The sequence below is a fragment of the Chenopodium quinoa genome, unplaced genomic scaffold, assembly GCF_001683475.1.
Source record: "Chenopodium quinoa cultivar QQ74 unplaced genomic scaffold, ASM168347v1, whole genome shotgun sequence".
Classification (NCBI taxonomy): domain Eukaryota; kingdom Viridiplantae; phylum Streptophyta; class Magnoliopsida; order Caryophyllales; family Amaranthaceae; genus Chenopodium; species Chenopodium quinoa.
The window spans coordinates 1,733,055-1,794,435 of NW_018742684.1; the positions used below are offsets into that span (position 1 = coordinate 1,733,055).

The 61,381-nt window shown below is 34.1% G+C and overlaps 7 protein-coding genes and 1 long non-coding RNA gene across 8 annotated transcripts; 6 read left to right on the forward strand and 2 right to left on the reverse strand.

The window, feature by feature from the left end:
• Positions 1-5,367: 5,367 nt before the first annotated feature.
• On the forward strand, positions 5,368-8,690 carry LOC110722707. Its single transcript, XM_021901997.1, has 2 exons — positions 5,368-6,044; positions 6,603-8,690. The coding sequence occupies exon 2, from the start codon at positions 6,611-6,613 to the stop codon at positions 7,745-7,747; it is 1,137 nt and encodes a 378-aa protein (XP_021757689.1). The 5' UTR covers positions 5,368-6,044; positions 6,603-6,610; the 3' UTR covers positions 7,748-8,690.
• An 848-nt stretch (positions 8,691-9,538) lies between these two features.
• Positions 9,539-10,270, reverse strand: LOC110722709. Its single transcript, XR_002511628.1, has 2 exons — positions 10,133-10,270; positions 9,539-9,779 (listed from the first exon to the last, which is right to left on the reverse strand). It is a non-coding gene; the product is annotated as an uncharacterized LOC110722709 (long non-coding RNA).
• A 5,121-nt stretch (positions 10,271-15,391) lies between these two features.
• LOC110722710 (probable inactive ATP-dependent zinc metalloprotease FTSHI 1, chloroplastic) lies at positions 15,392-23,530 on the forward strand. The gene is made up of 15 exons (XM_021901998.1): positions 15,392-16,400; positions 16,476-16,560; positions 17,508-17,942; positions 18,057-18,110; positions 18,200-18,265; positions 19,072-19,167; positions 19,241-19,369; positions 19,997-20,049; positions 20,145-20,340; positions 20,553-20,667; positions 21,064-21,338; positions 21,743-21,826; positions 21,913-22,025; positions 22,110-22,359; positions 22,920-23,530. The coding sequence occupies exons 1-15, from the start codon at positions 15,664-15,666 to the stop codon at positions 23,106-23,108; spliced, it is 2,877 nt and encodes a 958-aa protein (XP_021757690.1). The 5' UTR covers positions 15,392-15,663; the 3' UTR covers positions 23,109-23,530.
• A 447-nt stretch (positions 23,531-23,977) lies between these two features.
• Positions 23,978-27,776, forward strand: LOC110722711 (SUN domain-containing protein 2-like). Its single transcript, XM_021901999.1, has 4 exons — positions 23,978-24,535; positions 25,379-26,721; positions 26,816-26,901; positions 27,201-27,776. The coding sequence occupies exons 1-4, from the start codon at positions 24,316-24,318 to the stop codon at positions 27,427-27,429; spliced, it is 1,878 nt and encodes a 625-aa protein (XP_021757691.1). The 5' UTR covers positions 23,978-24,315; the 3' UTR covers positions 27,430-27,776.
• Positions 27,777-29,071: 1,295 nt separating this feature from the next.
• Positions 29,072-33,824, forward strand: LOC110722712 (F-box protein SKIP8-like). Its single transcript, XM_021902000.1, has 3 exons — positions 29,072-29,887; positions 31,878-32,074; positions 33,211-33,824. Exons 1-3 carry the CDS (start codon positions 29,411-29,413, stop codon positions 33,470-33,472), a joined length of 936 nt encoding a protein of 311 aa, XP_021757692.1. The 5' UTR covers positions 29,072-29,410; the 3' UTR covers positions 33,473-33,824.
• A 737-nt stretch (positions 33,825-34,561) lies between these two features.
• LOC110722714 lies at positions 34,562-36,282 on the forward strand. Its single transcript, XM_021902002.1, has 3 exons — positions 34,562-34,931; positions 35,537-35,779; positions 35,862-36,282. The coding sequence occupies exons 1-3, from the start codon at positions 34,705-34,707 to the stop codon at positions 35,896-35,898; spliced, it is 507 nt and encodes a 168-aa protein (XP_021757694.1). The 5' UTR covers positions 34,562-34,704; the 3' UTR covers positions 35,899-36,282.
• A 152-nt stretch (positions 36,283-36,434) lies between these two features.
• On the reverse strand, positions 36,435-39,189 carry LOC110722713 (ycf20-like protein). The gene is made up of 3 exons (XM_021902001.1): positions 38,964-39,189; positions 38,319-38,461; positions 36,435-36,970 (listed from the first exon to the last, which is right to left on the reverse strand). Exons 1-3 carry the CDS (start codon positions 38,991-38,993, stop codon positions 36,526-36,528), a joined length of 618 nt encoding a protein of 205 aa, XP_021757693.1. The 5' UTR covers positions 38,994-39,189; the 3' UTR covers positions 36,435-36,525.
• A 905-nt stretch (positions 39,190-40,094) lies between these two features.
• Positions 40,095-43,632, forward strand: LOC110722715 (RNA polymerase II transcriptional coactivator KELP-like). Its single transcript, XM_021902003.1, has 3 exons — positions 40,095-40,586; positions 40,813-40,918; positions 43,278-43,632. Exons 1-3 carry the CDS (start codon positions 40,266-40,268, stop codon positions 43,370-43,372), a joined length of 522 nt encoding a protein of 173 aa, XP_021757695.1. The 5' UTR covers positions 40,095-40,265; the 3' UTR covers positions 43,373-43,632.
• Positions 43,633-61,381: the final 17,749 nt, after the last annotated feature.

The following is a 61,381-nucleotide window of genomic DNA, read 5'->3' on the forward strand; positions in this document are numbered from 1 at the left end:
TCGCATTCACGCTGGTTGGCTCTAGCAAATAATAAACTATCATCGGCAAACAAAAGATGAGAGATAACAAGATCACTCCTACTTGCTTTAGCTCCATGTATCTCCTTACTGTGAATTTTATTATTCAACATATGAGAGCAAACGCCAGCCACCAAAATAAACAAGTAGGGAGATAGAGGATCACCTCGCCGGAGGGCCCGAGAAGGTTTCACCTCACCACATACCTCTCCATTCACAATGAAAGAGTATGAAACAAACATAACACAATTCAAAGCCCATCTACCATCAAAGCCCATCATAAGCAACAATTTTTTCAAGAAAGTCCATTCCACTCTGTCATGTGCTTTACTTTATGAAGCATAGGAATCGTAGCAGACGTGGTATTATGGATCCTAAAAATATTTAAAGTTACTTTTTTATACTACAAATGTTCTTATTTTTATAACATATAATATATATATATATATATTATTGTATGACATATTATTGTATGAGAATATATATAAGATATGGTTTTGTCAAATCGCTCGCAAAGAAATGTAATTGACATGCATGAAGCAAATATCACAAGAGGATTTTATCCATTTGAATTATTAAAGTCCCTTAGGATAAGGCATGCTGATTTTGGGTCGTCTCTGTCATTTCAACAACATTCATAGACTTTTAATTATATGTTAGAAAAGACCTTGCACAACACAAAACGGCGATTAGCCGCAGCAAAGGAAGAGAGGCTTCATCACCAACTTCCCTTGTTCTATCAATAGTCTCATTGTATGTTTAAATGTATGTAGGTATGCTTGTGTTGTCTTCACTCGTTGTAATAGTTTAAAGGTAATTGTTGTTAATGACCTTAGTTGGAATTGTGTAAGAGCTTCTTATGCCTATAGTAACTTATGTTACTTTCCTTTTATTTGTTGTAAACTTAGTTTAATTTATGTAATTTCAACTGTTTTCAAAAATTAAAAAATAAAAAATTGAAAAAACTTACAGAGAATCGATACAAACTTTGGTGTGTGAAAATCATATTTGAGAAATGGAAGAATCAAGGAAAACTAGTACGAGTACTTTTAAAACAGCTTTACTTAAAACCCTATAGCCCACCCAACCCCATAATTCAAGTTTATATGATTAATAGTTTAATACGAAATATATTTTACTCTCTATGTTTTATATTGTTCTTTGTACTTCTTTTTTTTTGTGAGATAAAATTAGTTTAAAATAGGAAGTTTAATGTAACAAAGGGTACGGTATAAAATATAGTATGGATAGTTGCTTACTATACTTTTTATACAGTAATTAAAATTAGATTCTAAATTAATTAAAATGTGAACTCTGACAAATAAATAAGAAAGTGAAAAAAAATGTGATACTACTAGATGTACAAAGTACTCTGTATATGAGATTGTGGGTCATGTGGAGCCGTGGAGGCAACTTTTTTTTTTTTTGTTTGAATGTGAGGTTAGTTAGCACTAAACAGTTAGCAATACTCTTGACAACTGTGCAGATACAACAGCTTTATGTTTACATGCAATGCGTGTGCAATAATAAGAAAAGATTATGTTTGATTAATAATAATCTATATATTACTATACTAAAAGAGAACGGATCAATGTGAAGCTGCCAAATGTCTGTCTCTGATTCGCTTCTCTTAATATAATAAAACAATATATATATATATGAAGCACAAAAGATCGAGATAAAGTAAATAACTTCAATTATGGTAAATAATTGAAAATAAAAATATTACTCTATTTATATCTGTATTTTGTATATGACTTAATGCATATCATCTATTCATGTTTCAAAGTATTATTAATGTATGATATTCTTCTTAATTCTTTACTAAGTAGTTGCGTTAAACGACTGTTTAAGGAATCGAGCTGAGTATTTCTTTTTTTTTTCCCTCCAAACATTATGAGATAAATAATGATCGATTAAATATATGACTTTGGATATTTTGAGATTATATGATAAATAAATGCTAATTACTTATTAATCATTTTGCAAAGAAGATGAGTTAATTGTTAGCAAAAATTGTGCCAAAAAATTATGACAAGCGAATCAATGTGGATCTTAGAGGTGTCAATTTTGAGTGTTTGAGTCGGGTAATTTTGAGTGTTCGATTTATATCTTATATTTGTAGTACTATATACGAAGTATTAAATAAGAAAAATTTATGCCAAAATTTATGACAAGTGGATCAATGAGAGCTAACAAGTGTCATTTTATGACTCGCTTATCTTATATCTGTAATATGATATGTAAAATTTTCATAATATATTACATAATATTTTTAGTTAGTTTTTAATATATAAATTTGATAGATTTAAAAATAAATTTGATTGATTCTAAATATTGAAAATGAATTCCAAATATTTATGCATACATGATAACTATTAAATATTCCATACAATTCTATAATTAATAATTAAATATTACTCTGTATCTAATATATGAAGATTATTCTCATTTTTATAATCATTGAATTTTCATCATATTTTAATTTTATATAATTTATTCATACCTATATGCTATAATTTTTATTCATTCATATTTATAAGAATTCAGGTCATAAAAAAATACATTACCAACATGATTGATTAGTTGATGATGAATTATGTCTTTCATTCATATAAATCTTACAAGTAATAAATACTCCGTATCTTTTATTCAAATGTTAGTTTTTAATATTGATCTACATCTATATATTTATGTTATATATTCAATCAATTGGTTATCGTATGACTACTATGTAAATGTTTTTGGCACAATGCTTAGGAAAGTATATATGTAGGTAAGATATAAGGTTCTTATTGTGTCAATAAAGATTTAGTATTCTTCAAAAAAAAACAAAAAAGATTTAGTAAATATGACGGGTAAAATAGATATTAGGTTGTACAACTACCAGGGTCTGTTTTGTTCATTTTATTTTCACTTATTTCAAGCGTAATAAATTCAATTAAGTTCATATATATTCAATTTAGTTTTAATAAGTTTTAATAAAGGTTACCCAAGTACAAATTACAACTAGAATAAGTTTTAATAAGATGTTAAGGTCTAATAATTAAAAGAGAAAAGTTCAAATTTGGTGAATAAAACACACCCTAAACCGGTTAATATGACAAGAACATTTTAGTTTTAATTCCCTCCATAGGAGATAGAAAATAACTTTTCTTTAATAGAACATAATAATTTATTCGTTTTTTTTTCACAAGTTATTCGTTTTTCAATTAATTAAATAACAATATAAAAAATAAAAAGAAGTAAAATATAAGAAATACAATTGACAAAGTACTATTCATATCACATTCCTTAATATTTGTATTAGCCATTATTGTTAGTGAATACTTTAATAATTAATTTGTTAATGTAAATAAGTCCATTATTACTATAGCAATTTTTGGTGCAACAAGCCACACCATGTGGTAGGAGTTTCTCGATTTTTTTTTTAGGGGTTACTTAAGTTTTTCAGTCAGGGTTACTCGATCAGGGGTTACTTGAGTTTTTAAGTCAAGGGTTACTTGAGTTACTCAGTCAGGACTTACTTGAATTTTTCAGTCAGGAGTACTTGAGTTACTTGGTCAGAGGTTACTTGAGTTACTCGATTAGGGGTTACTTGAGGGGTTCGGAAATAGGGTTACTCGAGGGGTTTTCTCAGTTAAAGGTTACACAGTCAGAGGTTACACAAGTTTCTCAATCAGGGCTTACTCGAGTTTCTCGGTCAGGCCGCATTCAAAAAATTGTGACTCGAGTAACCCCTGACCGAGAAACTCGAGTAACCCCTGGCCAAGAAACTCAAGTAACCCCTGACCGAGAAACTCAAGTAACCCCTGCCGCATGGTACTACAGGCCGCATATAAATTTTTTTGTTATTACTAGCTAATTCATATATTATTTATCAATATCGATCTATACATACATATTTGTGTTGTATATTCACTCAGTTTTAGGTTGTGCGACTGTTATGTATTTTTTTAGCACAATGCTTAGACAAAATATGTATAGGTAGATAAGATGTAAGGGTACTTAGCTTGTATACTGCATAATGATAAAATTATGTCTATAGATTTGGTGATTATAATGGGTAAATAGATATTATATCGCATAACTATTGAACCGATTAATATGACGATAAAATTTTAGTTTTGAATCCCTCTATAGACTACGGGTAACAGGAAACGACTTTCCTTAGCTTGTGTAGTGTATATTTTATTCATTTTTAATCAATAAAATAACAATATAAAAAATAAAAAGGAATAAAATAACAGCAATAAAATAATTTTCATATCACATAACGTAAAAAATATATTGACCATTATTGTGGTGATTGGTGAATAGAATTTTAATAATTAATTTATTAATGTAAATATGTCGATTTTTACTAATTGAATTATTTTTGTTTCGGTTTTATGAAATTAAAATTTTGATTTTTAAAACGTGCATCGCACGGGAACTATACTAATTTTAACTATTTTTATAGAAGAAATGGATTGCGTATTCTTTTTATCAACAATTAAAAAAAAAATTACATGATTTAGATTTTAACTACTTACACATTTTTTTTTGAATAGCAAAAGTATTTTATTAATTAAAAGTCATACGACATCTACAATAGAAATTCGACGTCAACAAATACATAAGATATTGAATCAAATTGAATTTTCCTTCACAAAAACTACGATTGTCAAGTAGATCTTGTACCGCGGAGCATCTCCCGCTTATATCACTGAAAATTACAGCTTTGTTGGAGAGACAATCTAACGATCCCTTTGTAGTCGTGAGGATGTTTTCCTTCTGATTCATCTATCCGTATTCGAAAACTTGATAACTTTTTCACCAACGAAATAATTCCACGACAATCCATTGGATCTGCTACCATGGATTTAAAACTAAGAAATTTCCACCTCGAAAAGAGGAGATAAACCTTGTCTTTCGAAGGAGGTCAAAAGACAAGACCCTTGTCTTTCGAAGGAGATCGGAAACCCTTTCTTTCGAGGGAGAAAAGATCCTCCCAAAAGGAGGAAGCATTATTATAAACCTAAAAAACAATAATAATAAAAAAAAAAAAAAAAAAACAAGGATTGGGGCTTTCCATCGACTAAAATCGATAAAAGCCCCTTCAAAAATCAACAATGGAGGCCCCGTTCTTTAGAGCTGCTTTACTCTGCTGAAATCTGCTCTGCTCTGCTTCAATCTGCTCTGCTCTACTTAAAAATAGTACTTAAAAATAGCTGCTTCAATCTGCTCTGCCCTGCTCTGCTTTGCTCTGCCCTGCTCTGCTTCAATCTGCTCTGCTGAAATCTGTTTCGCTCTGCCCAAAAGCTCAAAAGAACATGGCCGGAGGCTAGGGTTTTGGAGAGAGAAAGGAGGAGAAAGTGAAAATTCCCCTATAACTTAAATCTAGATAGCTACTTACACATTTAAGTTGTGCTACAATTACTTCTTCTTTTAAAATTTGAAAACTTCATTAATCTTTGGAAATTGATGGATAATGATACAAATACTATTGGAAAAAAAAAGGCAAGTTATATATTGCTAATACTTCGTAACTAATAAGTCAAATATTAAGAATTCCACTCCAATATTCCATGCTCTCGTATTATATCTAAATAATGTACTCCGTAATTTTTACAAAATAGAAGGATATTTTAGGAAAGAAACCTTTTTCGACAAAAAAGTCATTTCCCTCTATATAGTACTATAGATTTTTGAGTTGGGCTTTATTAATTTGTTTGGACTTTTTATGTTAGGATGTACCAGGGTCCAGGCCCATAGGCCCCTACTGAAAGTCCGCCATTGCCTATTAAGCGCAGTTAAGGACTTAAGGTTTTTTTTTTTTTTTTTTTGGTTTTGTTTTTTTAGTTTTTTTTAAAGTCTTTTATATACTCCGCATAAGACTTTACTTTAAGTAGTTCGTACTTCGTACTTCGTTGCTCTTAGTTCGTAGTTTCGTACGGAGGTTGGTTGGAAACTTTTTTCTTTTACGCTTGTGCCTTGAAGCGGCGTTTTCCGAGTTTCTCTTCTCCATTGACGCTGGTTTTGAGGTGAGTTTTTTTTTTTTTTTTTTTTTTTTTTTCCTTTGATCCTTTGTCAATCACCAAGGGTTTGATTTTACAATATCGTTGAATTAATTTATTAGTATATTTAGTTTTTATTTATTTATTTATTTCTTAGGAGGAATAATAAAATTAGTTTTGGGTTCAATTATTGAAGTATCCATTATAATTATTGAAAAATTATAACTATTGTTGATTGAATCTTAGCATATAATATATGAGTTTGATGTTCTGTGATAAGAATTCAAATTTGATAATTTTTGGATGATTTATTATTTTAAAATTATTATTTCTGTTATGATATTGTTAATTTTATGATAATTGCTGGTGATGATAGTTCTGTATTGAATTTGATTTTTTTATGATATTGTTCATGTTTTGATAATGTTGACTGAGATCTATGTCTTTTGTTGTTGTTACTGATTTAGATTTGTGAAATTTCAAATTGGCTATGAATTTGTTATTATTTTTCCGACGCTATTCTATTTCTGGTATTAATTACTCTGCATTATGCTGACTGTCTTTACCTTTCCTTGTCTAATGCAGTCACTAGCATGGCACGACCGATGGTTGATGTTTTCTCAGTCACCGTCTACCCCAATTCCTGGCCATGTGAAGTTTATGGTGATGTTTTCGTTTTTGAGAACAATGATCCAAATACAACCCACCAGCTTTATAAACGGAGTCTAGAGCATGCTGAGGTTATTTATGAAGCCGGACAAGGCTTGTTGCTCACAGGTCTTGACATTGTGCTGTCAATTCGAAAACCCGTAATATCTATACTTCTTAAGGATAGGGCTCATGATAATGATGTGGTTGCCAAGGGCAATGTTCTTCTGGACAGTACAACAGACAATGACTATGAACAAGGCAAGTGTTCTGTAGTTGAGGGAGATTGTGGGCATGTCAGGGTGAACTATATTGCACTAGCATGTGCACTTGTGGCTGAAGTACATGTTGGATTATGGGACTTTCCAAAACAAACTGCAACCCAAGAAGATTCCAAGAATAGCATTTTGGCTTCTGGAACTATTGTTGCTCATCATGCCAAAACTTATGCACGCACAACTTGGGATACTTGGAGTACGCTCTTGAAGGTACCATCAAATCAGTCTATACCGGTTGTTTTTGATGCAAATGATGAACCAATTATAAATCTTACTAGAAAATTATTGGCTGTGCCTGCATATGCATCATTGATAATTGAAGCAAATACAATCGAGGAAGTTACAAATAAGCAATTTTTTGTTGGCACCGCTGAATTTAGGGCTGCACAGGGTAGAACTCATTCAAGTGCCTATTATAATTGTGATGAACTTCAACTACGCTTTATTTCTTATGAAAATGTCTTTTTGAGTGTTAGATGGCGTGAACCATTTGATTTGCAATACCAATACTCTCCTAAAGAATACTTGACACCTCAGCCGTGTTTTCTGTCACAAGTTTGTGAGCCGGGAGACTGTTTGTTGGAAGTGTTTTCTGTTTTTCTTGGTCGGAAAAATGATGAAGATCTGAGTATCTCTGGCACAATAACAGTTTCTTATGGCACTAGAAGTCTTACTATTTTTGAGAGAGATGACAATAATCCTGATAGATTGGTGAATGGTAGTAAACTGTTATCTATTAGTAGTCCTGGGTTTGTGGACTCCCATGCAGATTTTGAGATAAGAGTGAACCTTAAGGTCTCTTAATTAAGAACGGAAGTACAACGTTTATCAAATATTCTTATGCAGATAGTGAGCAAGCTGATCGTGAATATGATAGGCTCATGGGTGCTGTAATTCTAGGTGAGCGACATCTTGGCTATTGTGTGGTGCATTATGCAAACTTTGATCGGTCAGTAAGGATGGAAGTGAAGTGTATTTTGCTGTGCAAAGGTATAGGTGTTGGTTTTGCTAATTATTATGGAAGAATTGTTGCTTGGTCTGGTATGTTTGACTATACGAGCGACTATGACAAAAAGTACTTTAGAAAAGTTCTTTTTGACAAGCCTGAAGACAATATAGATTTTATTCGTAGAGTAGCTTCCAAGAAGACAGAAGGGAGCTTCCCAGTTGAACATACACGGAAAGAAGTAGAGCTTTCTAGGTCTTATGTTGTCATGCCAATCTGTTACCCCTTCTTTATTGATGTGGACTTATATGTAAGCTCACATTTTGGCAAAGGTCCTGTTGAACACTTGCAGAATACTTTACAATTTCAGCTTTATGATAAATCTCCCATGAAGATTCAAACAGAAGATTTTGACATCATAATTCACATGGAATCCAAAGATGAGAGTGATGACGATTTGCCGCTTGGTGGACCTGACGAAATGAGTGAGTGATGCATAAATGGATCAAGGGGAGCGTTAATTTATTATAAGGCTATTTGACGTTTGTGAAATTGAATAATTCCTACTTGGTTAAAGATCACAACACACTGACTGAGATTTATTTAGCAAGATTGGGGGAGCGCATTAGTATGTTCAAAAGATGAAAATAAAAGACAACTAGTGTGTGGCTCGGACGATGTCTTGAGTTGTTAGTTTGTAATTAACGCTTGATTGTTTTTGCTTAATGTATTGATAATTATCTTCAAAATGTAATATTTTGAATAAAAATTTGTATTAGGAGAACCAATATTTGTAACAAATTTAATATAAGTTGTTAAATTATCCTATGATATGTAACAAATAGTACAATTAAGGACTAATCTCTTATCCAAGTTAACTATAATTTTGATGGATAAATTACACAATATATGGTTAACTAAGGTGGTAAGACTTGTATCGTAGTACGGAGTACTTATTGGTCTCAAGTACAAGTCATGATGTAAGCATTTTTTAAATGTATATCATAAAAGGGTGACACGTGACACATATTCTGTTTTAGGTTTAGAAACGCTTTTTAATATATAAGTATACATATAGATATAGATTACTAGCCCAAAATGTAATTGTTTTTGTGCAATTATCGCATCATTGAAGGCAACACAACGTATATTGAGAGTACAGAATAATACCAACAATTAAAACTAGTTCTTTTCAAAAATATATCAAGATATATTGAAGGCAACACAACGTATATTGGGAGTACAGAATAATACCAACAATTAAAACTAGTTCTTTCCAAAAATATATCAAGATATATGACACTCAGACCTACTTCTTCTGTGCCTAATATTTTTTATTTGGCTGACTTTTTAAGGTCTTTAAGACAGAAACCTAAAACATATATTAGTATATCTTTATTTTTATACTCGTATATATCGAGTTAAGGTCAAATACATTTCCTAAAGTAACGTATTTGTAGCATTTTAGTCCCTCAACTATTGAGTGTGGCAAACCAAGGAGTAATATTTCCGGCCAAATAGTTTAGGGACCCTGCTTAGTCATCAATAATTTAGGGACTTGAGATGTATACTTGGCAATAGTTTAGGGAATTCGCCTACTTAGTCATCAATAGTTTAAGGACTTCCCTAAAAAATGCTTATAATTACATGAAAAATGCCGAAAAACTAAATCAGTTAATAGTTTGAGATTTTGCATTTAATGTATCTACATATTTGTATAAAAAAAATATGCGAAAATTCATTCTATGAAAATTTATAAGAAATAAAAATAGCAATTATAAATAAAAAATCTGTTATGGGTATGTTCTTCATATTGTTGTTGATCATCCAAAAAGTTCATATGCTCAAAATATTTGTCACGGGTACGTTAAGAACCCAAATACCAATTACCTACACATATAATTATATCAATTAGGAACCGTAATATGAATAACATGAATTTTTTGAATTTATTCGTCTTTCAATTATTATTTGTCGTGTCAAGAACATCATAAATAAGCATAATTTAAATCAATCAACTATATAAAAAAAAATGGCCTCAAACTCTGTAAAATTCAAACTATACCTCACAAAATTTTACACGATTGTTAAGAACATCATATATAAGTATAATTTAAGTAAATTAACAGCAAAAAATTCAACATCAAAACTATAAAAAAATAAATCCTAACTCAATTTACGTAAATTCAAGGGGGCATAAATTGAAAATTAATTAAAATAGGATGAATTGAGGATAAAATTACCTTCACCTGATGTTAGCTTTGCCGATTTTCCTCTCCTTTGATAAGATGTTAATCTAAATCCAACCCAAACTTAACAATGGAGATCGTTGTTTTTTTATTTTTTTTTTTATTTTTTTGAGAGTGCAAGGTCACTTTCAAAGTTCAATAGTCCCAAATTTTAATTAAATACTCCCCCGTTATTAAACTAGTATAATAAAATAATAATTAAATCTTGCCACTTTGTAAAAAAAAAAAAAAGTAAAATAATTTTGCCATATAGTTTGAAACTAGGTTAAATCCCGTGCCATGCACGAACATAATTAAACTTTACAACAAAATTTGAGTTAAGCACAAAATCAGGTACTCAATTCTTCCTTTTTTCACCGTTTAGGTACTCAATTATTTTTACTTTACTTTTGGGTACTGAATTAAGAATTCCGGCCAAAAAAATATAAATCAGCCAAAGAATTCAGTACCTTGGGTTAAAGAATTTAGTACCTTTGGTTAAGAGTATGTGGGCCCCACCCGATTAAAAATTCGCGTGTCAACCCATTTTTTTCCCTTTCTTTTTCTTTATTCCCCTTTTTTGCTCCTTTATTCTTTCCCATTTTTGGAAACATTGCTGCGTCACTTTCGAATAACAACGAGCAATCTTGGGCTCGATTCTGGGGAAAACGACACCAAAAGCCGCCATTTTTTTGAGGTAAGCTCAATTTCTCATCGTTTTTGTTGTTAATTTGATATAAATTTTGGATTTTTTGCCCATGTGTTGATGTTTGTTGCGACCTAGGGTTTTCAATATTTTGGGTTTTTTTTTTGAACAAATTGATGATGTCGATTGGTTGTATTTTTTTTGTGTTAAATTTGTTGCTTTGTTGTTGGATTAAGGTAGTGTTGTTGTTAAATGTTGATTTCATGTTGTTTACAATGCGCAAGGGTTGGATTAGTTTATATGTTTTTCGCACTAAAACAGGGGAGGTTTTGGTGAAATTGTGTATATATGCTGAATTTGTGTCCTCACGGAATATTCAAAGTTATCCTTCTATGAGGCTGAATTTCCAGAACTAGGTTCATACAAATTACATACAATTAGGGGGTATGAATTTTGAACCGTTAAACTAAGAATTTTGGGCCTGAAGTGGTAATGATATGAACTTGTTGTAAGTTGTTCCTAATTATTTAGTCTTTATAAGTTTTGGTTGATCATTTGACTTAGTGGCCCATGTCATAGTTTGGAAGTTCCATTGTAGCAGAATGTTGATTTCATGTTGTTTACAATGTGCAAGGGTTGGATTTGAATCAGGGACAAATGGTTTTGGATGAATTTTGTTAAGCAACAATGGCTGATTTTGTGGCTGGACAAAAGAGGCAGCAGCAGGGGCAGACTTGAAGTACCAGCAGCAGGGGAAGCAACTTCTGTTTCTGTGTTTTTTTTTTTATTTTTTTTTTCTACAAAATCTGGGAAAACCTTGAAGAATTTCTGCCTAAATAAACATGGTCAATGAATCTTTTTTGATGAATTTTGTTGCTGGTTAAACTGCTACAGATTCTGTCTTGCTGGTTTTGTTTTTTTTTTTTATTGAAATTGAACCAGGGACAAATGGTTTTGGATGAATTTTGTTAAGCAACAATGGTGATTCTGCCAGGTTCATGCCCCTTTAAATAGAGAAACTAACGGCTAGTTTCTTAGTCAAATTTAATACATTTATTTATTTTTTATTTTTAAAAATATTAATTTTTTAATTAGGTATGGGGCCCACATACTCTTAACCAAAGGTAATAAATTCTTTAACCCAAGGTACTGAATTCTTTGGCTGATTTATTTTTTTTGGCCGGAATTCTTAACTCAGTACTCAAAAGCAAAGTAAAAAAAATTCAGTACCTAAAAGGTGAAATTTTTAAGAATTGAGTACCTAATTGTACTCTTAACTCACAAATTTTATAAAGAATGGTGTAAATTCAACAAATTTATCAAAAAAAAAATAAAATTGTAACAAAATATTAGTCTCTAATCAAAGATATTGATGGTCAAAGTTGTGTCTCAACAAATGTGCAAATCCAACCATAACTTATAAAAAAACGGAGGAGTATAATATAATAAAATGATTTTGTTAAGTTGTTCTTATAGACGTTATGTATATTTGTAAGATTTATACAAATTATCCTACCAAAATTATTATTCCTATTTTTAATTAAAATTAATTTTAAGTTGGAGGAAAAAAATTATAATAATATTATGATAATCTTGGATGATGATATATGTCAATACTTTAATTTTAAACTATGTTAGTATATTTGTAATTAAAGAATTTATAGTATATAAAATATATGTTGAAAAATAATAATAAAAAATAAATAATTGAGTATGATTGGATAAAATGTGTTGTCAAAATGGAAATAAGTATTATGGTGGGTTATAAAATGGAAGTTATTAAAATTTGGCAAAAAAAAAAAAAAAAAAAAAGAAAAAAAGGCGGGAAATTTTTTTTATAACATCGTGACAAGTGTCACTTTACATTCGCTTTTAGTATAGGTTAATTGATTTTTAATTAAAATAAATTTTAAGTTGGAAGAAAAAAATTATAATAATATTGTGATAATCTTAGATGATGATATATGTCAATACCTTAATTTTAAACTATGTTAGTATATTTGTAACCAAAAGATTTATAGTACAGTACATAAAATATATGTTGAAAAATAATAATAAAAAAATAATTGAGTATGATTGGATAAAATGTGTTGTCAAAATGGAAATAAGTATTATGGTAGGTTATAAAATGGAAGTTATTAAAATTTGGTAAAAAAAAAAAAAAAAAAGGCGGGAAATTTTTTTATAACATCGTGACAAGTGTCACTTTAGATTCTCTTTTAGTATAGGTTAATTGATTGATTGATAATCCATAAACTATTAATGATTAGGCAAGGTTTCTAAACTATTTGGACTGAAATAATACTCCTTGATTGTTGAGTGACTAAATTATTTCACTCAATAGTTAAGGGACTAAAACGCTACAAATTAAGGACCGTATTCGATAATTAGGGATAATAGAGGGAGTACTAGCTGGAAAATTAAACTTAAAAAAAAAAAAAGTACGGTGATGATGTAAAGTACAATTTCTACCCTACTCCTGGAGTATCGTGAGCATGATACTCCAGGGTCAAACGACGTCGTTCTGTTATCCCTTCCATCTTCTCTGTTTTCCCCTTTTTCTTCCGCTATACTTTGTTTCCTGTATTTTCTTTCAATTTCTGTGAATTTCTTCTCCCTTGTTTTCCTCTTTTTCTTCATGCTATTCTTTTTTTCCTCTATTTTCTTTTAATTTTTGTGAACCCAATCAATTTTTTTATTCCAATTGTAATTTCTGAAAATTAAAAACGGCACTAATTTAAAATATAATAACAGAAGATACGATTTATTTGAATATCAAATGTTTAAAACAAAATAACAATAGACTTTAAATAGAATAACATCAATTTGTGTATGAAGTAACTCAAAGTTCGACCTAAAATAACACATAACTTGATAACTGAATAACTTAAACTTCTATTGAAAATAACATAAGATATTAAAAAAAATAACAACTTAACTCAAAGGTTAAGTAGAATAATAAAGGATACATTAAAATAACAAAACAACACAAAGTTAGGATTTCGTTAAAATAACACATGATAAAAATAAAATAACATTACGCTTAAAACAAAATATATCATTTAAATTATGAAACAAATTAAAAAATTATGTTTTAGAAGAGCGTTAAATAATTCCGTCAAAACAAATCTACTTTCAAAGACTAAAACAACACATGATGATAAACCCAAAATGACATTAGATTTCAAGTAGAATAACATTATATATTGAGCAAAATATAATCATTTTAAAGAATGACAGTAACAAATTAAAACACATTTTAGAAATACAGATCTGACTTCACAATCAAAATAACATAATATGCAATGCTGAATAACATAAGCCTAGAAACAAAATTGATCAAAATAACAAGAACTTATCTATAATTTTTGTTTTTAAATATACTTTCATCTAGTTTTTCATTATCATTTAATTGGTTTGCCATACTTGCTTGTCTTAATTGCAAATTTCATGTTATAATTGTACAATTGCAAAATACTTTTTAAATAATTAAACAAATACTTACTTCCCTTGATATGCATTTCGATAATTTATTTTGATTTTGGACATGATCTTGAAGTTGAATATGACCTTTAGTGGACAAAAAATTTGCAGGACTAGTTCAAATGGAGAGAGAAAGTGAAGATAGTGGAGATAAAATGAAATGATTTGATATTTTTTCATCCACCTTTACAAGTATATGGAGTTAGTTTCAGGTTATTTGCTTTTCCTAAGTTGTTATTTTGTCAAATTTAGCCTTATATGCTTTAATTTCGTTAACTGGGTTTTTATCCCATTTATTAGATTGGGCTGGGCCCTAGAGTACAATACTAGGTACTCCAGGAGTACCTAATACTAATTGCTAAAACGACGTACTTGTTTGTTTATTCACGCATTCAGTTTCCTCTATTTTTTTTTTGAAATAGTATGTGTTTTACCTACGCTTTTACCCCTGGGAATTTACACTTTATCAACCCAAAACGCTCTTAGCAATACGAGTTCATCTAAGGACATGTTCTTCAGCCTAATTTTAGTTCAGTACCTAATTTCCTTCTCTATTGTAGATGTCGTATGACTTTTAATTAATGAAATATTTTTGCTATTAAAAAAAAAAGTTTATTTTAGTTCAATTATTTTTTTTGACGAGAAGAAAAAGGATTTCATTAATGAAAGATAGCCAAACGACACTTACAAATAATTCCTAGGAAATCTAAAATTTTAACACTAGTACAAATCACCTTAGAACTAGTAACATCGTTGATTCGATCAATCACCTTAATAAAAAAACTTCATCTGAAGCAATACAATCTGCGAGTTAGCACTAATTCAGTTTGAGACCCACGAATGAGTAGTTATTTGGGCGAAAAAACTCGTATGACCTTCTAGATACTTTCAGAGACGTTAAAACCCCTAAATCTTCAATCTTTAGCACACGAACAAGCAAAGAAAATAAACCCCTAAATCTTCAATGTTTAGCACACGAACAAGCAAAGAAAATAAACCTAATTGATTAAACACCATCATAAAGATGAGATCCATTTATTAAAAGCAATTAAAAAGTTTTTTAAGGCTTATCACCGGTAAAAATTTACAGTTGACATCTGAAGAAAGAGAATGAAAGAAAAGGAGAAGAGTGAAGGAAAAACTTTTAAAAAATAGTATTTGAATTCAATTCTTTTTTTTTTTTTTTTTTTTTTTTCTGATCCTATTTGAATTCAATTCTTAATAAAGTGTAATTGGTACATTTGTTAATTGTGTTATCTATAAACTCCATAAAACACTACTTATAAAATGTCTTAGCCAACAGTTAGCTTCTAGTTGTCTTCTTCCCCAGCTGCTTACATGGTGTCCACTGTGGTTGCAGAAATACCCCGATAAGGAAGTCCGATTTCTTTCACATAAACCCTAATTTGATGAACTTATGCCCCAATTCAACCCCCAAACTATGTGCACACGAGAATGTCTTTTGCCTACTAGGGTTTATCAACCATATCCAATCAAAATTCTAAGCTGCTCAAGCATTGCTTCAATTCGAATTCGGAAACATTCTCAGCAATTCAATGCTACTAAATTTTCTAGGGTTCAAGTTCAATTCACTCGTCCGCGACCCATTTTAGCCTGTAAATCATCGACTGAGGATACGACGAATTTGAATAATGAGGATTTTGTGACTAGGGTTTTGAAGGAAAACCCTAGCCAAGTAGAACCCAGGTTTCGAATTGGAGATGAAGTGCTTACTTCGACTGAAATAGAGAATTTAAAGAACAAAAGATATCGTTTTGGAGCTTTTGAGGTGTTGAAGAAGCTGATTTCGAAGGATAAGGGGAGGGAAAATGAGGTTGTTGAGGAAAATGGGGGTGAAAAATTGGAGGGTGATGTGTATTTGAAGGATATATTGAGGGAATTTAGAGGGAAGCTCTATGTTCCAGAGCAATTGTTTGGGGTGAATTTGTCTGAAGAAGAGGAATTTGATCGGAGTTTTGAGGCGTTGCCGAAAATGAGCTATGAGGAGTTTGTGAAGTTTATGAGGAAGGATAAGGTTAAGTTGTTGACTCTCAAGGAGGAGCAGAGTGGAATGGTTACTGGGGATGAGGTTAGAGATTATATTGTGGAGCTGAAAGAAACTCCTGGAGAGAAGAGCTTGCATCGAACTCGATGGTGAGATACTGATTGCTTTAATGTTTTGACTGGTTTTGAATGATTTTGATGATAATGTTATGCAGTTTTTGGCAGGGCAATGCAGTTGGATGCTAATCAAGCACAGCTGATCTTGACAGAGTATACTGGTCCTCAGTATGAAATAGAGACACGAGCTACGGTAATTTCACTCAAAACACGGGAGTTATTAATCCATTATAGCTAGACTAGTAATTGGAAGATCGTAAACTCGTAATTGCAATATTATTTTTGTGTTCCATAATTACCATTGATAGTACTTAATGGTTTTAAGTAAGGTTGTAAGCTATAGTATTGTGATAATGTGTTCAACGAGCTTTTGTTTTGCTTACGGTTGTTTTTCAAATTTTTGTGTTTTATCAAGTTCTTAATCCTTGCCTGTTGAGGGGTATGATGGTATTGTATTTGTATCATGTTGCTGTCTACTTTTGGTAGATATTAATTGCAATATGCAAAATCTGTTTACACCTTGTATGGAAAGTCTGTTTTTGCATTTCTTTCTTGTCCCAATGCATTTTGACCATTATGAAATGCATCTATAATACATTGCCTCCTTGTTGAAGATTCATTCTATGGACATTTTCATGAGCAGAAAATGAAGAGAATGGCGGATATAAACCTCTTTATATCTGTAATATACTACAAGTATCATTTAACAACTAAGTTCAATTTTCTTCCTCCTCTCCTTATTCTTCAAATTTCAAAGTCAAGAAAGACTCTGTACTTTGTTTATCAATTTTGCTAAATACTGCATCATGCCCTAGATCATTTCCTTTCCATCATGAATATCGATTACTCGTTACAAAAATTTCTGATCTCTTGAAGATGTCTCAACTTTCAAATAGTACATAACATGATTTTTTTTGTTTGCAACGAACATTTTCAACCAGCCCCCTTGTTTGCAATGAGCGCTTTCAACCAGCCCCCCCCCCCCCCCCCCCCCCCCCCCCCCCCTCCCCTTTTCCCTGAAAAGAGAAGATTGGTTGCACCGGTGGTGGTGTGCAGAATCAAAATATATTTTTTGCCTTTTTGGCGTAAACTTTTGCCAGTTAGTCAACAGTTTGTATTTATTCCATGTCTTTTATACAGGCATCAATTGTGAAATTGCCGGAGTATCCTAATCCTATTGCATCCTCCATATCAAGCAGAATTATGGTGGAATTTGGAATGGTTACTGTTGTCTTGGCAGCTGCTGCAGTTGTTGTTGGAAGCTTTCTTGCTTCAGCTGTTTTTGCTGCCACCAGCTTTGTTTTTGTTGCTACTGTGTACATTGCCTGGCCTATTGTTAAGCCTTTTCTCAAACTCTTCCTCGGAATCATTTTTGGTATTGCGGAGAGAGTTTGGGATAATCTTACTGACATGTTTAGCGATGGAGGATTAATTTCCAAGATATCTGAATTTTATACTTTTGGTGGTTTATCTGCTAGTCTTGAGATACTTAAACCAATCTCATTGGTTCTTTTAACTATGGTTCTCCTTGTACGTTTTACTCTTTCAAGAAGACCAAAGAATTTCAAGAAGTGGGTATGTCACCACCTTTCTTTCTTATATACAAGGAGCATTGTGTAATTTTTTTTGTCTTTTTTAATGTGGCTGGTATCTGTACATGCTAATTCTTGTGATGTGTTTAATGTGTAGGATATTTGGCAAGGTATTGATTTTTCACAATCCAAGCCTCAGGCTCGAGTTGATGTAAATACCTTGGAAAATTCTGTCTATTTTATGTTCTTTTTCTGTAATTGATAATTAATCATATGATACTCACTAAATATAGTTTGTAGGGTTCAACTGGGGTCACTTTTGCTGATGTAGCTGGCATTGAAGAAGCAGTTGAAGAGCTTCAAGAGGTAAATATATACACTTTGATCAATGATCATCATGCTTATTAATAGAAATTCTACTTGCATAACTATATTACATTGGGAAGATTAATTATACCATGTATTGGTTGCTTTTACTGCCTAAACTTCTTGTCTCTGTTAAAGGGCATTGTTTATGACTGAGAAAGTATGTGTTTGGTGAATATAAAAGAACACTAGGGATCACCATTTGACTTTATTATGTTATTCTACTACTCTTTCTTAGTTTCTTCTGTTCTGGGCCTTATGGTCACTGGCTGAAAGTTACTTGTTGGCGCTTAAAGTGATAAGGAGCAATAATTACCGCTGCATCATGAGTACTTAAGAATAAGTGATTAGCCTCATATGACTGGTCTCCGTGGTTTATGTCCATCCAGGTCTTTATACTTGTCCTTTTCCTTTGCGAGATACTGGTAAAAAGATTATTGATGCTGTCTTTGCTATAAACTGGCCTTTTTGAACTGCTTGATGGCTCATGAGTTTTTGAATCAATATGTCTTGTTTTCATGCAGCAAATTATGCATGGCCTCTGTCATTGTCTATATTTCTTTTATAGCTCATAGTTTCTGAATAAATTGATTAAAATTTTCTACTCCGTATTTCTTCTTAGTTTAAGTCCTGTTTGAAAAACTAAGGTTTCCGCATAGACAGCTTGTCTTGAAAGGTTTTAGTCTATGAGCAAGCTGATATCCAGCCCTGAGTGATTTCCCCTCTCAATAATTTTTTGCCAATATTTTGATACTGTCTTCTGAATTGTAACTGAATTTGTTGCTTTTGTTGTGTGCTTTCTGTAGTTGGTGAATTACTTGAAGAATCCAGATCTTTTTGATAAACTGGGAATTAAACCTCCTCATGGAGTCCTTCTGGAAGGGCCACCTGGTTGTGGAAAGGTAATATATAGATGGTGTTTATGGTGTTTTGTTGGTACATGCAATGTTAAAATATTTATCCCTTGTCTGGCAGACTTTAGTTGCAAAAGCGATAGCTGGTGAAGCTGGTGTTCCATTTTACCAAATGGCTGGGTCAGAGTTTGTTGAAGTTCTTGTCGGTGTTGGTTCTGCACGTATCAGGGATTTATTCAAGAGAGCCAAGGTAAAGTGACATACTTGCTTCCTGTCATCACATATCAGTGTGTAGAAGTCAACATGCCAGCATCGCGCTTCATGGATGCTACTGAGTACTGACTTTGTATGACCCATGTTTTACAATTTTATATCCCTTTCTGCGCAATGTTTCCTGAGAAGTCAGAGTCCTCACATTCTGTGTATTAGTAGTTAATTTGAGAAATTACTCTGCAACTGTTGGATTAGTGATCACCAAAACCTTATTTAGGCTGGAGTCTTAATTGCATCGTGTAGTACTGAGGGCAATGATTGTAGTGAATAGTCCAACTTGGAAGGAGGAAGTGTATATGCCGGGTATTATTGAATTTGAGTATTTCATTTAGTTCTTTTTGTGTTAATCAAGCCTCTTGTAAGCTTGAATAAGTAAAATAACCCTTTAATTTTCTGTAATTTTTCATATCATCATTTTCTTCTTCCCTTAATTTTCTGCCCAAAATTCCAGTTCATTACAGAGTCTCATCTGCTTGATGGTGTGATGTTGTCTTTGTGGCAACTTTGGTGTATGCTTCTTAAGAGCTGATTAACATGTAAAACTGTTACACAAACTGCTCTGCACCATTTTCATTTACTGATTAATAAACATTACATTTTGCAGGTAAATAAGCCATCTGTCATATTCATTGATGAAATTGATGCATTAGCTACACGGTGCATATCTTATTGTCAAATCAATTTTTGGAAGATTATTAGCCATATGTTTACTGGATATTTTGATTTAATTTTCCTGGGTTTTGTAAATTCAGGCGGCAAGGAATATTCAGTGATTCAAGTGATAATCTGTATAATGCAGCCACTCAAGAGAGAGAAACTACTTTGAATCAGCTCTTAATTGAACTTGATGGTTTTGATACTGGCAAAGGTGTCATCTTTCTAGGTGCTACCAACAGAATGGATTTGTTGGACCCTGCACTTCTTCGACCAGGTCGTTTTGATAGAAAGGTTTGTAAACTCTGTATTTTCTTCCCATTTTTAATAAGTGCGGTGTATCATGATATCTTACAGCCTTGGCTATACATACTTCTTATAAGATGACAATCTAAGAACTATTGCTTCCTACTTAATTTGAAAGTGCTGATTATTTAGCTTATCTTCATTAATACTTTTATATGGTAAAAAAATTTGTTAATCGGACCTTTTTCCTTCTTGTATAGATAAGAGTTCAACCTCCCAATGCTAAAGGAAGATTGGAAGTCTTGAAAGTTCATGCCCGCAAAGTGAAATTGTCTCCTTCTGTTGATTTGTCCAGTTATGCCAATGACTTACCTGGTATGGCAATATGATATATGACCTTATATGGCATATTACATGTTGACAATTGACATGCTTGAATTGTGAATGAGACCTGTTTTGATGTATGAGATTACAACCTCCGTTGTTTTTAGCTGCATCACTTTGCAAATCGTGGACTCCTAGGCAATTGTTGGAGATGAGAGAGATAGAGGGAATAGAAAAAAAAGAAAAAAAAAAAGAAAAAGGACCCATGTGATAGGAGAGAGATAGAGTTTATTAACTAAAAGGGAAAGTGATGCAACTAATTTGAAACTTCCGTTTCAAGAACACGATGCAACTAAAAAGAAATGGAGGAAGTATTAGTTCTTACAGGATATATTGACCTCTCTATAGATGTGCTTGTATGACGATATGATATTCATGCATGTTCAGGATGGACTGGTGCGAAGTTGGCTCAGCTGTTGCAAGAAGCTGCTTTAGTTGCTGCTAGGAAAGGGCATGAAGAGGTTGACCAGTCTGATCTTGATGATGCAGTGGATCGACTAACAATTGGGCCTAAACGTGTCGGCATAGAGTTGGGGCACCAAGGACAATGTCGCAGGGCCACAGCTGAAGTGGGAACTGCTATAACATCTCATTTGCTTAGAAGGCTTGAGAATGCAAAAGTTGAACGTTGTGATCGTGTGTCTATCAACCCACGTGGCCAGGTTACCTTGTTTCCTTATGACTCTTTCTTGAAACTCGTTTCTTGTCATTTGTACCTACCCTGTCACTTGTCAGCCTTCATTAAGTATTCTCTATGTCGTGAGCATGGCTAATGGCTTATATGAAACTTTTATGAACAACAAGTGCTTTTGTTATGCTGCTTAAAAGCAGTAAAATTCTTTGATTGGGTATTGAAATGTCAACTAGTTCCATAAAATTAAAGTATATATTTGTATAATGCTCATGTGCTTTCCCCAATATACCTTATGGCAAGGCTGGAAAAAATGTAGGTCTATAAAATAACTTTTTCTAGGATGGTTGGTTTAATTTTCTTATATCCGTGAAGCAGGTACTGATGATTTGATTAGTGTTACTTAGCCTAACATGTATTGGGTTATTTTTGCAGACACTATCACAAGTCGTATTTCATCGTCTTGATGATGAGTTATACATGTTTGAGAGGCGGCCACAGTTGCTACATCGTTTACAGGTTCAAACATTAAGATTTCTTAGTCTTTTTATCCATTTGTTATGGTGTAAAGATCATTTTTTGTTGACCTGAATTTACATGGAAAGGTATTTCTTGGTGGGAGAGCTGCTGAGGACGTTATATATGGACGTGATACATCAAGGGCATCAGTTAACTATCTTGCTGATGCAACCTGGCTTGCCCGAAAAATTATAACCATGTAAGTTTATTTCTCAGCTTCTCTTTACCTTACTATGTTTTCCTTTTTTTTTTTAATAGATCAATGTTTCCATTTTTCTATCAGATGGAATCTGGAGAACCCTATGGTCATACATGGGGAACCACCTCCTTGGAGGAAGACGGCTAAATTTGTGGGACCCAGGCTGGACTTTGAGGGTTCCTTGTATGATGACTATGATCTTACAGAACCCCCACTTAATTTCAATTTGGACGATGAAATTGCCAAGCGAACTGAAGAATTGTTGCGGGAGATGTATAAGAAGACTGTTTTGCTGCTTAGACAGCATCATGCCGCTTTGCTCAAAACTGTAAAGGTATATGACTGTTTGCTGGATCTAATGCCCTTTTCATCAAATTGATTTGGTTCTTGGGCTTTCTAAAATAGAAATATTTGTATAGCACAAGTGCACAACCCCCCTCTTAAATGCCTCAAGGCTGCTCTACCAATTCATTTCTGGTACCTGCCAAGGGTAATTCCACCCCCACCCCCCACCCCAAATGGCATGTACATTTATTGTTGAAAAAGCGTCAGTTTTTTATGAGTGTTGTATTTAAGCAAAGGTGGTTTCTTGTTGCTTGCTGCAACTATATTGTCAATTTGTTTTTTAGATTCATAAATTTGAGAAGTTCCTGTTAGTTATTATTCTCATTCATGTCATCATGTGCTCTTGATTTGGGTAATTGTTGATTGAATTACTCCTTTGAACACACATCCACATGAAAGGGGAGATAGTGAAGGTACTGATGCATGGTTGCTCACCAAGTCACCTGAAATGGTTGAGAAAAACCGTAACTTTCTGGACACAAATGTGATGTGAGACTGTGTGGAACTCTTGCCATGTAGTATTTGATCTTTGTTGTGTTCCATTTTCAGGTTCTATTAAACCAAAAGGAGATCAGCGGAGCAGAAATTGATTTTATCATTGACAAATACCCTGCAGAAACATCAGTGAGCCTTCTGTTGGAGGAGGAACATCCTGGTAGCCTTCCGTTCTTTAGTGAGGACCAAGGCTATGAGCTAGAGCATGCATTGGCAACTTCATCAAGTGGTGAATTGGTGTAACATTTCCATGCCATTGATAGACCAGGACAACAACGGAATCAGTGTGTTGCATAGAAGTCGATTTCCTTGATATGTGAGCCATAGCGTCTATAATCTAATCCATTGTACTGACATACTGGAGACATGCCCCAAGCAGGCTGAGAGGAAGAACGCGGGTTAAGCTATTAGTTGTAAGCTCTCACATATTAAGGAAATTTGAAGTTTTGAAATGAGTCTGTAAGCTGTTTTTGTAGTTTTGTCACTTGTTGACGTTTAATGTACAGAGATTCTTGGCCCAATATTTTGCCTAGCTCCATGTTGAGGGAGCAATAGTGAAATTGTATTTTACCTAAGCTAAATACTTCGTAGTATAAGTACTACAATTGTTTAGGCGGAGAGAGGTTGAATTTGACGGACAATATAAGAAGGAATATCATTCAACATGCGTTGTTCTATTAAACTTCTAAGGTTGAAGGATGACACGAGCCTTAATATAAGCTACCTTATTCTCAACTCTTTGAAATCAACCAAGATCTAATATATCATGTATATAAATATATAATCAAATATAAACCACTTGCTCCCTTGGCTTTCTCATGAATAAGATGCTTAATCAACACGCATAAGTAATTATTCTGAGATAATTAGTTGCTTGAAAAATGTGGCGCACCTTTCATGTTTTATAGAGTGAATAACTCAATTAAATCTGACCTCGAACCAATCTTACCATACTTGACCACTTGAGAGTCGGGGAGAGGACATTTCCAAGTACCTAAAGGCCGTAATGAAGTGATACTTCGTATCACGATCAGTCTTTTCGGATACCAAAATCTCATTAAACATCCGCTATCTTAAAAACGTCAAATTTTTAATAGTGTAATTATGTCCGGAATAATATTGTACGGAGTATCAATGTATGAATTATGTTGTGCTCCGTAACTATTATTTTATGACAGTAGGCCATTTAATTCCAAGTACCTCGGCTCAAAAGCAAACCAGACCATGAATTCCCCGACGAAATTGGAGATTAAGTCATTACAAAAAACTAACTCCAAAACTAAACTAATCAAACCCAGAAATTCCTCTTCTTTTTCAACTTCAATTCTTCCTTCAACTCTCATCCTCTCTATCTCCAACAAACTAACTGCTAATCAAAATAGCAACACCAATTTTTATTACTCGTATATAATTTGCACATAAACTTTCCCTTTTATTGTACGGATGAGAAATGAAGAAAGCTCAAAACTTTGGGTTAAATGTCAAAAAATGTAGCATTCATAATAATTATAAGAAAACCCAAGATTTTGAAGGTATTAAGAAGACCAACAATGGCGATATTAGCAGAACCAACAACAATAATAATAGCTTCTATGAACTCTGCGTTTCCTTGATTTGGTGCTTCGTTTTTTTGTTTTACTGTGAAGTTTGTCTTAGCGATGGTCATGCAGGTATTTTTTTCATCCAATTAACTAATTAGTTAATTAATTAATTTTCTGGGTTTTTAATTATTTATTTATTTTGATTGATTTCTCACATGTTTTGATTTGGAGTTTTCTGCAACAATGTGGGACCTTTGTTTATATGTGGTTCATTTTAGGTTTTGCTTGATTACTTCTTAATTATGGTTGGTTTATATGGTAATATGAGCTTTTACTGATTGCTCTGTATTTACATGGGTCAATAATGATAGCTTTTCCTTTTTGATCTGTATGTTTTGATCATTTAATAGCATGTGATTGAAATGAAACTGCTTGTGCGTTTGGATTATACGATACTCCGTATGATAATATAAAGCTTTGTTGTAGTTTCTATTCTGATTTACTTTGTGAGCTTGCTATAAGCGTGATCACGTATTCACGTGTGATCTTGTTAGATTTGTTTCGATGTGTGTTTTCAAGATGTTAACGTGTTATGGTTAAAGATGTTTCTTGGAGACTGAGGGAGTGATTTATTTGTGACAACTCATTACTCATTAGCAACGCTATTATAAATGTTATGTTAGGCACTGAGACTAGTTAAGCTCTGGCAATCCATAATTACATTTGTATTGAGGCAACAACTAATCAAACTATAGTTGCTAGTACAATATATTAAGGCAGCCAATATTTCCAGATCTTAGAGATGCATTTTGGTTATCTTTTTTGGCATTGTGTCATTACCTGTTCTGTTTCGTTGTTGTTTGATCATTTAGCTTAAATGTGGGGTGTACACAAGTTTCAAGTTAGTACTCAATTTGCTGCCTGTTTTGTCCCAATTGAGCAGAAGACACTAACTTAGCTTATAATTTCCAGAGACTCATCATTACTCTAATTATAAAAGTATGTTATCTGAGGGTAAGCTTGTTGGTGATGGAGATTCCCTTCATAATATCACTGTTGGAAACTACACGGACAACGTTTTGTTAGAGGTTAATATATCAATAAATGTTAACATTTCCACCATTCAAGGGCTAGGTTCTTCAAATTCTAACTGCTCGCTCCCTAGGCATGAAGGATTGGAAGAATTGGTCTTTAACATATTAAAATTAGGCTACAACAACATGGTGTGTGAAATGCCTTGTCGAATTAATCAAAGAATGAACAAACTAGAGGACTATCAACATGGAATGGCTTTAGATTCCACTTATTTGAAGCTGGATGAGTCCCGAAGTACAACAATATCAGGAAAGGGTGTGGTCTCTTCTAGTGAACAGGTGAATATCACCCATCGACTTGAACCTGATGGAACAGCTTACAACTTTGCCTCAGCGGCTAAAGGTGCAAAAGTTGTAGCTCATAATAAGGAAGCAAAAGGAGCAAGTAACATTTTGGGGAAGGATCATGATAAGTATCTTAGAAACCCTTGTTCTGTATCAGATAAGTATGTTGTAGTTGAGCTTCCGGAAGAAATTTTGGTTGATTCTGTCAAGATTGCAAATTTTGAGCACTACTCCTCAAACTTCAAGGAATTTGAATTGTGGGGAAGTTTGACTTACCCTACTGATGCATGGTCTTTTATGGGAAATTTTGTTGCTGCCAATGTTAAGCTTGCTCAAACCTTTGTTCTGCCAGTACCTAAATGGGTTACTTATTTGAACCTGAGTTTAATTAGTCACTATGGATCAGAACATTATTGTACCTTGAGTGTCTTGGAAGTTTATGGTGTTGATGCTATTGAGCGGATGCTTGAAGATCTAATGGTGACTTCTAGCAGATCTGCTTCTAGTGAACAACCAGCAAAGATTAATTCAACAGAAGTATCATCAGGAAAGCCTCAAGATGTTGAAGGAAATGAGAATAATGGTAGTGAAAATCTTAATAGAAATGGTTCTTCTGTTAAAGGAGTGGGAACAAGTGACGAGCAAAAGACCAATAATGACGCAACTAAGAATCATGGCACCTCAGGCAAGATTCCTGATTCAGTTGTCGGAAAGTCAAGTAGCAGAATTCCTGGAGACTCTGTTCTGAAGATCTTAATGCAGAAAGTGAGGTCAGTGGAGGTGAACCTATCTGTGTTAGAAGAGTTTCTCCAGGAACTAAATAAAAAACAAGATGATATTATTCCTGAAATCAACAAAGAACTATCAAAAGTTACCTCGTTGCTGGACAATGAAAGAAAAGAAATCAAAGAACTAATTGAATGGAAGGAAGACACGGTATTGTTTGACTAATATATCTGAATATTATGAGTATTCTACATATTCCTTTTTATCTAAATTTTAAAAAGAATAAATGATTCCTTTTTTGCAGGATACACAATTTGAAGATATTAAGTTGTGGAAGGCTGTTCTCTCGTCACAAATTGATGAGTTGGTCAGTGAAAATAGGAACCTCAGGTCAGCTGCCCTTTCAGTTTGCAAATTTTATTGTTTAGCAGCTACCTACTGGTTTAGTTTATGTTGTGCCATCAAATTGCATCATTTATAGCTGATGACTGATGTATTGTACTTTCTGTACATCCGGTTTGTTTAAAAGTTTGTCTTACCACAAACTGAGAATCCTTCTTGTACTTGGTTCAAATACTTGCAACTGATGTGTTCTGTGCTATTTGTCCAAAGGGATCCATTTTCTCTCCTCTGATAACTCATCACATTTTATTTGTTCTTATCATCTTACACTATCCATTTTACTGCAGATCTCTTGTTGAAAACATAGAGAATGACCAGACAAGTCTACATAACAAGGAGCTTGCGGTTTTATTAGTGAGCTTCTTCTTCTTGTGTATAGCATTCCTCAAGCTAGTCTCCAAACAGGTTTTGCTCTCTTTTGGAGCTTCTCAAGGAAATGACGTCTCTAGAACGAGTAGAGGATGGTTGTTAATACTCTTTAGCAGTGGCATCACAATGTTAATAACTTTGATCTAGTATACCTTGTGCCGTTCTACACTCTCACTGAAGAGACTGTGGTAGGCAATTAATTTGGTGCCAGAAAGCTCATACTGCTTCCTGCCCTTTAAACTGTGGCAGAGATGTACTCATATCAGGTAGAAGCAACATAAGACTTTTGTAGGAGTAACTCCAGTGGATTCATTGGCTCTTGTAACAATAAACAATCCATTCCATAATTTCCACTTAGTAGTTTGTAGGTTAAGACCTGGTTGTTATAGGCAGTGAGTTAGATTAGGTAGAATACCATGTTTGTAGTATCTAGCTATATGTAGAAATTAATGATGCACTTCTGATTGGAACGAGAATATTATTTGAAACGGTTATCTTGTCCATTATCATATACTGTACATTAGTAGAATCGTTGCAGTTGTATCTGTTTCTCTGATGAACATTGTGGCAGCAAATACATGAGAAAGGCGAGCCTGTAATGAAATCTTCCAATTCATACTAAGGTTGGAGCAGATTTATCAGAAAACTGTTGTCATATCAATTTCCACTTCCAATTTTCTGACATTAATTCTGAATGCCACAAGCTCCACCTCTGCTGTAATTCTATTATTGTACTTCGCAGAAAACTAATGCTCTAACTCTTCTTCCCTGCACAGCAGCACAGATAATGACTTCCTCGAGCTTTGTCCTAGTCGTTTCACAAGCAAACGTATTCAATTTAAACACTCTTGGACACATTGCTTTGTAGATCAATACATTCTAAATGTAAAAACTAATGAGCCTAGATGACTTAAGGGAACTACTGCTAAGAAAGTGATAAGTAAGAAATACAAGTAAACAGCTTTTGTTGATTGATCAATGGTCCTTGATTTGTGCTTCCAGTTCCTTGTTTTTGAATTTGAAATTAAAATTGTTGAATCACCAATACTAATCACCAAGAGTAAGTGAAACTGGTTATCTAAAAGAAAATGGATGTAGTAATTTTATCATAATCCATATTCGAAGGCATGCATAATGAATTAAAATTAGGAATTGTATAAAATTAGGAATTCATGACAAAAACACGCGTAAATCAGTGTTATTAGTGTTTATATTTTGATGATTTCTTAACTTTTTACGATTTTGAAGTGTAAATTTAATGCTTATAGCCTTATAGGTAGCCCTAAGGGCTATGTATAAAATTTTCCTAAAATTAATGTGTGTTTTAAATACTCGATTTTCATCTATTTGAATTAATTTCGTTTGTAAATTGCAATTGATGCTTATTGATTATTACGTAGCACATAAGCTTATTTATCTAAATTATTATTTTTAAAAAATGAATAAAAATTAATTAGGGGAACAAAATATAACTTGAAGAAACAAAGAGAGTATAACCCCAACCTACTTCCTCTTTATTCATATGATACACTTTCCACACTCGCATATAAAAAACCTATTTTAGTACATAGTAGCAATTAAGCATGGTTAAAATTGAAAAGGAATCAAATCTGGCATATACTATGATATACCCTACCATAATTGTTCTTCCCCAATTCAAAACTCATAACCCCTTTTATTTATTTATTATTATAATTTTTAATTCTTCATTGAACATTTTCCTAAAATAAATTTATTTTCTCAAAGATCAAAAGTCAACCCAAACGGCAGAAAATCAAAACTACAGTAATTTATATCAACAAAAACGTCGTCGTTCTAAACTTCAAAATCTACCCATTTAATTCCTCAAATAGTAAATTCATCAAAAAAGATTGTCAGTTACAACTCACACAAACCTTCTTCATCCTTTCTCTCTCCTCTGCAAATTCCATTGAAGAAACCCCAACTTCTAGGGTTTATCCGACACCTTCACTCAAATTCATTCTACCAAAATTATTCATATTAGGTCAAAATTCAACTAAAGAAAACTCATAAACGTCGCTATAATTCGACGAATTTCCCCCAATTTGATAAAATTCCATAATTTTCTAGGGTTTTTCATGTACATTGGAGCTTTAATGTCGTATGAATGGAGATTATTCTATCATCCTTCTTTTCATCGTACTCCTTCATTGTAGCCTTCGCCGCAACCGTACTTTGCTTTATCTTCGCCGGTCGATTTCCTTCCGCCGCCGTGTTTTCGTCTTTGAAAGGTGGTCGGAGATCGAAGTTTACGACGGAGAGAGATTTGAAGGATAGTGATAGTAGTAGTATTAGAAATAGTAATAGTAGTAGGCGTGATTTTGATTGTAAGTGTTCCTGTAACGGCGCCGTTTTGAGCGCAGATTGTGCGCCGGTGACGGAGAACGGAGGTGAAATGCCGGCGTTGGTGTCGGCGGCGGAGAAGCAGACTGGTGCTTCGATGATGGAGCAATTGGTGCCGGAGATTACGACTCATGCGCTCAGTTACTTGGATTATCCTAGTCTTTGCCGTCTTTCTATGACCAATTCACTGATGCGTAAGGCTGCTAATGATGATAATGCTTGGAAAGCTCTTTACCATAAGGTACAATTCTTGTCTTCTTCTTGATACTACTATTGTAGTTTTTATTATAAACTTCAATTTTTTTGGTTGAATTAAATGTCTTGCATTTTCTTGGTGATTTAGTTGGGACTGCGTTGCTGTTAGCCTGTTAACTGTGTGTTTAAGCCTCCACTAATGTATTTTGATTGATGAATATTGTGCGAATAATATTTATGATTAGTGAATTTTAGAATTTGGTTAGCAAATTAAGGCTAATGTTATCTGAATTTCAATTTTGTAAATTAACTGGTAATTTTTATTATACATTTCAATTTGTTTTGGCTTGTATCAAATTGTTGCATGTTTTTGGATTTTGGTGATTTAGTTGGTATTGCATTGCTATTAATTGTGTACTTAAGCCTCTACACTTGTTTGGCTGGTTGATGAATATTGCGGGAGTAATTTATGCTGCTCTTTTGTTACTTTGTTGAAAGATTGAAGGATGCCTGATATATGGACTTATTATTGGCCCCCTGATTGACGTTTTGATGCTCAATTCTTGGGTTTATTGTTTCCCTTTTTTTTTATGGTCTTTATGAACAATACAGAATTTACAGAACTATTTATAATTTAAAGAACTGTTAAGTTAGAGGACTATATTTGACAGATTTCATAGTTCAATTTCATTCACTTCTGGTAATTCTTTGTTTTTTGGGTGTTAAAACTGTCAGTTTAATGCCCTTTGCTACTTGATGTGATGCAGATTTCTTTAGCTACCTTAGAACTACTTATTCTAGTACATTAAAAGTTGAAGCTTTTGTTAATAAATAGTCGATATATATATATATACTTGTATATTTTATTTCTAAAAATTTGGGTATGGTCCCTTGATTATATTTTTAAAGGCTTGTTTTAGATAGATATTTGGCCACTTTGCAGCACATTTTGGTTGCTAGACAGTTGGTTGAGCTGATGGCTGACCTTTTTATATTGTCCATTGAGTCTGCATAGACTGAAAGCTTAGATAATGTAAGAATAATTTTATGGTTTTAGACTTTGAGATATTCCTCATAGTTGGCTCTCTTCCTTTTTTATTGGCATTTTATATTTGAGTTGTTTTCCCATTTCTCACCCCAGGCTTTTAGTCTTTACATGGTCCCTTGTGCAAACAATTCAGCTTAAATAGAGTACATTAATATCTTGATTGTGCTACAATTTAACCATGCTGAGTCATGATTTCTGGTCCAATTTCATTTTGGTTTGTTCCTTTCATCCTATACTAGCTAACCATGATTACAATACAACATTACTAAAATTTGTATTTGGAGGTGTCAAAAGGTGATATTTGCTGCAATGATTGATTAAAGGTGTTGCCTGATTCTCTGGACCGTTGCAGGATTGCAATTCAGTACCCATTTTTTTCTTGATTAGTCCTTAAGTGCTCCATTGTTCTAATTCAATTTCACAATTTCTTAGTAAGTTTTGGGTTTTTTTTTTTTTTATTTTTTATTTTTTTTTTGTGGGTGAAATACTTATTAGGTAACAGTGATCTTAAATATATAAAGCAATTGTTAACAATGCTTGATGGACTTAGGTAACAGTGATCTTAAAATATATAAAGCAATTGTTAACAATGCTTGATGGACTTAGGTAACAGTGATCTTAAATATATAAAGCAATTGTTAACTATGCTTGATGAGGGAGGTGGCTTACATAGATGCTTTGGGATATGATATGTAAAACTAGTATTTCACTCTCCTGGGAGGGCCTTAACATGTTTGTGTTTGATAAATATATATAAGGATAAAATCTTGATTATATTTGTGTGCATGAATGGTATCTTCTTTTGAACTTGTGTATGAACCTAGGAAATATATAGAATGCTGTAGTTGATTTTGTGTTTCAGATTATGCATAGTGTTTTTGCATTTTGATGATTTTCCACATTCCTAGATGCCTGCAATTTTCATATTTTAAATTTTTAATGTCTGCAAGCTTTAATGTTACCTTCAATCCTTCATTGGTTCTTCTAGGATTTTACTCTGGAACAAGATAGTGTCAGACCAGCTAATGGTTGGAAGGCTTACTATGCAGCTACAAGAGCGATTGTGAATATTAATGCAGAATTTTTCAGCATCTTGAGGGACAGATCACTTCCAGCAATGAGTCGTTTCTGGCTTAATGCAGACTATGTGAAGTGTATCCATGCTTCAGGGGAGCTTTTTACTGGGTATGATGCTTTGGTTTATATATTGTAGTTTTGCAGTATATAGTTTGAGGGCAATTTTTCTTGTGTTGTTTAGAGATTAGTATGCATATCTGTGCATGTTATCTTTAATTGTTATGCATCTCTGTGCACTTTATCTTTAATTGTGCTTTGAGAAAAAGGCTGAAATGCATTTAGATCTGATGTGGGTTACGATCATCATCTCCAAATCTTGATTAAAGATGCTGTTTTATAGTCTTATGCTGTGTACGTTTGCTAATGCTACTTTTAGACTGCATTCTTGTATTAGTTACTCTTTCCCTGACAAAAGGATTTTGGTGAATATCTCGGTCATTATAATGTTTTCAAACATTTTTTTCTTTGATGTGTCCACAGTAATTTGTGAATATTTTTGTTAAATTCATTGTCAAAAGTAGTTACACTTGAGTATCAATTGTAGATTTACATAATATTATGGTAGAGTAAAAGTTTGTTCTTTGGAGACTGCAATAAGTCCAGTAGGAACATCTTTAATTATTTCCCAATAAAATATAGGCTGTGGAGTATGTGATAGTCTAGGCACTTAAGTAAAATGTTTCAAATATTTACAATTGTGTTTTACTTCATGCCGTCAGCAATCTCATGAACGGGATTAATCTACAGAGTTTAAGTTCTTTCTTTGTTTTGATTTCTTTTGTGCGGGGTTGGGGTGGGGGGGGGGGGGAGATGGTTGTGGGTTAGGGATTGCTTGCTCCAGCTCCTTTGACATGTAGTATGCAGAGATGATGATTTTGCTTTACTGGCTTTGTTAGTTTGCTGAAAAGGCAAAAGATAAACATTACAGCCTCCTTTAGTTATATGCTGTATTTTATCATTTGCAATAGTTACCAAAATGGTTCTAGCCCTTTGTATGACTCGTATTAAAAATGCATCTACAATCCTTTATAAAGATTAAATATTGTAAAAGACCTGTGTACTTTTCATTGAAGTTTATTCATCAGTTTGATCTGTTTTATGTTGTTAAAAGCAACTCTTAGTCCCATCTGTATTAAATTCTCTGCATTAAGTAAACCCATTGTGCTTGGGCAAATATCATGAGTTTTTGAAAGCTTTGGGAGTTACCACAAAATCTTATCCTGCCATATTTTCTTTCCTTCCAGATATAATGCAGTAATGGGGAGTTGGCAGATTGCATTCAACTGGGAGCAACTAGCAGAAGGCTTCCAAGTACGTGATGTGCGGGCTAGGGTCCTGAGTGAAATGGCTTGGGTTACTATGAAAACCTACGTTGACATGAATGCAGGGCCATTCAATGTGACCAATGTGTTCGAGCATCACGATGGGAGGTGGTACATGGTCCATCACCATCGCTCAGTGATGCTGGTTGATGAAGATGTTGATCAACAGATTGGGCATGCTTAAGCCAAGTTTAAAAGGAGCTAATAATCATGAACATAGTAGTCACTGAGAAAAAAAAAAAAAATTAGTACAGCATTATTTGTCTTCAGTGAGAAATTAGTTGAAACAGAAATTGTAGTTCTATTATAATTTGATCCAATGCATTTATTATTTACCCTCAGTTTTGGCTGCTGTTTCACGGGAAGAGGCATTCTATGATAATGTCAATTTTCCTTGTCACAATTCTTTTCATTTACTTTCTCCAAATTCTTTGATTCTCTGTTGACATGTCAGAGAAGTTAGATCACAGGTTCCCGTTTAGATTCTGAAGAGTGAGTGTCTGGAAGATGTAAATGAATTGCACGCACTTCTACTATCTTGTGAATTCATTAATGTTGCATTGTACTGGCTTTAGTTTTTTTTTTTATTCCATTGATTAGCAGTTGAAGTGCAATGACTTCAATGTTCACGATGTGTGAGCGACACTCCCTTGGCTGATGCACTGGAGTAATTTAAGATTATCGGAAATAAATTCTAGCAGGCTTGATTGGCGAATTACTATTTTACTTCGAGAAAGTATAATCCATGCTCCTATGCCTTGTCACTACACTATCTTATCTTTGATAAAATCGACACATCCCTAGACGAGCTTGAATTTTTTGTAGACGGGGATGATTGACCGGGGTGGGTCCGTGGCCATGGTTTGTTGGAGTAGGATTAATGGGATAGGGTGGAGGGACAGTGGGTGGTTGTTACAATGTTACGGGTTGTGGTGATGGTTGTGAGCTTACAGCTATTTGGTGCTGCTAAGAACTTTTAAGGTTGCAATTTTGTTGCATAAAGTAGATAGATCCTTCTGTAGTCTAGGTGAAGATTTTTTCAAAGCATACATTAAACTGTGTAATGTGTATACAATAACGATATGCATATTATTTTATTTAATTTTTTTAATAAAAAGTCACAAGTAGCAAATGGTGTCGACAAGAACTGGAATGAAATATCGGAATTTGAGTATTATCAATTTATCTCTTAACATTTTAACCAACTAAGCTTATCTAATACACCAATATCTTACTCGGGTCATGGAAAAAGTCGTAGTCTAATTGTTACTTGTTAGAACATTGGACTCTGAATCCGACAGCCCAAGGTAGAACTGAAGGTCTGTTATCCCCTCAGCTGATCTTAATCCTCGACCACTCGACCAGTAAAAGAGACCGAAAGAAAGAGGAGAGAGAGACTGGTAAAGGAGGAGAAACATGAAGGCAGTTGCAACTTCAACACCATCTCCATCCCTCTTCTTCTGTCATCACCCTTTTAACAATTCATCTCCCCAATTCTTACACTTGAAATCTCCCCATCAACAGCAAAGACTTGGCCTATTCATAACTCTCTCATCTTCAACCTCATCTTCATCAGTTGTTGAACAACAAGATTCACCTCTTCCTTCTACCAATGATTCTGATTCTCTTCCTTCAAATTTCAGGTACTTTCATTTTCTTTTTTGTGTTCTTTATGGTCATAACTACTATTTTCTTACGACTATCAATAAATTACTGTTTATAATTGAGTAGTTATTCTATGAGTATCATATTTTTCTCATTTTGGGGGATTATTTGAGGAAATTTGGATTGGGAAAAACAATTTGAGTTTTAACCAATCATGTATTGGGGTTTGGCTAATCTTAGAAACAAGTCATTACTGCTATTGAGATTTCATAATAGTGGACATTAAATGTTATCAGTCCGTCAAAGTTAGTCCAGGAAATGGGTGTTCACCCCTATTATAGGAGATTGATAAACGACAACGAAGAAGAAATTTAATGGATCTCTTGTGTATTTTGAAAGAAACAATGCCTTTACAGATTTCTGATTTTCTCAAGTTATGGTAAATGCCTTTGAAACATCTTTGTTGAAAGAATGATTTCATTTGCCTTTTAAACAGCCGGATATTTTAGAAATAAGCTTTTCAATCTTGCTTAGGATCAGTTATTGTTGTTGCATAGAGCATAGTTTTCAAAAGAAGGGGGGACAAGGGGGTCTAGTTCATTTGTTTCCTCCTCTGATTAGAATTCTCATTGTTTATGTGTAGTGGTTGTAAAGGATGTGGTAAAGAGGAAATAGAAAGTGGCTGCAATGGCGAGGGGCGTATTCAAGGTGGAATTGCTACAATCCCAGGCTTTGGTTGGTGGCCAATAAAGGCTTATAGGCCTTGTCCTGGTTTTCTTGCATCTGGTGGCAACTACAGGCGACGAGGTCAGAGCATGGATGAGGTAGCCTTTGGAGGGGGGAAAAGGCAAGCTTCCATGGATGATTTTGATGACTCTGAGTCAAAGTATGTCCTCTGCCATTAGCTTTTGTTTTGATTTAACATTGCCTTGAAATCTGGCTCTAACAATTCCTTTTGCTGTTCACAGGAAGAAAGGAAAGAATAGAAAGCAATTCAAGGGATGAGAATTCATCATCAAATCGACCCTGTGAAGGCTGTGAATCTGTGATCCAGAGTTGTGCTTGCAAAAGTGATGCTTTCAAGTTCACCTGTGTCTAGGGGTGACAGCCACTGGTTAAATTTTGTAAATTGCCAATGCAAATGTATAGAATTTTATAGCGTAAACCTCCCCTCTGGAGAAAACTTATAAGTTGCCCTAGATATGTTCCCTTGATGAATATAAAGTCCCTAAATTGCTTTTTTTACATTACATTTTGAGTTTTTGTCGTCGAGGTTGGAAGAAAAGTTCATGAAAATGAGCAAAGGCCATAAGAAGCCAATCAGAGTTGGCTAAAGGTTACTCTGTATTTCCAAAGAAAACAAAATAAATCAGAGTTGGTTAGAAATTCCACTATGGTTCAGTTCTCTTCAGTCTTCACGGCTTCACCTAATAGCAATTTTTAGCTGAATTCAATCGACAATTTACAAAATAAATACGAGTACCATTATACTCCATAAGTCTGTAGCATATAAATATTCTAAATTGCTTGCTAGCATCAAATAAAGAAATTGAGAGAGATGTATAGACATGTGGAGATGATACATTGTACAGATTACATTTTTCTTATATAGAGTTGAATGAATGAGAACTTTTAGCTACCCAATTTGAAAGCATCTACAAAAAGACCTAAGCAAACACCGGCTTTCCAATAATTGATCAACACTACTAAAGGTTGTAGCCTCCCACTTGATAATGCAGTTTTTTTGTACATTAACATACCTATACCCTCGATGGCAGCAACTACAATACCTGCAACCAATACATCCCAATCACCTGTCTGACCAAGTATTGTCGCTAGTGCATTTGCAGTGTAGAATCCTAGCAACAAAAGAAAAACCTTCATGGGGAAATTCTTTCTAGCCGAATTCAACTTTCCTAGCAGCTGCCTCCCACCTGCAATCACAATTCTGCTAAGCCGTGTTTGGCCAAGACCAGAGGAGTCCTCGTTGATATCATTTTCCTGACCACCATTACTGGGGAATCCACCAGTATCTAAAGCAAATTTGACTTTCCAACAATGTCTTCCCTTACAAAAACTGCTCAGCAGAAAGAGAGGGGGGCAAAGGTTGTTTGCTTAGGTCAGACAGCAAATGAATATGAATGCCAGAGGATTTAAAATAAAATAAAAAAGTCATAGACAGGGAGAGAGTGGTATCCTAAAAATTATATTTTCTAGTTCTAGTCATCTAGCACAGGCTTCTAATAGCAAAGAAATTGGAGAAATAGAACAAGATGATATTCAAACTACCGACACAAAAGAATATAAGGAATCAGAACTTCACACGAAAGAGCAATGCCTATCTATTTTGTTTGAGGTAGTCACTTTAATAGCAGCTTAGCCCTTCATCAACAAATAACAGAGGCACTTAAAAGGCTTATGGACTAATTCTATCAACTGCACAAACCCTAAACCACTGGGAATCACTTTTACTGAAGAAACTCACAGCAACACACCAGAGAGCACTGGAATTCACTTTTACTAGGAATCTTTCAATTTTGAGAAAATGGTAAGGACTAAGGACTCTTAAAATTTGGTGAATTAACACACCAGGGTCTCAGGATGATGGGACTCATCGGAGGAGAAACAGATTAAAAACAAGTACAACCAGTTTTAAAAGGTAATCATACATGGAAACTTTACAAGGACTGCAGAACTGTTCTAACCATCAACCACAAGGTATTTGTTGGTGAAAGGCAAGGCAATCATATATGGAAACTTTTTAAGAACTGCAGAACTGCTCTCAACCATTAACTACCTCAAGAAATTGGCTGAATAATGAAATAGTCCACAATTTTGCAGATTAGAAGGTATGATTGACGTGTTATAACAAACATAATAATCACAAAAGAGGAACTACAACATGGACATGGAGAACTTTTGCCTCAAGTAAACAGGGGGTTAGAGCAATCATAAGTCTAAACAGAACACAAAGTATATCTTGGAATAAAATGGTAACTTCAGCAAATACAAGAACTTTGACTCTTCACACAGGGAAACTAAACCAAACACAAAAAATTATACTTTACATATTAAGAGGTGTTACCAACAGCCTCATCACGTATACTTCCCTAGAACATCTCATACCTTTGAGAGCAGCACAATTTCAATAACCATTAGCCAATTGCTCTCCAATCAACATGCCAAAAAATCAATCTACCAAACCTCAACACACCCAAAGCCATATATTATGATTGAAAATAACGATAAAATCTACTCTCAATAAACGACACATATTCCACACGAGCAAGAGGAAGAGTGAACAACAGCAGCCACACTGATGTCATGTGAAATGCAGGACTTAACGACAACCATAAAACTTCATATAAGTGAAGTTATTGAGAAATTCTTCATTTAAATTTAGATTAGTTTGCAGCATTACACACCTCCTCTCATAGAAAGACAGTGATGTAGGAGCAAGGTTTGTCAAAGCCTGTCTGATCAAGAACCTGTTCTCTTGACAATGAAAAATCGCCGAAACACAATGTTGCTTCAATTGCATTTCTTTATAAAAGAATTGTGGCATTGCCTGCAAAACGTATTGTTCCCATCTCAGAATTTTGATACACAGAAATCCCAATCAACATCTTCCCCAACTACCTAAATCCCCAAATAAATTCAAATATGGTGGGATAAATTCAGCAAAACTGTACAAATAGCCAGAACCATATATGCTTTACCAATTACAAATAGGTAACGATAATGTTGATTGCAAATTAACTCAATTTGGCTAAATATAAACCCTAACCCATTAATTTCCAACCAAATAAAATCTGTAGAGAAGGGAAATACAATACATTGTCAAAAAAAAAAGTCATGCCCAATTCAAAGTAAGGAGTTCAAAAATTGAAGTTCAATAAAAAAAAAATACACAAACCCCAATTGCAAATGTTAATCAAAATTGTCAATTTATAGCTTAAATCCCCTAAAATTTACAAGCAAAGCGATGCACAAAATAGAAAATAAAATAAAATAAAATAAAAAAATGAAGGATTGGGAAGATGATTGAAAAATAAGAGTGGAGAACTTGCCTGGGAAAATGAGGAAGGTGAGAGAATCATGATGAATTTTAGGTGGATGGAAAATCCTCAGCCATTAAAGAGCTACTTCGACTGAGAATCAATGGCTTAGAAATGTAGGAAAGTTCACACAAATAATTATTTCTCAAACTAACTCTTATCGATTTTTTGCAGATGAAATGGGGTCATGGAGAGCTCTAGCTAAATTAGTCCAACTGGTTCATTTTGGAGATTTGCATTTTTGGTAAATTATTAAGGAGGAAAATCAAATTTATTTGACTGATTAATTAGCCACATTTTAAGAAAAAGTGACTGAAATGACAAATCTACCCCAATCATATGAAATGGCAAAACTACCCTTCCTTAATTCGCTTTAAAGACACAAAGGGCAATGTCGTCCTTCCATGTGAAAAAGGGAGCGTTAGTAAGTAAAATGGGAGCGACGTTTAGCAGTTTACTTTTTGGGGGGGTTGTGCATTATAGACGGAATGCTCGTAATAAAAGATAAATATCAAATATGTGTGTCGTGGACTCGTGTATGTCAACTAGATTAGTTAGTTAAATTTTAAGAGGTTGTATCACGACCAGAAATCTAATCTTGTTTTCATCAAAAAGTAGGTACAAAACAAGTTCAATTAGTTGAATTCAATTACATACAATTAAGGAATTGAACCCTTTTTTAATAGAGCATGCTTGTTGTTTACCAAAAAGTTGTATGATACTTATATGAATTTTGTTAGATTGAACTGTAATTATATCGTTGACATGACAATATTAAAAGAAAAAACAAAGTTGACCTGACATGATACAAAACATGATTCGTTTAATAAAGTTTATGAGTTAGGACCACCTATTACGATTCACTATAAGGTATGGGACTTGAGTCGCACATCGGTCATTTAAGGGGCTAATGTGAGATTTATATAAGACAATGGGCTTTCATCAAGACTCTTCTTCCTTAGCTAGCTTTTGAGAATGACTATCATATTGTCCTGTAATAATTCAATCAAATTAAACAATTATCCTATATTTGACACATTTTTTAATTGATTGTGTGAAAAACACTACAAACATAGAGATTTAACATGAACACAACTATTTAGCTCTAAAATTTGTTTGATTCTCCTCAATATTAAACTCCAAAGAATTTAAGGACCAAAACGTTAAAAATCTTTAAAAAGAAAATCCACCTCATCCGTAATCACTCCACAAAAAAGGAAGAAACTTTCATCAAATATTCAGACTTTGAGAACAGCAACAGAGCTGCCTAGCCTAAAACAGGAGTAAATTCAAACACAGAAAAAACTGTGGAAAATGGACGCCGCAACAAAGGAGAAGGTGCAAGAAACAGTGCTGGAAATCCTTCGAACTGCCGACATGCAAAAGATGACTGAATACAATGTTCGTACTCTCGCCGGCGAAAATCTCGGCATCGATCTCTCCGAATCTTCTTCCAAGAAGTTTGTCCGTCAAATTGTCGAATCTTTTCTTCATGAACAACAGCAACAAAACGACGCCGCTGATGAAGCAGAACAGGAAGAAGAAGAAGAAGAGGAGGAGGAAGAAGAAGAAAGTAATAAGAGACGCTCTGATGGCAAAGAGTATGATGATGATGGCGATCTCATCATCTGTCGTGTAAGTTTTTTGATTGATTTTGCTGTAATTGTTTGAAAAAAGTTTAATTCTTTGAAATGATTTTTTGATTTTGATTTTTATAAACCCTAAATTGAGGGTTTTGTGTGATTTTTGATTGATTGTGGTTTTGATTTCTACTTAATTTTTTTTTGGCTATTTGGTTTGTGAAATTGTTAATTGGTGGATAGAATATAATGGGGTTTAATTGGATAAATTATTTATGCAGCTGTCGGAGAAGAGAAGAGTGACGATTCAGGATTTTAAAGGAAAGACATTGGTGTCAATTAGGGAGTATTACAAGAAAGATGGAAAATTTCTCCCTACATCCAAAGGTATTGCTGTCAAATTGTGAAATTCAATGTCATTCTATGCTTTGCATATTTCCATGTTTTTAATCTATAGTGCATAATTTGAGAGATCACATTACAGATTATCATTATGTTTGTAATTGATTATCGAGGAGGATCAAATCGATTGTTTTGGTGAACAAGTATTATGTTAGGGTTATGTACCCTACTTGTGTTGGGCTGGGGAATCTGCCAATGTGCTAAAATTTATTGCATTCTTTGGTCCGAAAGGATGTGTCGACTCGGTCGAGTGTCTATAGCAATGTCTAAATTTCTGTTATGAGATGCGGATACTTGATATGGAAACAAGAGTAGAAGAAATGTATCTTGTACCTATATTCTGATATGTTTTTCAGTTTTTTAAAGGCAAATGACATGGTGCTTAACTAGACATTTTTTATTGTCTGTGTGTGCCAAAGCCTATAGTTCAAATGCTATTTGTAAAGCTTTATCAACAATGGAATTTATAGAATGAGACTGGAATCTGTAAATGCTCTGTCAAGGGTTTTCTGTGGTAATTTAGTGCTCTATTAAGCCCTTTATGAAGATTTACTGTAAAATTGTGTCAATACATATATCATTTTCATGGTCGCTATACCATGTAGATTTATGATGGATTTGAGGTATGCTAATGTAGTCAGGTGTGGATATGACTGGGGTCAATTAAGGTAATCCTTTCAGCTAAACTTGAATGTAATGTTGCCTCTGTTACGTTCTGAAATATTATAACATGCAAGTTGACAATTATAAAGCTTTATTGTAGACTTATAGTATGCGGTTTCAGGTGCATATATGAATTTTGATGTTTATGCTGAATTTGAATCAAGATCTGAAATGCTGTATGTGGATTAAGTATTGAATGGACTTGATTGAGTAGTTCTGTTTGTTACATAATGTGGGCTGCATATTGTGTACAGCTTCTGTTGCCTCTATTATTATTCTACGGGGTTTTCCCAACTCCATTGGCCTAAGGTTGAATAGTTGCCTAGTAAATTCTCGTGTTGTGCAATTATGTCTTCTGGTTACTACATACTATACCTTTAGTGAGTCTACTCATAGCTCTGCATCACCTTCAAAGGGACCTTGGAATCTCAAGCTCTTGAGAGAATCACATATTTACTTTTCTAGTCAAAAATTCAAGTAACTTCAATTCATCTCCTCCATGGTAAGCAATGAAAATTGCTTTCAACTCTTTTGTTTTGAATTAGATTCTTTTGTACAGGTTCCGTGTGTGTGTGTGTGTGTGTGTGTGTGTGTGTGTGTGTGTAAAATCTTTGTACTAGTATTAGTAATTATCCCCATCTCCTTAATAACGAATATACCTGCCAAAATGGTATAATTAATTGGAGTTGTTTGTAATTACTTAAATAAGAACCAGTTTCAACCCCCTTTCTTTAGATGTCAGCAATTTAGAGTAATCAAGATTTTGAGATAATAACAGTTACTGATTCAGATATATGTTTATTATTTTACTTGAACAAGTTGAAACTATTGCAGCATTTTTTGAGCTTTTGAAAACCGTCATAAATTTCTTTCCTTTTGAAACTTTGTTCATTTTTCCTTTGGATCCTTCTCCAGTCTAGCACCATTTTCTAGTTACACCATCCCTCTCAGTCCTCAGAGATTCTCAAAAACTTAGATGATGATACTTAAGTGGAAAGTAATTTTTTCGGGAAAGATCAAACTACTTCAAATATGTTATCGGGAGGACCTGCTGTAAGGTGTTAAACACATGAGCTGTGTTTCCTTGCAAGTTTGCAGCAGCTTATGTGTGTGTGTATTTATATATATCTCTCAGATTGAGTAATGAAGAATTTCAGCTTCAGAGTATCATCTAATTCTGTAAATAGGTTTTAATTTTTTGCCTCCTAGATTCATTATCCTTTGCATTTCCCTGGAAAATGCGTATTCTTCACACTTGTTTTTCCAGAAGTGTCAAGTGTTTGGCTTCAACTGAAAAGCTGGTCTTTTAACTTGTTTTTGGAAGTATCAAGGGGTTTGTTAGTCATGCTTTGTAAACTTGATGGATTATTATGATTTGTTATTATTAAGGGGTTTTGATCTGTTATTAAGAATAATTGTTATTTTGAACCTGGGATGAAAAGATTGAAGAGTGTGAAGCATATAAATTTCAACAGAATTGTATGTACAGTTTTCTTGATATTTTGCTGATAATGTGTCATCATGAAGCTTCTAGGAATGTATTCAGGATTGCGTATTTGTGCTGATAATATGTAACTTTTTTTCTTTTTTGACCAAATAATATGCAACATTTTCGGGATGTGCTGTCCTTTCATTGCTATATGTACATAGTATATAAAATATACTGTCCTACTACGTGCAGGAATTAGCTTAACAGCTGAGCAGTGGTCCTCCTTCTATAAGAATGTGCCGGCTATAGAGAAAGCTATCGAGAAAATGGAGGAAAGGTTGAGCTGATGCTCTCTTACATTTTGGTGTTCCAATGTTCGTGCGTTGTGGCAGTCGTGTTTCACTGCAGTAACTGCTGTTTTGCTGCTTAAGTTATCTGGGTATACATTTTGCAAGACTTGAAATTATGGCCTTTGATAACTTTTGGAACAGTGTACAAGTCGTGTAGTGATTTTAATTTTGCGAGACATGTTGTAGCCCTTGATGAATGTTTTAAGTAGTGTATATGCAATGCAGATAAAATGGTAAATCCTGTTCTTTGGCTGCAACTCAGTTCTCAATCTTCTCATATTGTGTTAGATAGACTACATTATGGTTATAATTATATTCCCTGCAATAAAAGTAATGTTACCCAAACCACATTCAATCTTAGTCTCCCATCCTCAATAAGGCAGAGAGCCATTTCTCAGTATGTGTATTTTGGAAAAAAGAGGTGAAATCGATTTCCTCGAGATCGTTGATTAGGCATCAGTCTTCTGATCAGATGTTGTGGCTCAAGTTTATCACGAGTTGTGAATAGATTCTGATTTTCCGGTAAATTATGGTTCCTGGCAGCTGGTGCCTGGTAACTGGTGCACTAAAGCTTCTTGCCAGCAGCCGAGCAAGGCGAAGAAAAAACCCTACCATCAAACCACAACCCTGACTTTATGTGTCTAAAAAAATAAATAAATTAATAAATAAAATGACATGAGCTATTTGCCGTTTTGTTCCTATGTTTTCTAGATGCATCACTATCTATATACTTAGTATGAAAGTTTTAATTTAATTAAATGCATTAACTTCCTTTTTAATTAATAAATTCGTACTATCCTTCATATCACATGACTCTTTTTTTTTAAAAAAAATAAAATGAAAGAAGTATTTGGCTTCGTTTTTTATTTTCAGTTTCCACTTCTTTTTGAAACAAAAAAACCAAAAATAGGAAACAAGAAAAAGTTGTTTCCACTTTTCTGTTGTTAGTTTTCAAAACTATTAAGATTTTAACAAGTTTGACTAAGGGTCTGTTCACATTTACTGAACTGAGCTGAGCTGAACTGAACTGATTGGAGCTGAACTGAGCTGAAATGAATATCTTATGAGAGAGGGAAATTAGGAACTGAACTAAACTGAACTGATTAAAGCTGAACTGATTGAAGCTGAACTAATCTGAAATTAAGTAAATGTGAACAATCTCTAATTTTTTTGTACATTATATGAAGTACTACCTCTGTTAAATGTTATATGCAACTTTGGGGTATTATTTGTGAGATATAAAATATTCCAAAGTTGCACATAACATTTAACGGAGGTAGTATATCATATGATTTTAAAAAACAAAAAACCAATCATATGATTGTTTGGTTGTGTACTTGTGTCTAGCAAACGGGATGAACTACTCATTGATTCCTTTTGTTATTGTTTGGTTCAAAACGAATCATATTATGAGTTTTTAAAAAAAAATTCCCAACAGAAATTATGAAAAAAAATTGTAGTATCTAACAGAAATAAAGTCTCCAAAAAAAAAATTGAACATTGGTATATATAAAAATAAAAAAAATAAAAAAAATTTGGTAATTGAACATTGGTTTTTTTTTTTTTGGTAATTGATAGTCCGCCAACATTAAACAAAAAAAATTAAAAAAAGGTAAAATTATGAACTATTCATCCTTCCAAAAAAAAAAAAAAAAAAAATTAAATCAAACCCTTGAACAAAAGTACAACAACAACTATCAATTACACACAATAATTCTAACAACAATAGGAATAATGTGTAGTTTCCTTAACAATTCATGAAAAAAGAAAAAAAAAAAGGCGGCTTGATTAAGGTATAAAATATGAATTCCAAAGAACAAGAACATGTAGAACGATGGTCGGATATTATCGCCGGTGGTAGTCAGAGATTGTCGCCGGTGCACGTAGTTCGATGGCTGTCGTGGTGGCCGGAGATTCAGTGAGGGTGACGACTATTGGGTGTTTTAGGGTTTGAGAGGAGAGAGAGTGTGATAGGTAATGAAATGGGGAATGGGAACGGAAAAGTCTAGGGGAAGGTGGGGGAATCAGTGTAGAACATATTTGGGTAAACTAAAAAATAAAAGTGGGCAAATGGAATAGTAGGAAGTACCAAACAAACAACAACAAAGGGAACGAGCCTTGTTCATTTCCTTTCCCTTTGATTATTACCCCTAACCAAACGCCCCCTAAATTTTGACTGGTTTAACTTAGAGCTGTCAATTCGGGTAAACGGGTCGGGTTTGGGTCCGATCAACTCGGGTTGGGTCAATTTTGATTAATTCCATAACCTATGCGGGTCGGGTTTGGGTTGGATCATGCTTGAGTCGGTTCACGTCGGGTCATACTTCTTATCGGGTTTGGGTCGGGTTAATAACAGATCGGGTTACAATCGGGTCAGGTGAACAATAGGTCAGGTTTAATTCGGGTTTTCACGGGTGAAAACGGGTTAGGGTAATTCTCGGATTCGAGTCGGGTTCGATTCAAGTCAATAATTTGCGGGTTATAATCAGGTCGGGTCATTCTTGAGTTTGAGTCGGGTTCGGTTCAAGTCAATAATTTGTGGATTATTATCAGGTCGGGTCATTTTCAAGTCGGGTCATTCTCGGGTTCAAGTAAATAATTTGCGGGTTATAATCAGGTTGGGGCAATTTCAAGTCGGGTCATTCTTGGATTCAAGTCGGGATATGTTCAGTCAATAATTTGCAGGTTACAATCAGGTCGGGTCATTTTTAAGTCAGGTCATATTCGGGTTCAACTAACTATAAATAGATAATTATGATTTTTATCAAGCTAATTATTTTCTTTGACTATAATATATATGACAATATATACTAGGGAACTATAGTCTATAATTTAGGAAGACAATTATCTCCTTTGACTATACAACAAATATATACTATATTTAACTCTTAAATTTGAGGATGATGCTCCTTTCTTTTGCTGGCCTGGACCGACTTTGTCTCCCTAGACAAAATGCTTTGATCAACAATAATAGGTGGTCTAAATTGCATATAAGGTGATTTGAAATCGGGTCAGGAACAATTTGGGTTGAATTTAGGTCGGGTCAATCACAAGTCGTGTTTATTTCAAGTCGGGTTAGTAACAGATCGGGTTGAATTTTTGGGTCGGATAAGTAATAGGTCTGGTCAAATTTGTGTCGGGTCAATAACAAGTCGGCGGGTTGAATCGGGTTGATTTCGGATCGGGTTTGTAACAAGTTAGGTTAAATTCGGGTCGGGTTAGGAACGGGTCGGGGTCAATTCAGGACAGGTTAGTAACGATTCGGGTTTTGACGGGTTAAAAACGGGTTAGGGTCAATTTTGGTTCAAGTAATGTTCTTAGCAAGTTAATTAAATTGGCCGTTGTAAACCGGTAAATCGATGCATGTTGTAAACCGGTAAATTGGCCGTTTAATAGCAAATTGGATAGTTCCACACACCCAATTGGACTCCCGTAAGATATTAAGGACCTTGGTAAACATTTCGGCAATTTTTATTTCCGGGAAAAAATAAAAGTCAAAAAATTCAAAAATTGAAGGCTATATCCACGGGTGTCGAAAAGTCTTGAAATTTTATGGAATATATCTCGGGGTCATATAATGCCGTTTGGAACCATATATGATCATTATTTGTTGTCATAAATGTTCGTATTACGATGAATTAATGAAATCGGTGCAAGTTGTAAACCGGTAAGTTGGTCGTTCAACAACAAACTGGATGATTCCACAAACCCAATTGGACTCCCTGAATGTATTAGGGACCATGGTCAACATTTTGGCAATTTTTATTTCCGGGCGAAAAAAGTCAAAAAATTCCAAAATTGAAGGCTAATATCCACGTTTTTAAAAAAAAATTTGGAGGTTTCGGGGGCCTAGTTTAGAAAAGTCTTGATATTTTAGGGGATACATCCACTACTAAAAATGAAGGTTTTTGCGACCGTCACAAACGGCCACTGAAAATAGCAAAAACTGTCGCAGAAAATAATTGCGATCGCCAATGGTCGCAACGGGTGGTCGTTATTTACTTAGTCGCAAAAATTCATACTTACGACTGGTTGACGGTCGCAAATTTTATTGCGACCGCTTTCTTTATTTTCAACGACCGGATGTAAAATTGTCGCAATTGCGACTGTTTTAAAACCGGTCGCAAATTTAATAAACTGCGACGGCCAAAGCGCTCGCAAATTTAAAAAAATTGCGACGGCCAAGGCGGTCGCAAAAGTTTTTGAAAAAAAAATGAAAACGAATGCATCCCACTGCCTGCACTTCCTACCTAGCCCCACTGCCATTTTCCACCCAATGCGTAAACATACTTTAAACTTCTACCTACCACCACCGCCACCCACCTTAAAAACCTTTAACCACCGTCATCTTCAACCCAAAACAACCAAAAAAAATTAAATTGGAACAAAGAAATTCAAACCCATCTTAAAACTTAGAACAAAAACAACGACAAATAAAAAAAATTTCAGAAAAAACAACATACCTTTCCTAATAATTCTTCCTCTTTGGGGTTATATGATCAAATTCGACCATAAAAACTCCAAATCTAGAATTTTTATGGTCGAATTTGACCATTAACACCAAATTCACCTGTTGCTCAAACCCTTATACCAAAATTTGAAACAGTAACAGAGGGAGGTTGAGAGGCCAAGCGTGAGAAAATATAAGAGAATAGGGTTACAAATCTAAAATTCCTCCAAAATGTTACAAATCGGAAACCATAAAATAATTTTTCTTGATTTTTTAGGGGTAATTGAAGAGGAAAATGTTAGTTTGATGGTAAATTATACTCCTATTTGATTTAGAGAAAGGAAAGAGAAAAAGAGAAAGGAAAGAGAAGTGGAAAAGAGTGAGAAGAGAGAGAAAGGAAAGTTTGTATACGAGCGGCGTTTTCAGTTTTAGGGTTAGTTAGCTGACCTTTTATACCCTTCCTTTTTCAAAAAAAAAAATTAATTGTGTTGCGATGGCTAAAAGCGATCGCAAAATTGCGACCGGTCATTAATCGGTCGTAATTTTCAAAAATTGCGACCGCTAAGGCGGTCGTAATACATCTAGGGGTCGTATAATGCCGTTTGGAGCCATTTATGATCATTATATGTTGTCATAAATATTCGTGGTAGGCTTGATTTAATGAAATCGGTACAAATTGTAAACTGGTAAATTGGCCGTTTTAAAGCAAATTGGATAGTTTAACCCACCTAATTGGACTTGCAGAGGGTATTAGGGACCATGGTAAAAATTTCGAAAATTTTTATTTTCGGGCGAAGAAAGTCAAAAAATTCCAAAATTGAAGCTTATATCCACGCTTTTTGAGAAATTTTGGAGGTTTCGGGACACGGTGTCGAAAAAATTTGATATTTTAGGAATACATCTCGGGGTCATATAATAACGTTTAGAACCATATATGATCCTTATATGTTGTCATGATATTCGAGGTATGTTTGATTTAATGAAATCGGTGCAAGTTATACACCGGTAAATAGGCCGTTTAAAGGAAAATTGGATGGTTCCTCCCATCCAATTAGACCCACGAAGGTTATTAAGGACCATGATAAACATTTCGGCAATTATTATTTCCGGGGGAAAAAATTCTAAAAATTCCAAAAATAAAGGCTAATATCCTCGATTTTTGAGAAATTTTGGAGGTTTTGGGGCCTAGTATCGAAAAGATTTGAGATTATAGGGAATACATCTAAAGGTCATATAATGTCGTTTGGAACCCTTATATGATCATTATTTGTTGTCATAAATGTTTGAGGTAGGATTGAGTTAATGAAACGGGGGCAAGTTGAATACCGGCAAATTGGCCGTTTGAATGCAAATTGGATGGTTCCATCCACCAAATTAGACTCCCAAAAGGTATTAGGGACCACGGTAAACAATTCAGCAATTTTTATTTTCGGGCAAAAAAAATTAAAAAAAAACTCCAAAATTGAAAGCTAATATCCCACTTTTTGAGAAATTTTCGAGGTTTCGGGGCCTAGTGTCGAAAAGTCTCTAAATTCTAGGGGATATATATTTTGGGGTCATATAATGCTGTTTGGAACCATATATGATCATTATTTGTTGTCATAAATGTTCGTGGTAGGCTTGAGTTAATAAAATCGGTGGAAGTTGTAAAGCGGTAAATTGGTCATTTAAAAGGAAATTGGATGGTTCCACCCACCCAATTGGACTCTCAGAGGGTATTAGGGACCATGGTAAACATTTCGTCAATTTTTATTTCTAGGCGAAAAAAGTCAAAAAATTCCAAAACTAAAGTCTAATATACACGCTTTTTGAGAAATTTTGGAATTTTCGAGGTCCGTTGACAAAAAGACTCGAGATTTTAGGAGATACATCTCGGGTCATATAATGTTGTTTGGACCATATATAATCATTCAATGTTGTCATAATTGTTCGTGGTAGGCTTGAATTAATGAAATTGGTGCAAGTTGTAAGTCGGTAATTGACCGTTTAAAGACAAATTGGTTGGTTCCACCTTCCCAATTGGACTCCCGAAGGGTATTAGGGACCATGGTAAACATTTCAACAGTTTTTATTTTCGGACGAAAAAAGTCAAAAAATTCAAAAATTAAAGGCTAATATCCACGTTTTTTGAGAAATTTTGGAGTATTCAGGGCCCAGTGTCTAAAAGTCTTGAAATTCTAGGGAATACATTTCGCGGTCATATAATGTTGTTTGGACCACATATACGATCATTATTTGTCGTCATAAATGTTCGTGGTAGGCTTGAGTTAATGAAATCGGTGCAAGTTGGAAACCGGTAAACTGGTCGTTTAAAGGAAAATAGGATGGTTCCACATACCCAATTGGACTCCTGTGGGTATTAGGGATCATGGTAAAAATTTCGGCAATTTTTATTCCGTGTGAAAAAGTCAAAAAATTCCAATATTGACGTCTAATATCCATGCTTTTTTAGAAATTTCGAATGTTTTGAGTCCCAATGTCGAATTTAGAGATACATCTCGATGTCATATAATGCCGTTTAGAACCATAAATGATCATTATATGTCGTCATAAATGTTCGTGGTAGGCTTGAGTGAATGAAATAAGTGCAAGTTGTAAACCAGTAAATTAGCCGTTTAAAGGTAAATTGGATGATTCTACCCACACAATTGGACTCCCGGAGGTGTATTAGGGACCACGGTAAACATTTCGACAATTTTTATTTGCGGGTGAATAAAAGTAAAAAATTCCAAAATTGAAGGCTAATATCCACGTTTTTTGACAAATTTTTGAAGTTTCGGGGTCTGGTGTTGAAAAGGGTTGAGATTTTAGGGGATACATTTCGGGGTCATATAACACCATTTGGAACCATATATAATCATCATATGTTGTCATAAATGTTCGTGGTAGGCTTGAATGAATGAAATCGGTGCAAGATGTAATTCGGTAAATTGGCCGTTTAAAGGCAAATTGGATGGTTCCACCCATCCAATTGAACTCCCAGAGGGTATAAGGGACCAAGGTAAACATTTCGGCAATTTTTATTTCCGGGCAAAAAAAGTCAAAAAATTCCAAAATTGAAAACTAATATCCACACTTTTTGAAAAGTTTTAGAGGTTTTGGGGTCCGGTGTAAAAAAGTCTTGTAATTCTAAGGGATATAATTCGGGGTCATAAAATGTCGTTTGAAACCATATATGATCATTATTTGTTGTCATAAATGTTCGTGGTAGGATTGAGTTAATGAAACTGGTGCAAGGTGTAAACCGGTAAATTGGTTGTTTAAAGGCAAATTGGATGGTTCCACCCAACCAATTGGACTCCTGGAGGGTGTTAGGGACCATGGTAAACATTTCGGCAATTTTTATTTCCGGATAAAAAAAGTTAAAAAAAATTCCAAAATTGAAGACTAATATCCATGCTTTTTGAGAAAATTTTGAGGTTTCGGATAGAGCTGTCAATTCGGGTAAACGAGTCAACTCGGGTCGGATCAATTCGGATTAATTCCATAACCTGTGCGGGTCGGGTTTGGGTTGGGTTATGCTTTAGTCGGGTCACGTCATGTCACGTCGGGTCATACTTCTTGTTGGGTTTAGGTCGGGTTATTAACAGGTCGGGTTACATTTAGGTCGAGTGAACAATAGGTCGGGTTTGATTCGAGTTTTCACGGGTTAAAACGGGATTTAGGTCGAGTGAACAATAGGTCGGGTTTGATTTCTTATTATTGATTGGTACATTTGCGCCTTTTAACTTGATGATATAAAGTTGATAACTTTTCTCCTTTGTTATTTTTCTAGGATGTTGAAGCTTCTCCCAGAGCTAACAATGACATTAATCGTAGAGATTAGTTATTGCGTTACCAAGGTTAGATTGGTTATTAAATGTCTAACATATATTTTTTATTTTTTTTATTTTTTATCATCATATAATAATTTTTAATATAGTAGTTGACTATTTGTTTTCACTCATGCAGGTTATGCTTTGGCAACTTCAAAATTGGAACATGAAGACAATTTAAAGCATCAATATTTAGTCTTATAAAATAAATATTCTATTGGCATAGTTTTGGTTTACTTATTAAGTACATTCTAGCTGCTGAACGGTTTATATATATATATATATGTATGTGTGTGTAGGAATTTAGATGGTTATTTGTTTAAATGATTTTAGGTACTTTATTTCATGTTTCTTGTTCGATGACATTTATGACCATAATTTATTTTAATAAATTTTTTGGTGTTTAGAATTTTATCATGTAAAAAACAGGTAATTTAGCAACGCTCTAAATGTTATTATAAATGCTATTATAGAACCACACCGTTGTACATCTTGCGACGTTAAAAAGTGCCTGTGTAAGATAGTGTGGTAGTTTACTTCTTACGACGCTTAAAAGTGCCTTTATAGGCTATAGGTAAGTGCGTTACATAAATTATGCCGGCGCTTAAAAGTGACGCTAAAAGTATAGAAAAGCACCCCTAACAAGCTATGGCAGCGCTTACAAGTGCCTTGGTAGGTTGTGTACAATGCGGTTCCAAGGAATTGTCGACGCTTACAAGTGCCTCTATAAGATGCCGAAAAGCGCGTCAAGGTTGCGACGCTTTTTAAACACTATACCGACGTTATTAAATAGTGTTGCTATAGGGTCTTGCGGCACCAGCTTACACGTCACTTTTCGTGGCGTCGGTAAAGGGTGTAGCAACGCTTTTTTGCGTCGCAGGAGCCCATTTCTTAGCGTCGCAATATCCCTTTCCTGTACTAGTGCGGTGTAAAAAAGTCTTGTAATTCTAAGGGATATAATTCGGGGTCATAAAATGTCGTTTGAAACCATATATGATCATTATTTGTTGTCATAAATGTTCGTGGTAGGATTGAGTTAATGAAACCGGTGCAAGTTGTAAACCGGTAAATTGGTTGTTTAAAGGCAAATTAGATGGTTCCACCCAACCAATTGGACTCCCGGAGGGTGTTAGGGACCATGGTAAACATTTCGGAAATTTTTATTTTCGGATAAAAAAAGTTAAAAAAAATTCCAAAATTGAAGACTAATATCCATGCTTTTTGAGAAAATTTTGAGGTTTCAGATAGAGCTGTCAATTCGGGTAAACGAGTCAACTCGGGTCGGATCAATTCGGATTAATTCCATAACCTGTGCGGGTCGGGTTTGGGTTGGGTTATGCTTTAGTCGGGTCACGTCATGTCACGTCGGGTCATACTTCTTGTCGGGTTTAGGTCGGGTTATTAACAAGTCGGGTTACATTTAGGTCGAGTGAACAATAGGTCGGGTTTGATTCGAGTTTTCACGGGTTAAAACAGGATTAGGGTAATTCTCGGGTTCGAGTCGGATTCATTTCAAGTCAATAATTTGCGGTTATAAATTAGGTCGAGTCATTCTCGAGTTTTAGTCGGGTTCAGTTCAAGTCAATAATTTGCGGATTATAATTAGGTCGGATCATTTTCAAGTCTGGTCATTCTCGGGTTCAAGTCGGGTTCGGTTCAAGTAAATAATTTGTGGGTTATAATCAAGTTGAGTCATTTCCAAGTCGGGTCATTCTTGGATTCAAGTCGGATTATGTTCAAGGCAATATTTGTAGGTTACAATCAGGTCAGGTCATTTCCAAGTCAGATCATATTTCGGTTTACCATGGTCCCTAATACCCTCCGGGTGTTCAATTGGCTAATAATCGGGTTCATATGAGTCCATATTTTCGAGTTCAGATGGGTCGGTTAATAATCGGGTTTGAGTCGATATTTCGGGTCGGATCAACTTTTTTGACAGCTCTAAGTTTAATGATGTCCGGGTAAAATTGCATGACAGCTCTAAGTTTAATGATGTCCGGGTAAAATTGCATATGAGGAGAGAGAATGACAAAGTATTTTAACCAAATTGGTCCATTCACTAATTTAGTTAGCAGAACAACAAATTGTAGCATAACCATTGCTACAATAACCATAATTTCATACATAAAAATAATATGGAGGCTATCAAAAATTCAAAAGCATTACTATAGTAGTACACACTCTACAGTAGTCACAGTCTTTTATGGATCATTGGGTCGGTTCAAACAAAACCCATCAATCCATGATTATTCCAAAACTTTATGAATCGAATAATCAAGACAATTTTTGAATCGAATTCAACTTGGATTCTGTCGTCGTCAAAGCAATTGAGCTCCACAACATTTTCGCTCTAGCTTTCCTTGAAATCCACAATCTTCATCATACAATGTAAACGACCGATTGATCATCAATCTTTCCAAGTATAACAACTTAAATCAGTCTCAATGAAGGAGAAATGTATAAAAAAAACCATTAATGACCACCAAACCCACACATTTTAGCGTTTGGAAGAAGGTGAAGACGTTAATGATTTCAACGTCGATGTTACGCCCCCACATCAAAAAACGGTGTTTTCATTTCTGCTCCACTTTTGATCTTCATTTAATGAGTGAAATGACGGCGCCACCCCTATATCCGCGTTGATATAGGATATCAATTTGGATTTCCTCTTTGACTACCCAGCTATTCGAAGCTACAAACTTGGTACATGGTTTATGCCAGCAAGAGAAGCCCAGCGATGACTATTCTCCACAAATTTCCCTCGTGATGAAATATGGTTGAGAGCTGTAAATGAAGGTGCTACTTGACCTCTATATGTTTACCTCCAAAACTTATCAAGCACTAACAAAGATTAAATTTTAGAAGTCTTTAAACTGTTTGCCGTATATTTTTGGACAATTCTCGTTCCAAACTAATCTGAGTTCTCATTGGACAATTCTCGTTCCACACTATAATGTTGGCGGTGTGGAATAATTGACTTTGGAGTTTGGTCACAACTAGACCTGGTTATTGGGTGGGTCGGGTCAGGATCGGTGCGGGTCGGTTGCGAGTCAGGGTCAAAGAGGGTCACATTTTATAGGGTCAATATAGGGTCGGGCTAATGCGGGTCGCTGGTCGATAATAGGCGGGCCAACAAAATATCAATTAAAATAAATATTGGACAAAGCCATTATTAAATACATATGAATACAAATTAAAGTATACAATTATTTTTACATTATGTATTTTCTTTATCAACTAAATTAGAAAAACATGTTGGCCCTATATTGACCCTACCCAATAAGAGTCATGTCCATTAAAAGCCCTATAAGCTTGACACTGACCCTATTATCATTGGACTACCCTGTCCAATAACCACCTCTAGTCACAACTAGTCTTTGTTTCTATTCTATTTTACTGTAATTTTTATGGAATAGTTGCTATAGACCTTGAGCAATCCTTAAATGATCCTCGTTTTGCATGATTTTTATAGTTGACTTTCACTACTAGAAAACAGACAAATAACGACGGAAAAATTCCGTCGGAAACACCTTGTTTTCCGTCGGAAATTCAGGCCCGAAACAGTCCATCGGAAAATTGCGACGGAAATTCCGTCGGAAAATGGTTTTAAAAAAAACAAAAAAAAACACCTCCCACCACCCCACACCACTAGCCCCCTAACCCCTACTACCAGCCCACACCAGCATCAGCCCCATGGCCTCACCTCACAACAGCCCCAAGCTCACACCAGCCCCAACCTCCACCAGCGCCACAACCTCACCTCACACCAACCCCAACATCCACCAGCACCACGACCTCACCTCACACCAGCCCCAAACCTCCGTCCACAAAAAATAAATCGAAATATACCACAAATAATATGAAATTAGCATCAAACCAAATCGAAACCAGCAGATCTAACTCCGAAATTAAATAAAAAAATCGAAACAGGGGAAAAACGAATTACAGTAAAACTAATTAAATAAATATACAATTATCCATAAAATTTATAACCTAATATTACAATTACTTCAAAATTTAAACATAATCAGAAATTAACCTATTCTGAATTAAACAAGATCTACAATACTTGTGCAGTTGTGCGGTTGATGATTCTCGCAATTAACGTTGTCGCGCGTAGCCGATGTTGTCATAGTCATCGTTGTTGATGCACGGTAATTGTGGTGTTGTAGTCTCCGTTGTTGTTGGTTGTTGGTGATGTAGGTACGGTGGTGTTGGTTGTTGTTGGTCAAGGATAGAAGAAAGAGGGGAAAGAAGAGGAAAGAAGAAAGAGGCGGACAGAAGAGGATAGAAGAAAGATGGAGAAGTAAAGAAGGAGAAGAAAAGAGGCGGACCAGGAGGAGAGAGAAAGAGAAGAGAGGAAGGAGAAGGAAAGAGGCGGACCAGGAGAGAGAATGACTGGAAAGAAGAGAGGGAAAGAGAAAAGAGGCGGAAGAGAAAAAGGGGTTAGGGTTAGGGTTTAAAGAAATATCTTTTATTTCTTTTTTTTTTTAAGTTATATTCCGATGGAAAATCCGTTGGAAATTTCCGACGGAATATTTACTCGTCGGAAATTACTATTTCCGACGAATTATTCCGTCGGAAAGTACAAATATTCCGACGGATTTATATTCCGTCGGAAATTTCCGACGGATTGCTTAAATTCGTCGGAAATATACGACGGAAAAAAAAATCCGTCGAAAATTTCAAATTTTTCGACGGAATTACATATCCGTCGGAACCAGTCCGTCGGAATTTGCCTGTTTTCTAGTAGTGTTTGTAGTTCAGAATCCACAACTAGCTAGTCTTTATTTTTATTTTATTTGTTAGTTGCTATTGACCTTGATCAATTGTTAGCTCATTTCCTTCACTCTCTTCTTAAGCTACTTCTTAGGAAAATTTTATTAAGAAATTAAAATTTTAAAACCGTTAACACAAACATTTAAAAAAATCGGATATACAATAATAAAATATTGCATATCCGCAATAAAGTTACCTTAAAATAATCAAAAGTTACCTTGTAACGAATGAAAGTTACCCACTATGTATAAATAAAAGTGTACACTTTATTGATAAAAGTTACCCAAAAAAGTGTAAAAATTACCCTAAATTCAACTATTACTGTATATCGGATGTATATAAAAGTTTTTGAACCATTAATGCGACAACACTTTTGCTTTTATGACTCGCCGTGACACCGTTTAATTAAGGATTTGTTAGGATCTAAAAATTACCCTAAATTCAAATAATTACTATTGAACTTGGGTGTGAATTATCGAGTGAGAAATAAAAAATGGGAGGGGAAAAAGGAGGGAAGGTATTATGTGGGGCCCACATGACGTCATAAGGTGGTTGAGAGCCAAATAGGTGGAAACTTTTGGTGTTTAAGAAAAAAAAGTTGGTGGTAATTTTCAAAAAAAATAATAATAGATGGTAATTGTTAAAATGACAACAATATTAGGTTTTTTTTTTGACAAATTTTCTAGGATTTTATTTTAAACAATACAGACAAATCGCATGTCACACGAGCTTTATTTAGTATTTATAATACTTCGTATGAGAATATTATTTCTGAGTGTAGGTAAATTTCACCATAAGAAAAGATGCATGTCAAATCATACATCGACCCACCCCATATATAAAAGAATCGCATCACAAATTCACATAACAAAAAAGTCCTACGTGATTTTACATTTTACCTATTCTGTTTAAATTTTAAAATGTCCACATGCAGTGTACTCATAAGGTTATTTTTGTTTAATCTCATCCATATACCTGTAGCTAGACGTTAAGTAATTTTGTTTATTACAGTAATTATTTGCAAATTGCAACAGGTTTTACAAAATTACAGCAATTTTTACAATAATAAATATAGCCCCTTATGTTACACCTTTTTTTAATCCACGAATTTTTTTTTTTTTTTCATCATCTATCCCCTCCATTTTTAACTTCTACAGTCTGCTGTCCGCGGTCAACATAGAAGAGCTTATCATATAATTGATATTGATCATATGGTAAATAGTTAAAAAGTTGGGGTATATTGTTGACATTTCTAAAAGAACGAATATCACTTAAGTAATTCAATAAGAAGATTCTTTAAAAAAAAACCAAAAAATATAGTAATTCAAGAAAAAGATATAGGAGTATAGGACGAAAAGAGAGTATGACGTGGCGCCACATAAATAGTGACAATATTATTTGCACCATAGTTAAGTCCTTCACCCTTTGAAATTTTCATCTTTTACTATCATTACTAGGTTAATCCCGTGCAATGCACGATAATAATTGTTTCGGGTGAAAACAATGGGACCTTGCCGAAGGTCCGCTGAAATGGAGAAGGCTGGATTCGGTCCAAGTTATGTTGGGCCGAAGGTTTCCTGCACAGTAAACACACGTAAACTAGCCTCGGGGGTGTTGCCGAGGAAGGCCCCTCCGATGCTAAAGTCAGTACAATGTGTAAGAAGAAGACACTATGCAAGAGAGTTTGTTGCTTGAGGCTTTTATGGAATATATCAGAATATATGAATGAACATATGAATCTATCAATGAATCAGAATGAATCCCCCCCTTGAATGTATCAATATGATGGCTTTTATACCTCATCATACATGGAGAGGTTGGGCCTTAGCCCAATTGGCTTGCTTTGTGGGCTGACCTTTGACTTTAGCACAATTGGAGAGTTGAACCTTGACCTTGGGCTTTTAATTGGATCATTTAGTGCTTAGGCCCAATTGGACTAAATTGGACCCAAACAATAATAATAATAATAAATTTACTTGTATCGATGTATGTGGGTAATTTAAATATTTTAAGAAAAATAAAATAATCCGTGATCAATCCCTCTCGTTAGATTAATTGAGCTAAAAAAATATTCTAAAACTTCATAGTTATAATAAAATTTATAAAAGGTAAGTATTCATTTTTTTAAATTCATTGTAGAAAATTTGAGGAATTAAGAGGGTTACTTGGTCAGTGATATAGGGGTTACTTTGTTATTTTATAAGTGGGTTCACACATACGGAGTGGCCAGCCAAGCACAAGAAGGATTGACTTTCACAAATTCTTAAAATAATAATCCAACTATAATTTCTTACAATTTTTTATTACCTTTATATACCCCACTAATATCGTATTTTATTAAACCTTCAAAAACTATTGTTGATCTTAACTTTAGCTTTTAGAAAATATAGAGGGAGTAATTAATAATTTACAAATTGTAATTAACATGTTTAACAATGTTACAACAATTTTTTACAATAATCACTATATCCCCTTCCACAAAATTTGTTTGTTGACTATCATCTATCTCTAAGGTATTGTTTGTTTCAACTTTTTTTTATTATTTTAGAAAAATAAGTTTAGATTAGATTTTAAAAAATAAGTTTAGATCAAATCATTGTTTAATGTGCAGTTTTTTATCGCTAAATATCTTTAATTTCGCAATGAAAAAATTATGAAACTTACATATTAATAAAATACACATCATTACGAATCTAACAAGACCCCACTTGATATTTTTTTTTCTTTATAGATTAGCGTACAATTAAGGTTAAAATTTGGTCAAATTTGTCATTCAAATCAGATCAAATTAGATAAGATCAAATCAAATAAGTTTAGATAAGCAAAAATAAGATAAACTCAACAAGCCATAATTCTCTATTCTCTGCCCTCCCTTTTTTCCTTCAACGGTCAACGGGAAAGAGGTCTATCATAGGATTCATATCAATCAATGAGATGGTAAATATTTGAAAAGTTGAAGTACACTGTTAATTGACATTTGAAAAAGAAGCTCCATCAATAAGTAATCCAAGAAAATTCGACGAAAACTCTTTCCCGCTCCACGTGTTAAACCCTAAATTTCTAGACGATTTCCAAACGCCTTCTCCAATCTCCCATTTTCCAGTCTTCATTCTCAGTCTTTTCTTTTTTTTCGTCTCCCCATTGTGAACATAATAATAATATTCATATATATTATCTATATATATTCTTAGAAATGAATTGAATATTCATCATTCTTTTATTTTTTATTTCTTTTTTCTCCTTTCATCCAAATTCAATTTTTTTTATACCATCCAAATTCATCTAACATGCCAGTGTTATTACATAATCAATTTTCAGCAAGTTGCGTGCAATGTTTTTTTTTTTTTCTTCCGTTAAACCATTTTATCCCCAGGAAGCTCCAGTATATGTAATGTAATCTTCGATTTTTGTTTTAAGCCTTAAAGGCTTAAACATTCTATTCTAATCTGGGATTAATAGATCACAGAGATCAGACGTTCGGCATAACGTCCAATTTCGGCCATGCATTGTCAATAACAAAGAATCAAGCTCACTCGCCAACAGCATTTTCTAAAACTCCATCAACGAATAGCAATCAAATGAATCTAAGACTCTCTAAAGAGAACACCATTTCAGGTAGGATATATAGGTCTTTTATTTAGGTCTTGTTTAATTACTTTACTTTTAAATTTCAAATCAAATAAGTTTAGGTCATAGAAAAAATAAGTTAAAATAAATAAGCCCTCCCAATCCTTATATTTTTATGCCTTATAATAGGTCAATGTAATTAGATTGTGTTTATTACTTGGTACCCCTTTAGTTTCTAGTGAAAGAGTAAGCGATGATTTGGCCGCCTTATTACCATGTAATATATATTAGGCACTTGTTATTATTTTTTAGACTAAATTTGCCCTAGAATTATTATAAATTTACATTTATACATTGTTTTGACAGCAAATAAGAAAGGGGAAGGAAAGAGAAGGGAAAAGAAAGGAGGGGAGGTGAGCACATATCCCTCCAAATCTCTTTAATTTTGAAGGAATTATGATTATGAAAGTGAGAGGGAAAATAGATCTGATCTCTCTTTCTCTCATCCCTTTTTTCCCCAAACAAGAGAGATTGTTCCCTCTTTTCCATATTCTTTATATGATAATTTACTTTCCATGTTCAATTCATTATGCTCTTATGTAACCTAAAACTCAAGTGATGTTGTGACTGATAATGTATCTAAATTACCAAAAATAACAATGTATGCAGGCAGATTAAAACTAAATGGGTTTTTTGTCAAAAACTACCTAATAAAACCCATATTTTGCGAGAAACTATTTAATTAAATTTTTTTTGTAATTAACTACCTAATAAAGATAAAATGTTGTAAAAAACTATCTAAGAAAAGGTAAAATTTTGTAAAGTACTATTTATACAGAATTTTCACCGTTGATCGGCCTCAAAACACTCCCAAAATCTATCACCGCTTTCATTCCTAAAACAAACACAACTTGCTTGATATCATCTCCACCACATCTAAATCACTTTTGGACCCCAAAATCACCACCTCTAACCTTAAAACCACCATCCCGAAGCACTAATCTAACCTCACCAACTCAAAATATCCTCCAACCACCATGAAAATAACCTTACCACCTTGAAAACCAACCCTCATGGTGGTTTTGGGGGTGTTCTAAGGTGGATCAACATCCTAAAATTAAGTCAACGGTGGAAGTTCGATCAAAGGTAGTATATTACAACATTTTACTTCGTATCTTTTATTAGGTAGTTTTTTACAACATTTTTTTTATTAGGTAGTTTCTTACAAAATTTAGGCTTTATTAGGTAGTTTCTTACAAAATAAACTAAATATTGCAACTATTCTAGGGTTATTTTGTTGAATTTTCAAAGACTAATTTTTAAAGTTGTATGCTTAATTTCAAAGTTTTCTAAAAACCAACCGATTATTGCTAAAGGTGACTAAAATTCCCCTAA

What these genes read in the sequence shown, in the direction of transcription:
- LOC110722713 (XM_021902001.1), bottom strand. Translation starts at nt 38,993, where the DNA reads ATGATTCTCTCACCTTCCTCATTTTCCCAG. An exon ending in CACCTTCCTCATTTTCCCAG is followed by an intron (nt 38,462 to 38,963) that starts GCAAGTTCTCCA and finishes TACGTTTTGCAG; the next exon opens with GCAATGCCACAATTCTTTTA. An exon ending in CTGTCTTTCTATGAGAGGAG is followed by an intron (nt 36,971 to 38,318) that starts GTGTGTAATGCT and finishes TCTGCTGAGCAG; the next exon opens with TTTTTGTAAGGGAAGACATT.
- LOC110722710 (XM_021901998.1), top strand. Translation starts at nt 15,664, where the DNA reads ATGCCCCAATTCAACCCCCAAACTATGTGCACACGAGAATGTCTTTTG. An exon ending in AGCCTCAGGCTCGAGTTGAT is followed by an intron (nt 18,111 to 18,199) that starts GTAAATACCTTG and finishes TATAGTTTGTAG; the next exon opens with GGTTCAACTGGGGTCACTTT. An exon ending in ATTGATGCATTAGCTACACG is followed by an intron (nt 20,050 to 20,144) that starts GTGCATATCTTA and finishes TTGTAAATTCAG; the next exon opens with GCGGCAAGGAATATTCAGTG.
- LOC110722715 (XM_021902003.1), top strand. Translation starts at nt 40,266, where the DNA reads ATGGACGCCGCAACAAAGGAGAAGGTGCAAGAAACAGTGCTGGAAATC. An exon ending in GCGATCTCATCATCTGTCGT is followed by an intron (nt 40,587 to 40,812) that starts GTAAGTTTTTTG and finishes TTATTTATGCAG; the next exon opens with CTGTCGGAGAAGAGAAGAGT. An exon ending in ATTTCTCCCTACATCCAAAG is followed by an intron (nt 40,919 to 43,277) that starts GTATTGCTGTCA and finishes TACTACGTGCAG; the next exon opens with GAATTAGCTTAACAGCTGAG.
- LOC110722711 (XM_021901999.1), top strand. Translation starts at nt 24,316, where the DNA reads ATGAAGAAAGCTCAAAACTTTGGGTTAAATGTCAAAAAATGTAGCATT. An exon ending in TCTTAGCGATGGTCATGCAG is followed by an intron (nt 24,536 to 25,378) that starts GTATTTTTTTCA and finishes TATAATTTCCAG; the next exon opens with AGACTCATCATTACTCTAAT. An exon ending in TTGAATGGAAGGAAGACACG is followed by an intron (nt 26,722 to 26,815) that starts GTATTGTTTGAC and finishes CCTTTTTTGCAG; the next exon opens with GATACACAATTTGAAGATAT.
- LOC110722714 (XM_021902002.1), top strand. Translation starts at nt 34,705, where the DNA reads ATGAAGGCAGTTGCAACTTCAACACCATCTCCATCCCTCTTCTTCTGT. An exon ending in TCTCTTCCTTCAAATTTCAG is followed by an intron (nt 34,932 to 35,536) that starts GTACTTTCATTT and finishes GTTTATGTGTAG; the next exon opens with TGGTTGTAAAGGATGTGGTA. An exon ending in TTTGATGACTCTGAGTCAAA is followed by an intron (nt 35,780 to 35,861) that starts GTATGTCCTCTG and finishes TGCTGTTCACAG; the next exon opens with GAAGAAAGGAAAGAATAGAA.
- LOC110722712 (XM_021902000.1), top strand. Translation starts at nt 29,411, where the DNA reads ATGGAGATTATTCTATCATCCTTCTTTTCATCGTACTCCTTCATTGTA. An exon ending in GGAAAGCTCTTTACCATAAG is followed by an intron (nt 29,888 to 31,877) that starts GTACAATTCTTG and finishes TGGTTCTTCTAG; the next exon opens with GATTTTACTCTGGAACAAGA. An exon ending in TCAGGGGAGCTTTTTACTGG is followed by an intron (nt 32,075 to 33,210) that starts GTATGATGCTTT and finishes CTTTCCTTCCAG; the next exon opens with ATATAATGCAGTAATGGGGA.
- LOC110722707 (XM_021901997.1), top strand. Translation starts at nt 6,611, where the DNA reads ATGGCACGACCGATGGTTGATGTTTTCTCAGTCACCGTCTACCCCAAT.